The sequence below is a fragment of the Rhipicephalus microplus genome, chromosome 3, assembly GCF_043290135.1.
Source record: "Rhipicephalus microplus isolate Deutch F79 chromosome 3, USDA_Rmic, whole genome shotgun sequence".
In the NCBI taxonomy this organism is placed as follows: Eukaryota; Metazoa; Arthropoda; class Arachnida; order Ixodida; family Ixodidae; genus Rhipicephalus; species Rhipicephalus microplus.
Window position 1 is genome coordinate 189,862,841 of NC_134702.1, and position 72,089 is coordinate 189,934,929.

At 47.1% G+C, this 72,089-nt stretch overlaps 1 protein-coding gene across 1 annotated transcript; it reads left to right on the forward strand.

Annotated features, from left to right (window-relative positions):
• Nucleotides 1-2,028: 2,028 nt before the first annotated feature.
• On the forward strand, nt 2,029-52,292 carry LOC142802663 (uncharacterized). Its single transcript, XM_075887641.1, has 6 exons — nt 2,029-2,217; nt 31,519-33,296; nt 37,716-37,884; nt 47,388-48,210; nt 50,517-50,673; nt 52,160-52,292. The coding sequence occupies exons 1-6, from the start codon at nt 2,029-2,031 to the stop codon at nt 52,290-52,292; spliced, it is 3,249 nt and encodes a 1,082-aa protein (XP_075743756.1).
• Nucleotides 52,293-72,089: the final 19,797 nt, after the last annotated feature.

The following is a 72,089-nucleotide window of genomic DNA, read 5'->3' on the forward strand; positions in this document are numbered from 1 at the left end:
GGAGAGAGAGATAGGAAAAGGCGACTGCCGATTTCCCCTGGGTGGGTCAGCCCAGGGGTGCCGTCCACGTGAAGCCGGGGCCAAAGGGGTGTTTTGCCTCTGCCGGGGGGCCTTAAAGGTCCCATCACCCAGCGTCGGCTCAACCCCCAGGATCCCCTTTTCCCCGGACACGGCAAAGCCACGCACGGCTAGGCATGGGAGAGAGTCAAAACTCCCACATTACCTCGGGTCCGTGGTGTCACTACACACCAAACGCCTACTTGCGAAGGCGCCCCTGCGGGGTGCACCGTGCTGCTTAATAGATTTTTTTCTTTGTTTTTTTTCTTTTTCTTTTCAGACCGAGATTACCAACAGGGACATATGCTACCACCAAAAGATGACGTCACTACTAACCCCCTTGAAACTAACATGCCAAGGATGACAAAGTGCCTTTCACAAAGATAGGTTCTCCTATCAAAACGTCAGCCAGCCTGTTTGAGGCAGTTGTGTATGTGTGTATGTATGTGCGTCACGTGTGTACTTAAGCCGGGTGTTGATTACTAGCAGCTATGTAACCGTCTAGGTATTGCTAGTTGTTCACCACTTTTCTCAATTAAAAATGGCACGTTTTTGAAAAACCTCATATTTAAGCCGACCGTGGAGTTTATAGATAAAAAATTCGAAAAAAAGACTGTCTAAATTTGCATGAATACAGTGATTTTGTTGCAAAGCTATAAACCTAGGAGAGGTTGAGGGAACAGTCTTTTTCAACAGAAAGAGGCAGAGCTGTTCCAGTGCACCGCTGTACGTATCTCTCCTCTGCCCTTTTCATGTTTCTAGCTCTTTGCCAGAATTAATATTTTTAGCTTACCCCATACTTTGCTTTCAGTTATTTTTGATCGATGTGTGGGTTTTATTTGGTTAGGTGTTTGTTAACCGAGTTCAGTTTCTGACCAATTTTCTGGACCTTGCCGGGTCTGTGAAATATGAATAAGTCCTGAAAAATAGTTAATACATGAAAATTAGGTTATTTAGATTAGAATGGCCTAAAAAGATCCCCAAGGACACCCGGCTTCATGCTGTGTTTCGGGACAAGCAGAATTGAATTTATTTGGGCTACGGTAATGTCAGCGCATTGGCAATTGCTGCCACTGACGGTTGTGAGCAACCCAGTTGGCAGTTCCATCCCACAAGCAAACGAAACTTGATGCAGGTCGCAAAGAGATGCTTGCAATGTCTTGTCTGTTTTGTGAGATTCAGCGACGCAGTCAGGGTTCTTGACCAGCACTGTCATTACATACTGTGTAAGCATTCACTATTTCACCTCCCTCGAACCGCTATTGCCTTGGCCGCGATTCAACTAGCATGTTTCAGGATATTCACGTTATACATATTCCTACTGAGCTGCTGCAACAGCTGAGAACACGTGACCCAGACAACGGCTCAAAAACTTGGAAAATCACCAAAATGACCACATGTCAAATGACAACCAGAAAAACTATTACTCTCCTTTCTTGATGAGAAAAACAATCCTTCAAAAAAACCTATGTGTGTAGTTTCTTTCCCTATGCAGATTTGCTTGCCAAGGAAGATAGGACACTGCCTCGAAAATCGGAAGATGTGCACATTTTCAGTTTGGAGGCAATGCAACTTCTCATTGGAAGTCAACAAACTTGACCAAGCCAATAAAAATCTAACATGGTGGCTTTCAAAATCGAGCGGCACCCTAAACCGAGCTATTTTGTCCAAAAAATTAAACTTTAGGGTAAAACTTGTTTGAAAAATTAGACGCAAAAATGTTTTGTGCTATGGTAATATTGACAACACATTTAATGTAGTCCGAAATATTGAACAAGTCTGAAAAATCTATTGGCGTTACTGGATCTGTATGTGTGAAGTATTTTACACTTTCAAAACTCTGAGTATTGAAAAGGACTTTGTTTTTATAAGTTCGTGTATTTGTATTCCACTATGTTAAAGCGCTATCATCTCCAATATTCACTGATAAAGACGCCTCCTGCTGTGAAACAAGTGCTGCCACCAGCAGCAATGGCGGCAGCAGCTCCAGCAGCAGCGGCGGCGGCACTACCAACATCACTTCCAGCAGTGCCGCCAGCAGCCTTAATGCCAACACCGCAAGCTCCAACTCTGGTGGCACAACCTGAAGCCATGCCGCTGGTAGCAGAGCCACCAGTGAGTGCTGCGCATCAGTGCGGACTTGAAACAGAGGCTACTGAGGTAAGGTTCTCTGTCATATCTTTATAGATGGCTAGTATTGAGTTCACACAACATAACCACTTATCAAGCATGACTGCTTGTAATCTTTGTTTCCTATTAGTCCTTGCATGGAACTCTGCAAACATAAATGCCACGTATTGTGCAGGTGCATGAGACATAACTGCTGCCAACTAGGGTGGGAGGGGAAACCGTTGTAAAGCTTGAATAACCAAGTGTCAAAAAAAGTCATTCACCACAAAAAGCACCTTTATTTAAGGTTTGGGCGTAACGCCCACGTATGAAACTGTCAAGAGTGAAGATGACTAGGAAAGACATTTTTGTACATCGCAATGAAATACCAACTATATCCTATATTGACACCCTTGTTCAACATTTATTGGCCCACTGACCGGAAAAAAATGTGTCACTGCACTCGCGTGCTTCTGGCACACATGCTTATGCACTACGAAGTCTGCCAGTATTTCAGCCTGTGTTTAGCCATCTGGTGGACGACAGCTGACCTGAATCTAAAATTGTTTGGGAGTTTGTCAATTTGAAAACACGATCATTTGTCAAGTACTCAAACTTGCATAGGTGGACATTATGACCATGATGTGCTGTCCACTCCACAACCATCATGTGCACCTACAGTGGAAGTTGTAACAGTCTCTACAGGGATGGCCAAACACTGGCTGAAATAATGATGATGTTTCATGTTTTGTGGCGCAAGGGCCATTTCACGGCCAATGAGCGCCAGTTAACCTTACTAAAAATATGGACAATGATTGTGATATGCGGCTGTATGGGGGCCATAAAATTCCTCGCGGTAAGGCGGGTAAAAACATACAAGTAATAAAATCATGACCATACCGTGAAAGGTGTGTGTGGTGTGAATAGATGACAAAAGTTGGTGATAATAAAAGACGATGGTGGATATGTATGGCATTAGCACGAGTGCCTCACTCGTTCATACCCTTGCGTCCAAGGGCCGTGAGGCAAGTGCTTTCTTGTGTAACCACCGCAGCAAAAACCTCTCTGGAGAGGTCGTGCTACGGGATGCCTGGGTATATGATATGAAAACTATGAATTTCTTTAAAAAACGCTAACAGTGATTTGTGACTAAAAAGCGGTTCCCTACCGACGAACATTGCAGGGTGTAAAGGTATATGTTGTTGGTAGGGTAATGGAAAGTGTTGTTTTCTTACTGTGTCCAATTGTTTGCACTCAATTAAAATGTGAAGGACTGTCAATGCTTCAGCACATCTGTCACACAATGGTGGATCGCCACCGGACAAAATGTGTGTGTGTGTCATGTATGTGTGTCCTATCCTGAGTCTCGTTAGTATTACCTCTGTATGACGCGATTTCGATACGCGCAGCCAATGACCAAGGTGTGGCCTAATAACGTGTAGTTTGTTTTGTATGTGTGTATCCCACTTGCTCTGCCAGTATACTCTGATGTTTCGTTTGAGAGATGGCTTAAGATCAAGGGCCGGGATTGATATGGTTGTAGGGGCAGTGCTTTTGTGGACGGATGCAGCGAGCTGATCCGCCCTCACGTTGCCTTGGATCTCACGGTGCCCTGGCACCCAGCACACTACAACATGTTGTTGGAGTGTGTAGAGTGTGCACAAAATGGAGGAAAGTGAGACAAGGACCGGGTTTTTTTGTTTTTTAAGACTGTGCAGAGCCGTTACCACACTGAGGGAGTCTGTATAAATTACTGCTTTTTGTATTTGTAATTGTTTGATGTGTTTAGCTGCCACAAGTATCGCGTAAGCTTCCACTGTGAAGATACTTGTGCGTGAATGTAGAGGGACAGAATCCGAAAAGGATGGGCCGACAGCAGCGTAGGACACAGAGGAGTTAGTCTTGGAGGCATCTGTGAAAAACTCAGGACGTGTGTATTTGTGTTGAAGTTCCAGGAAGTATGTTCGAATATGGGCAATAGGCGCATGTTTTGTAACTTCAAGAAAGGCACATCACAGTCTATAGTCTGCCATTGCCACGGTGGCAGATATGCTACAGGAGCCATTAAACTGTGTTCAAGTGAGACTCCAGTTTCCTCAGCTAGACTTTTCAGGCGAACTGAGAAGGGCTGCCTCATCGAAGGCCTGTTTTGAAACAGAATGGAGCTCGTCAAATTATTAATAGTAGAGTATGAGGGGTGCTTCTTATCTGCTTTCACCTTAAGGAAATAAACAAAGTACACGTAAGTTCTCTGAAGATGAAGCGACCACTCATTTGACTCAACGTAAAGGCTTTCTACGGGGCTGGTTCGAAAAGCACCCGAAGAAAGGCGGATGCCCAAATGGTGCACGGGGTCCAGCATCTTCAAAGCACTTTGTGTTGCAGACTGATAAACAATGGCCCCATAATCTAAGCGGGGGCGAATGAGGCTTCGATACAGATTCTAGAGACATTGCCTGTCACTACTCCACGTAGTACGTGACAACACTTTTAAAACATTCATGGCTTTTAAACATTTTGTTTTTAGATACTTGATGTGCGGTACAAAGGTCAACTTGTTGTCCAAGATTAATCTTAAGAATTTATGCTCCGCATTGACAGACACACGTTGACCGTTCAATTCAATGTCGGGTTCCGAATGCATGCCTCTCTTTCGGGAGAACAAGACACACGTGCTCTTTTGTGGGTTCAGTCAGAATCCGTTTTCCTCTGCCCATTTGGAGACCTTGTTTAAACCTAACTGAACCTGTCGCTCACACATTACCAGATTGCAAGATCTAAAGCCAAGCTGGACGTCGTCGACATATGTACAATAAAACATATTGCGAGGGATGGACAAGTGTAAGGAATTCATCTTGATGAGGAAAAGTGTGCAGCTAAGTACACCACCTTGTGGCACGCCTGTTTCCTGGACGAATGTTTGGGAAAGAACCGTGCCCACTCGGACACGGAATCTCCGGTTTGACAGGTAACTTTCGATTATGTGAAACATTCTTCCGCGCACGCCAACGTTGGACAGGTCTCTTAGAATTCCGAAACGCCATGTTGTATCATAAGCCTTTGCGATATCGAGGAATACAGAGAGAAAATATTGTTTATGGACGAAGGCGTCTCTGATCTGTGCCTCGATACGAACAAGGTGGTCTGTGGTGGATCTACTTTCTCGAAACCCGCACTGAAATGGGTCGAGCAAATTAATTATTTGTTTCAAGGAAATGTACAAGTCTGCAGTTTATCATTTTTTCGAAGATTTTGCACAAGCAGCTTGTGAGTGCAATAGGCCTATAACTCGAAGGTAAAGAAGGGTCCTTGCCCTCTTTCAAAATGGGAATTATAATAGCCTCTTTCCAGGAGTTAGGGATAGTGCCAGAAAACCAGATAGCATTGTACAAACAAAGTAAGGTTTTTCGTGTTTCGATCGGTAGGTTTTTAACATTTCATGAACGACACGGTCAAAACCTGGGGCAGAAGTACTGCAGGAGTTCAGAGACATTCGCAGCTCAGCTAGACTGAAAGCTTGATTATATGCCTCGTATCTAGTGCATTTGTGTTGGAGTTTCTGCTTTTCTATTCTTGTTCTGTATTTTTGGAAAGTGTCAGTATAGTGAGATGAGCTGGACATCTGTTCGAAGTGTGCACCGAGGAAGTTTGCCTGATCTTCCAAGGTGTCACCCTGAGTGTTTACGAGTGGAAGTGTGTGTACTTGTTTTCCGGCTATCCTACCGACCATGTTCCAGACTTTAGCTTCCTATGTGTATGAATTGATCCCTGACAAAAACTTCTGCCAGCTTTCTCTTCTGGCCTGCCGACGCGTTCTCCTGCCTTGAGACTTTATTTTCTTGAAGGTGTCAAGATTTTCGGCTGTCGGTGAGTTCCGAAGCAGCCTCCAAGCTCTGTTTTGCTGTTTGCGCACGTTTCGGCATTCCGAGTTCCACCATGGCACACGCCGTTTTCCAGGGTGTCCATTTGTTTGTGGGATGAATTTGTTGCAGCATCAATCAAAAATGCTGTGAAGTAGTTGACAGCAACATCAATGCTCAAAGTATATATGTCATTCCAACCTAGACGAGCGATGGTATAAAAGTGTTCCCAGTCGGCTCTGTTTATGAGCCACTTGGGAACACGTGATGGACACTCAGTTATTGTATTTGTGCTCAAAACTATGAAGAAGTGGTCACTTCCGTACAGATTACTGACCACTTTCCACTGGAGTAGAGGCACAAGAGATGGAGATACTATGCTTAGGTCTATGGAGGAGTAGGTGTTATTGGCGAGATCATAATAGGTTGGTTCTTTTCGATTTAGGAGACACGCGCTCGAGGAGAGAAGGAACTGTTCAATCAGTCGACCTCGCGCGTCATACCGAGAGTCACCCATAGCCTTCTATGCGCATTAAAGTCTCCAAGGAGAACATAGGGCTCCGGAAGTTCTTCAATTAAAGAGTGTATATCACGTTTTTGCAGCTAATAGCTAGGAGGAATGTAGATAGTGCAGATTGTGATCAGTTTATCAAAAAGAACTGCTCGAACAGCCACTGCCTCAAGGGATGTTTGGTGTTGTAAGTGTGTGCATGCAATTCCTTGATTCACTATAATGGCAACACCTCCGGATGATGTCATAGCATCAACACGGTCCTTTCGGAAAATAACGTATTTACGAAGAAAATTTGTGTGTTTTGAATTAAGGTGTGTTTCTTGTACACACAGCACTTTTGGTGAGTGTTCGTGTAAGAGTTCTTGGATGTCGTTAAGGTTTCTGAGAAGGCCCCTGACGTTCCATTGTATAATTTGAGTGTTCATGGTGAATGTAAAATAGTGCTGTGTGTACGAAAAGCGAGTGGCTGTTTAGACAGGGCCGTCACCAGGCCCTGTTATCGGCTTTTTTGTTTTCTTGGCGCGCTCCAAGGAGCCACGCCGCTCTTTCGGCACCAAGGGTACCGACGTATCCATTGCCTCCTCGGAGGCACTGGATGCCCGCACGTGCGGGCTGCTAGTTCGAATTTCGGGCCTCGCCTGGTGAGGTGAGGCCTTGAGACCCGAGGACTCTGGAGTCTCCGGTCTCTGTTTGGGAATAGGCGGTGTAGCCTGGGCTACAACCGCCTTGGGGGCAGGTGCCACAGCCTCCGGCTCGGTATGTGCGGGCCGAAGGAGTGGCGAGGGCTGGTGCGGCGGTGCCCCCTGACGCGCCGCATCAGCGTATGTAGCTCCATAGAATGGAGCGACTCTTCGCCGTGCTTCCTTACATGTTATGTTCTCCTTCACCTTCAACATAATTATTTCTTTTTCTTTTTTCCAGTATGTGCAGGAGCGTGAATATGCGGCGTGGTTTCCTTTGCAGTTTACACAGTGTGGCGGTTTGCAGTTCTCAGACACGTGGCCCAGGACTCCACATTGTGCACAAGTCTGGCGACCACGACAGGTTTTAGAGCCATGGCCATACCTCTGGCATTGGAAGCAACTACGAGGGTTTGGTATGCACGGCCTGATAGATGATTTCGTGTACCCTGTTTGAATGGAATCTGGTAGTTTACTGGATGCAAACGTGAGTATTAAGTGTTTCGTTGGTATTTACTTATTATCTCTTCTGATAATAATTCTCTGTACATTATTGACATTTTGGCTCTTCCATCCTTCCAAAAGTTCAGTTTCGGTCAAGTCAAATAAGTCTGCGTCAGATACCACTCCGCGAGTGGTGTTCATAGATCTGTGCGGTGTTACGGTGATCGGTACGTCACCAAACGTTGAGAGGCTGTCTAGCTTTACAAACTGTGTTTTGTCCCGAATTTCTAGAAGAAGGTCTCCGCTTGCCATTTTTGTTACTTTGTATCCAGCCCCGAGAGTTTCAGTAAGACACCTTGCAACTACGAAAGGAGATACGGTCCTGGCTTGCTTTCCGGTTTTTTCGCAGTGAATGACGTGGAAGTGGGGAAAAGTGTCTGTTGGCTGGTTGAAGAAATTTATGTCGTCGGTGCGTACCCGCTTTAGGCCGGTACGATCAGACAGAAAAGGGAATGCTCAATGCATGCCGGTCTTATTTTTGTTCAGCAGCGTTGGCGGCCACCCACCACGGAGCCCAACAAGGGGACGCTGCAAGTTTGCAGGTGCTGAAAGCTTGCAGACGTCAGCCGTACAACACTGCCATAACCCAATGCGCCTAGACCAAGGTAGGCTATTTGCACAGGGTTAACCCTTGCCGCCAGGAAAAATGGAAGTAAACAGAAGAGAGTAGAAGACAGGACAGATAGATAGTGAGTGATAAAGACGAAGATGTAGAGAGAGGGAGATAGGAAAAGGCGACTGCCGATTTCCCCTGGGTGGGTCAGCCAGGGGGTGCCATCTACGTGAAGCCGAGGCCAAAGGGGTGTGTTGCCTCTGCCGGGGGGCCTTAACGGTCCAATCACCCAGCGTGGGCTCAACCCCCAGGATCCCCTTTTCCCCGGACACGGCAAAGCCACGCACGGCTAGGCTTGGGAGGGAGTAGAAACTCCCCCGTTAGCTCGGGTCCGTGGTGTCGCTATACACCAAACGCCTACTTGCGCAGGCGCCCCTGCGGGGAAACTATTGGTCATGGTTATGTGTTATTTCAATAGAATGAATAGTGATGCCACTCAAAGGCACTGAACTAAACAAGTGTGTCCAAATTCTTTGTTGTGAATAAATTGCTGGCTACTGCATATGCTTTCAAACCAGCGTGAAGGTGGCATCCTAAGAAATCATATTTTTAGCATCTTTTTTCGAAGTTTGGTAAGATTGTGATTTTGAAAATTGCAATAGTGTTCCTGCTGGTTTGCACTGCTATGTCACCAGTGCTGATTGAGTATAGTGGTGTTGAAAGACCTTGAATAAGTAATTTATTATTACTATAGTCAACCATTTTATTGGATATATCATATGAGTGTTCATGAATGCACAGACTTTTCGATTCTTCGAGTTTCAAAGGCTGTCATGAATTTGATTCCAGTGGCCAAAGATCACATCGAAAATTGTTTTTGTTGTAGAAAGTTTTTAATTTTGCGATATGCTGTTCACACTTTCCAATATGTCTTGAACAGGGGCATAAGCTGCAATTTTTTGTGAGAAGGAGGGGGGGCGTGAGCCCACTATGCCACTGGTCTTGAATATATGCGCAATAATTGTCTCTTTGTGATGCCTTAATCATGCTTTTATTGAAACTGCACATGTAGCTGTGTGCAGTGTAATGACGTTTTCTCATATTTTGAATACGCTAGAAAGAAGATGGGTGGTGATAGTAACTGCATTTCATTATTCGAAGAGGTAAATATTTTGGGGTATGATGTGATTATTTCTAAAACTTGCTAATTGTTCGCTTCCTTGGTGGTGCCATGCACCTTCATTAGCATCTGCATGCTGCATAAGTCACAGTGTTTACAAGAGAGAGAAACAACTTTATCCCATCTTAAAGGAAAGGGGCTGTGACAGGATGAAGCAACTCTAACAGCTCGGGATAGCCTGCTGAAGTGTGGGCTTTTAGCTGAGCATGGCAGCCTTCCACTGCTGTTTGCCGAGCCTTCGTGCAAGATTCTATACCTGTAGAGAAACTGTAAATTTTAATGGCAGTAATTGTACGTGTGCACAGCACTAATTGTTACATTTATTGCTTTCACTTGCAATTCTTAAATTTTTAGTTAGTATCCGGTAAACATTTCTTTGTTTTGTAATAATATTTGATAACGTGTACACACCGTTCAAAGTAGTTGGGACTACCTAGTTATTTTCTATGCGACAGGCATGCTTTTACCTTTTACCTTACATTACAAGCCTTTATTATTTATTGTATGCAAATGCCTAAGAAGAGCACCTCCGGGCGCACGCAAGCCTGGTGCCGGATGCACAGCGTCGCAGAAATTTGAATCAGCATCTTGCTGATCTCCTCAAAGTGCTGAAGCTCTAATCGACAAAAGCACGCATTTTGTAATTTTCATTGATTCATAAAATTTTTCATTTTTTAGATTCCTGTTGCACTTTGATCCAACTCGTGAAGTGATGGTGCTGGGTCACCTCATTTCAGTGCTGTGAACATTGAGAAATGGCGATAGACTTAGCTCGAATGTGAATACTAAATATAATAAGAACGGACATATCAAACATATAGTAGCCGGAATGTTCTTGATTTGCTGTGAATGGTTTCCTTATTAGATAACTACTTTTATTAAGTATATATATATATATATATATATATATATATATATATATATATATATATATATATATATATATATCTTTGTATATTATAGGACACTGCATTAATATATTGCAATATTTCAATATGCAGCTAGGATATGACATCCAGCGTGTTAATTAAGTATATTTAATACTTTTGTTTCTTTGAAAACTATAGTTTTGTTCACCGATCATAATTGTCATTTTTCCTATTTACTCTTAATTCGTGCAATATTCAGAAGTTTACACGCGTGAATGTCCATTCAATTGCCCTGTCGGGTTGCCTTCCACCTGATGCTCGCAGCGATTTCATTTAAACACGATGTTGCTTTCCGTAACACGCACACATTTCAGTAATTTCTGCATGATTAGTCTTTCCAGGAAATGCAGAGTGCCGTATCACTCCGCATGATACGTCTTTCCATAAAATGCGGAGTCCGCATCATACGTCTCTCCCAAGGTGTAGGAAAGAGAGGTTACTGATCGCCTCGGAGGCGCAGCAGAGCAGCTCCGTGGAGAACTTGTTCGGGTTCGCCTCCTTTCTACCAGAGGGCGTTAGGAGCATCGGGGCCATTAGAGGCAAAATTAGAGGGAAGTGGACTGGGCTTCCACCTCTCTTTAGTCAAACAAGGAAAACTTATTGATCAGGCACTACCAGCATTAATGTACGCAGATGATATAGTGCTAATGGCCAACAACAAGAAAGATTTGCAGAGATTGATGGACATCTGCGATAATGAGGGAGATAGGTTAGATTTTAGATTCAATAAGGAAAAATCAGCAGTCATGATTTTCAATGACAACGAAGATAGTGAGCTTAGAATACAGGTGGTCACGCTAGAGATAACAGATAAATGCAAATATCTGGGCGTACAGATAAACAATGGGACCGAGTATCTGAGGCAACACGAAATAAACGTGACAACTAAAGGTAACAGGAATGCAGCAGTCATGAAAAATAGGGCACTGTGGAATTACAATAGGTATGATGTTGTGGGAGGAATATGGAAACGGGTCATGGTTCCTGGGCTGACGTTCGGCAATGCGGTCTTGTGCATGAGATCAGAAGTTCAAGCAAGATTAGAAATTAAGCAACGTGGAATAGGTAGGCTTGCTTTAGGAGCTCACGGGAATACACCAAATCAGGGAGTACAATGTGATATGGGGTGGACATCATTTGAGGGCAGGGAAGCTAGCAGCAAGATAAAGTTTGAGAAGTGATTGAGAGAAATGGGGAAGAGCGTTGGGCTAGGAAGGTTTTCAGCTACGTGTACATGAAGAATGTCGATACAAAATGGAGGAAGCGAACCAGGAAGTTGACTGGTAAAGACTTAGAAAACAGCAGGTGGCCAAACCAAAAAGAACTATCGGTTAAGAAGAAAGTGAAGGAAACGGAGACTGACATGTGGAGAATGGGCATGATTAAGAAGTCCGCACTAGAGATCTATAGAACTTTTAAGCAGGAAATTGCCAAGGAAAGGATCTATGATAATACTCGGGTAGTTCTCTACTGTTTGAGGCCAGGACGGGAGTACTGCGAACCAAGACATATCGGGCCAAATACGAAGGGGTAGACACAGTATGCAGTGCGTGTGGAGAGGAAGAAGAAACTGCCGAACACTTGATAATGTTCTGTAAAGGGCTTCACCCTATAGTTCAGGATGATGGCGCAGAGTTTTTCAAAGCACTGGGGTTTAGGGACCGGGAGGGCAAAATAAACTTTAAGCGGGTAGACTTAACTAGAAGGAGGTTATCTGATTGGTGGCTAAAGTCAAGACACGAGTGAAAATTAAACTCTTCAGTGCAAAGTACGAATCCTCAAACTCACTTTTTAAGGAAAAAAATATAGTTTTTGATTCATTAGGTATTACGGCTTGGTGGCGCTAGCCACCGGCCGATCTAAAGGGTACAGCCATATCCATCCATCCATCCATGCGAGCCGCGGACGGTGCGTAGGGCCATTTGAGTTCGCTCCGCCACGAGGCCGTCTTTTGTATCGTGAGTTTGGAACGTCTCTGTTTTGTGTGAACTATCCGCGATCTTTGACAGTTTTGGTTGATTGTGTGAGTTTATACGACGTGCGTGGGGCATGTAAAAGCGATGGGGAAAAAGTGTTTCGCCCCACGCTGAAAGACAGGGTACAAGTCCTGTACCGAGAAACTTTCGCTGTTTTCTGCGCCGAGAGAAGAAGAACGCCTTCGGGTGTGAAGGAATGCTATTCTAAAGTCTACCGAATACCTCTGCGAACGGCACTTCGAGCCTCATTTGGTAAGCAAAACCTGGGAAGCAGTCTACAACGGCAATGTTTTGTGTCGAGCACCACGGAAAGCGTCCCTCTCCAAAAATGCAGTGCCCACTATTTTTCCGGAATGCCCAAGCTACTCTCGAAAGAGAAAAAAAACAACGGAAGAGGCCAGCTGAGAGACGTGACATCAACGGGCCTATCAAGAAGCACCGTAAGAAAAGCGAGGTTCTCGGCGACTCGCTTTTGCTGGATCCTCCCGAAAGTGGTGCAACTGCTTCGAACGTGCTCTTGCATGATTGTACCTCGGCACCCCTGGCAGCGGTGTCAACTTTTGATGAACTGTTTGGAAGCCCAGCATCCGTTGAGCTTCCGTCCACCACCTGGGGCTTCCACAGATTGCTGGTTGACGAGCTTCGCAATGTTGTGTTCTCGGAATTGCAGCGCATTCGAGGACCGTAGTGCGCTGCTGACACAAGCCACATGGTGCCATGGAAGCTGCTTGACATTAATCAAGACATGCAACTCAGTGTTGTTTTGATGGGAAGGTCGGTATCTCCCAAAGTACTGGGATTCGATCTTGAGGTGTCAACCATCAAGGACATTACAACCCTACTGAAAAACCTGGAGAACCTTCACCTTTGCGGTGGCGAACCAACGGCTAACAAATATCGCCATGCACAACTGGAATGCGCATTGGTCGATGTTTGTGTACGATGGAGGCACAGGAAGTGTGCGCAGGTTCTTTCTGCCAACGGTGCCTGCCAGCGGTGTGCTGGCCTGTCAGACACGCTGCGGGTTCACCAAAGAAGGGCACTGCTCAGGAAGAACGAAAAAGAAGCTCGCACTAATTTTCCGATGTCTAACTTCCGTAATAATGAGAAGGTGAGAGTTTTCCGACGAGCACAATATGCGTTAAAACGAGCCAAGGATCGCTTGACCAAGAGGATAAAGGGGCTGCAGCAAGCACTGAGGACAATGCAGGACCAGTTCGCTTCTATTTCTAACAAATCCCTGCAAGAGAAATTGGAGAAACTTGATGTCCCAAATGCACAGCTGATGGTCATTCACGAGTGCATCGCTGCTGCCAAGGGAACCGGCAAAAAAAAACCACCGTTACACGGAGAATTGGCTTCTGTTGTGCCTGTTTTTGCATATTCGAAACCATCTACATACGCCTTTTTAAGGAACAATGACATCTGCCCGTTGCCATGCGTTTCCACCGGGCGAAAGTACTTGTCATTCATCCGTGATGATAATGATATATGGTGTTTTTGGCGCAAGGGCCATTTGATGGCCAAAGAGCGCCAGTTCAGGGGATAAGGAATGTGGACAATGATTGTGATTAGCGGCTGTGTAAGGGCCATAAAATTCCTCGCAGTAAGGCGGGCAAAAACATACAAGTAATAAAATCATGACCATGCCGTGAAAGGTGTGTGTGGTGCGAATAGATGACAAAAGTTGGTGATAATAAAAAACGATGGCGAAATGTATGGCATTAGCACAAGTGCCTCACTCGTTCGTACCCTTGCGTCCAAGGGCCATGAGGCAAGTGCTTTGTTGTGTAGCCACCGCAGCGAAATCCTCAGTGGAGAGGTCATGCTACGGAATGCCCGGGTATATGATATGAATATTGTGAATTTCTTTTAAAAACGCTAACAATGATTTATGACTAAAAAGCGGTTCCCTACCAACGAACATTGCAGGGTGTAATGGTATATGTTGTCGGTACGGTAACAGAAATGCTGTTTTCTTAGATTCTAAGTGTTTGCACTGAATTAACAAGTGAAGGACTGTCAATGCTTCACCACATCTGTCACACAATGGTGGATCGCAACCGGACAAAAGATATGTGTGTGTCGTGTATGTGTGTCCTATCCTGAGTCTCGTTAGTATTACCTCTTTATGACGCGATTTTGATACTGGCAGCCAATGACCAAGGTGTGGCTTAATAATGTGTAGTTTGTTTTGTGTGTGTGTATCCCACTTGCTTTGCCAGTATACCCTGAGGTTTCGTTTGAGAGACAGCTTAAGATCAAGGGCCGGGATTGATATGGGTGTAGGGGAAGTGCTTTTGTGGACGGATGCAGCAAGCTAATCCGCCCTCACGTTGCCTTGAATCTCTCGGTGCCCTGGCACCCAGCACACTACAACATGCTGGTTGAGTGTGTAGAGTGTGCATAAAATGGAGTAAAGTGAAACGAGGACCGGCTTTTTTTGTTTTTTAAGACTGTGTAGAGCCGTTACCACACTGAGAGAGTCCTATAAATTACTGCTCTTTGTATTTGTAATTGTTTGATGTGTTTAGCTGCCACAAGAATCGCGTAAGTTTTCGCTGTGAAGATACTTGTGCCTGGATGTAGAGGGCCAGCATCCGAAAAGGATGGGCCGACAGCGGCGTAGGACACAGAGGAGTTGGACTTGGAGGCATCTGTAAAGAACTCAGGACGTGTGTATTTGTGTTGAAGTTCCAGGAAGTATGTTCGGATATGAGCAATAGGCGCATGTTTTGTAACTTCTAGAAAGAACACATCGCAGTCTATAGTCTGCCATTGCCACGGTGGCGGATATGCTACAGGAGCCATTAAACTGTGTTCAAGTGAGACTCCAGTTTCCTCAGCTAGACTTTTTCAGGCGAACTGAGAAGGGCTGCCTCATTGAAGGCCTAATTTGAAAGAGAAATGAGCTCGACAAATCATTATTAGTAGAGTAGGAGGGGTGTTTCTTATCTGCTTTCACCTTAAGGAAATAAACAAAGGACATGTAAGTTCTCTGCAGATAAAGGCTTTCTACAGCCTCAACATAAAGGCTTTCTACAGGGCTGGTGCGAAAAGCACCCGTAGAATGGTGTCACACCGGTCCCGTTAATTACGGAGGCGATCGCCGGGCTAATTCCAAGAGCCGAAGTATCGGCCCCCCGAACCGCACCACGAAAGCGTGGACAATTTTAGAAGTGATCCTTATTGGCGCGCCAGCAGACGCCGGTTGTGGCCCAAAGAACAAGTCAGAGCCGAGAGTTGATAAACAAACAAATTATATTCTCAATAATGGCAGATCGAAAACAATACACAAAAATGCACACTCCACAATAGTTGCATACAATATGTCACCAATCAAACCAATCAATCAACGTACTACACAATACAATCAGCCACACTTGAAACAACGGACACGGACAACAATACGCACTACAATGCAGTCGCATGCATTGAACAACCAAGACACTTAAAGACTAAAGAGATAGAAAACCTATTCAGTCCAAAGTTCTTGGAACCAAAGTCTAGATGATACTCTTCCGAGAATCACTCACTCAAAGTCCAGCGTTGTTGTCGTTCCGCAGCCCTCGAAGTTTCTCTTCCAGGAAACCTCCCGTCTTCAATTGGCCACTCTTCAAACTTCAACTTCTTCGCCGGAGCACGTCGGCTTCACACCCGCAGCTGTTGCCACGCGTCTTCGCTCGATAGCGGTAAACACACGCTCTTGCCTGTAGCTCGAGCCTTCACCCATTGGTGGAAATCCTCTTCATCTCCGGCTTCGTCCCTACGGACCAAAACCTTCGCCGACTACACGGCGGAATTCCTACGCGCTCTGGCGTTAACTTCCGTCTCCTCCTGATCTCTCATCTCGGCTGCTCGGTTAAATACCTTGCGCGCGACATTCCAGACGGTTCTCGTCATTTCGTCGGCGCGATCCGCAGCGAAAGCTGGGGAGAGGTGCGAGACGGTTCGACTGCCCTCCCCGGAGGATGATTCAACTCTGTCTGACCCCGCCCCATTCCTTCTAGAAAAATCGCGGGCTTGCTGGGCCGCCGATGTGTGGTGAGGAGGTTCGTCTGCGAAGCCATGCTTCTGCGGGGAGAGCGCGCGCCCGGGGAGCCTTGGATGTTTGTTTTCTTTTTTTCTTTTGACCTCGCGGCGTTTCTCCCGCCTGTTGTCGCAAGAATTTGGCGGCGCGCTCATTTTTAGCGCTCGTTCTGTGACAAATGGCGGATGCTCAAATGGTGCACGGGGTCCAGCATCTTCAAAGCACTTTGAGTTGCAGACTGATAAACAACAGCTCCATAATCTAAGCGTGTGCGAATGAGGCTCCTATACAAATTCAAGAGACATTGCCTATCGCTACCCCACGTAGTACGTGACAACACTTTTATAACATTCATGGCTTTTAAACATTTTGTTTTTAAATACTTGATGTGAGGTACGAACGTCAACTTGTTGTCCAAGATGAAGCCTAAGAATTTATGCTCGACTTTGACGGAAAGACGTTGCCCGTTCAGTCGAATGTCAGGTTCCGAGTGCATGCCTCTCTTTCGGGAGAACAAGACACACGTGCTTTTTTGTGGGTTCAGTCGGAATCCTTTTTCTTCTGCCCATTTGGAGACCTTGTTTAAAGCTAACTGAACCAGCCGCTCACACATTGCCAAGTTGCATGACTTGAAGCCACGCTGAACGTAGTCGACATATGTACAATAGAACATATTGCGGGGGATGAACAGGTGCAAGGAATTCATTTAGATAATAAAAAGTGTACAACTAAGTACACCACCTTGCGGTACTCCCGTTTCTTGCACAAATGTTTGGGAGAGAATACTGCCCACACGGACACGGAATTTTCGACTGGACAAGTAACTCTCGATTATGGAAAGCATTCTACCGCGCACACCCAGGTGAGACAAGTCTCTTAATATGCCAAAACGCCATGTTGTGTCGTAGGCCTTCTCGGTATCGAGAAACACATAGAGGAAGTATTGTTTGTGGGCGAAAGCGCCTCGGATCTGTGCCTCGATACGCACCAGATGGTCAGTGGTGGATCTACCCTCACGAAACCCACATTGGTATGGGTCGAGCAATTTGTTTTGTTTCTAAGTAGTGGAGTAAGCGGCCACAAATCAACTTTTCAAATAGCTTGACGAGGCAGCTTGTTAACGCTATAGGTTTGTAACTTGATACAGTAGAGGGATCCTTTCCCTGCTTCAAAACTGGAATTATAAGAGCCTCCTTCCAGGAAGAGGGGATCACACCTGAAAACAATATGCGATTATAAACAGAGAGGAGGGTGTCTTTAGTTTCGGAGGGTAGTTCCTTCAGCATCGCGTACATTACGTTGTCAGAACCTGGGATAGATGAATTACAGCAGCTGAGTGCTGTTCGCAGTTCTGCTAAGCAGAATGGTGCATTATGTGCCTCATTTCTTGCGGATTTTTTTCTAACTTTTGTTTTCTATTCGTGCCTTGTAACTCTGGAAGGCTTCGGAGTAGTGTGAGGAGCTCGATATGTGTTCGAAATGTGTGCCAAGAAAGTTGGCTTGATCCTCCAAGCTTTCCCTGAGGCTATTTACTAGTGAAAAAGAATACGTTTGTTGGCCCTTAATTTTCTTTATCTTAGTCCACACTTTTCCCCCGTCTGTGTACGAGTTGATACTCGATATAAACTTTGTCCCGCTCTCTCGTCTAGCTTGTCGACGCGTTCTCCTTGCCTGCGATTTGACCCGCTTGAAATTTTCCAGGTTTTCTGCTGTAGGGGAATCGCGAAGCAACGCCCATGCTTTGTTCTGAGTGGTCCGTGCTTTCCTGCATGCATCGTTCCACCATGGGACTCGCCGTTTAGAAGACATGCCACTTGTTTTGGCAATACATTTAGATGCGGCATCAAGTATAAAAGCTGTAAAATACGTGACAGCGTCATCTATGGTCAGGGCAGACAGCTCACTCCATGTCATGTGTGTAAAAGTTCTATACCCTTCCCAATCAGCTGAGTCAATCTTCCTTCCATTGAGGAACCTGCGGGGGTACTTGATCTTTGTTCGGCGCACTCAGGATGATTGGGAAGTGATCACTCCCTTAAGAAGTTTTAAGAACGCTCCACTTAAAAACAGGTAAAAGGGACGGTGATGAAATGCTAAGATATATAGAGGAGTATGTGTTGTTTGCACAGCTGAAATACGTAGGCTCGTTTATATTTAAAAGACATAAACTAGAAGAGAAAAGGAGCTGCTCAATGAGACGTCCTCGCGCATCACAGTGAGCATCGCCCCACAGGACATTGTGTGCATTAATATCACCTAGAACCAGAAACGGCTCTGGGAGTTCATCTATTAATAATTATAGATCACGTCTGTGTAGCTGTTGATGCGGTGGTATGTACACAGAACATATGGTAATGAGTTTGTTAAAAAGTACAGCTCGAATGGCCACTGCCTCAAGGGCCGTTTGGAGCTTCAAATGCTGGCATGCTATACTAAGATCAGCTATAATGGCTACACCGCCAGATGGTACGACAGCATCCTCCCGGTCTTTTCGGAAAATAATATATTGTCGTAGGAAGTCCTTGTGCTTAGGAGTTAAGTGCGTTTCTTGCACACATAGCACTTTCGCATTGAACTCACTCAGAAGTTCTTGGACGTCATCTAAATTTTTAAGTATTTCCCTCACGTTCCACTGTATGATGTTGTCCATAGTGGGAAAAAAGGAGGAAGAAGTGTTGTGTGCAGAAAAGACGGAGATTAGCTCATTTTACAGGGCCTTTGTCAGGCCCTGTAATCGGTGTTCTGTCCTTTTTGGCGCGGTCGAGAGAAGCTCGCCGCTCCTTCGGCACTTCCTGCACCGTTTGGCTTGAACTGGTGTCCATAGCCTCTTGCGAGGCACTGGACGCCCGCTCTACAGAGCGATCTGTGCGTCGCTTCGACTTCGCCTCGATCGACGAAGTCTTTGTCCCCACCAAGCTTGGGGTCGATAAAGCCCCCTTGGCCTCGTGATTGCCCTGGCTGCTGCCAGAGCTTGTAGAGGTCACTGGTGTGGACAGGCTGAGTGTGGGCAGGGCAGCGCTGGCTGCTCCAGCCGTAGAGGCTTGTGGCGTTGGCCTCGGTACGCTAGGCGCGGTCCGGGCAACTGCCAAGGGCCTTTGTAGTGCCGCCCTTCGTTGCACCACTTCGGCGAAAGGTGTTTTTAGTGCCAATGTTACCGACATCCGTTGTCTTGCTTCCCTGAATGTGATATTTTTCTTTACTTTTATAGCTATTATTTCTTTTTCTTTTTTCCAGGCTGGGCACGCTCTGGAGTATGCGGGGTGACTACCTTCGCAGTTAGCACAGAGGACCTCATCATGACTACATTCATCAGCACTGTGGCCGGTAGTGCCACACTTAGCACAGAACAGCTGCCCTCGGCAGCTCTGGGATGCATGACCAAATCGCTGGCATTTGAAACAACACCACGGGTTTGGAGTGAAGGGTCGGACATGGAGTTTTATATAACCAGTTTCGAGAGACTCAGGTAAAGTGGTTGAGTTAAAGGTGAATATTAAGTGCTTTGTTGCTATTTCGTTGTTGTTACGTTTGATTTTGATGCGCTGGACATGTATTACATTTTGGTCCTTCCATCCATCAAGAAGCTCTTCTTCACTCAGTGTCATCAAATCTTCGTTCGATACCACGCCCTTCACTGTATTCATGGTACGATGTGCGCTTACAGAGACGGGGATGTTACCAAAGGCTACAAGATGCGAGAGTTTATTGTGCTGTTCCTTGTCTTTTATTTCGAGAAGCAGAACTCTACTTGCCATCTTCGTGGCCTTATAGCCGGTTCCAATTGTCTCTCTTAAGCAGTTGGCCACAAGGAAGTGCGAGATCGCTCTAGCTTTTGTGGATGATTGTTCGCAGTGGAGGACATGGTATTTTTGGGAAAGTTTCTCTGTTTTTCGGCCAAAGTAGTGAAGCTGCGTCGGTGCGTACCCTTTTCGAGGCACGATCAGTTAGAGAGGGGGTTGAGGATCCCATGGGAAATGTGTATTTTTCGGTAACGGCGCCTACCACCCGCCACGGAGTTCAACAAGGGGACGTGGCAGAGCATGTGGGCATGTCTGCGCAACGCCAGCAGTACGCAGTTACTATAACCCAATATGGTTTACCCTAGTTTGGATAGCCACACAAGGTTAACCCTTGCCGCCAGGAAAAACAGAAGTAAATTGAAGAGAGCAGAGAACAGGAAAGATGTAAAGTGAGAACAAAGGACGAAGATGTAGGGAGAAAGTGAGATAGGAAAAGGCGACTGCCGAATTCCCCTGGGTGGGTCAGCCCAGGGGTGCCGTCTACGTGAAGCCGGGGCCAAAGGGGTGTGTTGCCTCTGCCGGGGGGCCTTAACGGTCCAATCACCCAGCGTCGGCTCAATCCCCAGGATCCCCTTTTCCCCGGACACGGCAAAGCCACGCACGGCTAGGCGTGGGAGGGAGTAGAAACTCCCCCGTTAGCGCGGGTCCGTGGTGTCGCTACACACCAAACGCCTTATGGCGCAGGCGCCCCTGCGGGGACTTTCCACTGGAGTAGAGGCACAAGAGATGGAGATCTTGTGCCTCTATGGTCTATGGAGGAGTGGGTGTTATTAGCGAGGTTATAATAGGTTGGTTCTTTTCGATTTAGAAGACACGCGCTCGACGAGATAAGGAACTGTTCGATCAGTCGACCTCGCGCGTCATACCAAGTCACCACATAGCCTGCTATGCACATTAAAGTCTCGAAAGAGAACATAAGGCTCCGGAAGTTCATCAATTGGGGAGTGTAAATCACGTTTTTGCAGCTGATAGCTAGGAGGAATGTAAATAGTGCAGATTGTGATCAGTTTATCAAAAAGAACCGCTCGAACAGCCACTGCCTCAAGGGATGTTTGGAGTTGTAAGTGTGTGCATGCAATTCCTTGATTCACTATGATGGCAACACCTCCGGATGATGTCATGTCATCAACACGGTTTTTTCGGAAAATAACGTATTTACGAAGAAAATTTGTGTGTTTTAAATTAAGGTGTTTTTCTTGTACACACAGCACTTTTGGTGAGCGTTCGTGTAAGAGTTCTTGGATGTCGTCAAGGTTTCCGAGAAGACCCCTGACGTTCCATTGTATAAATTGAGTGTTCATGGTGAATGTAAAATAGTGCTGTGTGTACGAAAAGCGAGTGGCTGTTTAGACAGGGAGTTTGAGTTCACTTAACAGGGCCATCACCAGGCCCTGTTATCTGCTTTTTTGTTTTCTTGGCGCGCTCCAAGGAGCCATGCCGCTCTTTCGGCACCAAGGGTACCGATGTACCCATTGCCTCCTCGGATGCCTGGATGCCTGGATGTTAATTCGAATTTCGGGCCTCGCCTGGTGACGTGAGGCCTGATGATGATGATATATCGTGCTTTTGGCGCAAGGGCAATTTGATGGCCAAAGAGCGGCAGTTCATGGGATAAGGAATGTGGACAATGATTGTGATTAGCGGCTGTATAAGGGCCATAAAATTCCTCGCAGTAAGACGGGCAAAAACATACAAGTAATAAAATCATGACCATGCCGTGAAAGGTGTGTGTGGTGCGAATAGATGACAAAAGTTGGTGATAATAAAAACGATGGCGAAATGTATGGCATTAGCACAAGTGCCTCACTCGTTCGTACCCTTGCGTCCAAGGGCCATGAGGCAAGTGCTTTGTTGTGTAGCCACCGCAGCGAAATCCTCAGTGGAGAGGTCATGCTACGGAATGCCCGGGTATATGATATGAATATTGTGAATTTCTTTTAAAAACGCTAACAAATATTTATGACAAAAAAGCGGTTCCCTACCAACGAACATTGCAGGGTGTAATGGTATATGTTGTCGGTACGGTAACAGAAATGCTGTTTTCTTAGAGATTCTAAGTGTTTGCACTGAATTAACAAGTGAAGGACTGTCAATGCTTCACCACATCTGTCACACAATGGTGGATCGCCACCGGACAAAAGATATGCGTGTCGTGTATGTGTGTCCTATCCTGAGTCTCGTCAGTATTACCTTTGTATGACGCGATTTTGATACTGGCAGCCATTGACCAAGGTGTGGCTTAATAATGTGTAGTTTGTTTTGTGTGTGTGTATCCCACTTGCTGCGCCAGTATACCCTGAGGTTTCGTTTGAGAGACGGCTTAAGATCAAGGGCCAGGGTTGATATGGGTGTAGGGGCAGTGCTTTTGTGGACAGATGCAGCCAGCTGATCCGCGCTCACGTTGCCTTGAATTTCTCGGTGCCCTGGCACCCAGCACACTACAACATGTTGATTGAGTGTGTAGAGTGTGCATAAAATGGAGTAAAGTGAGACGAGGACCGGGTTTTTTTGTTTTTAAGACTGTGCAGAGTCGTTACCACACTGAGGGAGTCTGTGTAAATTACTGCTTTTTGTATTTGTAGTTGTTTGATGTGTTTAGCTGCCACAAGTATCGCGTAAGCTTCCGCTTGAAGATACTTGTGCCTGGATGATGATGATTAGTGGAGTTAATTGGCGCAAGGGCCAGATGTGGCCAAACAGCGCCAGAGCGATGATAATGAACTGTGCGATGTGCAGTGTAAATAAAACAGATGTGACGGTGGCTGTAAATGGGCCTAAAAACAGTCGCTGTAGGTGCGTATATATATATATATATATATATATTGTAAAATTATGGCAATGACAAATGATGTGTGCTATGGAAACATAAAATGGTTTAAAAGTGATATGTATGTGAAATAAAAACTTGGCATGGAGCCCAAGTGCCTCGACAGAGCCCTTAAAACAAGAGCATGGAGGTCTGGGCTCATTAAAAGCTGCTATCACAGCGGCATCCTCTGAGCCGAGGATGCGCTATGAACTTGTTGTGCTAAAAACATTCAATACTACATCCTGTAAAAAGCTTAAAACTGATTTTGCATCAAAAAGCAGCTCTTCACCGAGAAACATAATCGGATATAGAGGTAGATTATAGCGGTATGCTAAAGCAAAATATTTCTTTCTCTAACTTTCAGCTTCACGATACTCCAGGAGGACGTGGAGGACGGTTAGCCTCTCACCACATCTACCACAATTAGGAGGTTCATCCCCAGTCAGCAGAAAGCTATGGGTACCATAAGTGTGTCCTATTCTGAGGCGACAGAATAGGACATCAGTTCGCCGTGTTCTTGTAGCGGAGGGCCAGTAACCCAACCGCGGCTTAATCAAGTGAAGCTTATTATTTATTTCTGTGTCCCACAAGCGTTGCCAGTGGTTTTACAGTTTCTTACGTAGGAAGGGTTTTAGGTCTGTTGCAGGGACAGTAGCGGTGGGGTTAATAGCGCGCAATATAATTGAGGTGGCCATTTGGTCAGCTAAAACATTTCCCTCGATGCATCTATGGCCAGGATCCCAGCAAATAGTAACATGCTGGTTGGACATATACGCTGTACATATAACGGAATACAGCTCAATTATTACTGGATTTCTGAATATGAAAAGGGGTCCTAATGCATTTCCGACACGCATCGAGTCTGTCAATATAATAGATTTTTGTATGTTTGAATTCCGTATATGCTTCACAGCCGACAATAGTGCATATCCCTCAGCCGTAAATATACTTGTTTCCGGGTGCAGCACACCGGATTCCGAGAAGGATGGTCCGACGGCTGCATAAGCCACCCCTGCATGTGACTTAGAAGCATCAGTATACAACTCTACGCATGAGTAGTTGGACTGAAGTTGTCGGAAATGCATTTTAATATGTGCTTCTGGTGCATGTTTAGTGATCTCGGCAAAGGAAGTGTCACAATGTATGAGCTGCCACTGCCACGGCGGTAAATGTTTTGTTGTCGGCATAGGACAAATTTCTAGCAGCGGAACACCCATTTCTATACTTAAGCTTCTCACACGCAAAGAGAACGGCTTTCTCGCTGCGGGTCGATTATGGTAGAGGGTGGCAGCGGTCATATCGTTTATAGCTGAATAAGAAGGATGCTTTATGTTTGCGCCTACCTTTATAAAATAAGTGAAACTGCTATAGGATCGCTGTAGGTGAAGTGACCACTGATTCGACTCTACGTAGAGACTCTGGATCGGACTTGTCCTGTAAGCACCGGTTGCCAGTCGGATACCCAGATGGTGAACGGGGTCTAGGATTTTCAGAGCACATGGCGTTGCGGAATGATAATTTATAGAGGCATAATCAAGGCGCGACCAAACAAGGCTTTTGTACAAGTTCAAGAGACACTTCCGATCACTACCCCATGTTGTACGTGATAGGAGCTTTAGGAGGTCCATCGCTTTCAGACATTTCATTTTTACATGTTTAATATGGGGAATTAACGTGAGCTTAGAATCTAAAGTGGTTCCTAGGAATTTATGCTCGCTTCTCACAGAGAGTTGGTCTCCCTTGATCGTAATATTTGGAAGTGGCATTACCCCTCGTTTGTTGGAGAAGAGTACGCAAGTACTTTTCTGGGTGTTTATTTTAAAACCATTCTCATCCGCCCATTTAGAGAATTTATTCATTCCCAGCTGCGCTTGTCGTTCACAGATAGACATATTGCATGATTTGAAACTCATCTGCACATCATCAACATACACAGAATAAAACATCGTGCTTAGAATGACTGACTGCAGGGAGTTCAGTTTTACAAGAGTGTGCAACTAAGCACACCCCCTTGCGGAACACCAGTCTCTTGGGTAAACGATCTAGAGAGAGCATTTCCCACTTTTACGCGAAAGGTTCTGTAAGACAGATAACTTTTAATTGTGTTTAGCATGTTCCCATGGATGCCCATGGCGGCAAGGTCGCGAATAATCTCGAATCGCCATGTGGTATCGTACGCTTTCTCCAGGTCTAAGAATACCGAAAGTACAAATTGCCTATGAATAAATGCATCTCTGATGTATGTCGCTATGCGAACAAGGTGGTCTGTTGTTGACCTCCCCTCTCTGAAACCACACTAAAGGGGGTCTAGTATACTGTTACTTTCTAGGAAGTGGGTTAAGCGCCGGTTTAACATTTTCTCATATAGTATGCACAAACAGCTTGTTAACGCTATTGGCCTGCAGCTGGCGGCCAAGGATGGGTCTTTGCCTTGTTTAAGTACCGGGATGACTATCGCTTCTTTCCATGACAATGGAATATATCTAGCTTCCCACGTGGCATTGAAGAGGGTTAGGAGCGTTTTTAGTGCTTCTGGGTGAAGATACTTGATCATTTCGTACGTTATACGATCGCTACCTGGCGCCGAGTTGTTGCAGTACGCAAGAGATGCCTTAAGTTCGGCTAATGAAAATGGGCAGTTGTAAGCCTCCCTGAAGGGACGTTTAGATTGAAGGAGTCGCCGCTCTTCGCGTTCTTTGACTCTTAAGAACGTTTCTGTGTAGTGCGATGCACTCGAGACGTATTCAAAGTGTTCGCCTAGGCAGTCCGCCTGCTCCTCCAGGCTCTCCCCTCGGCATCCTACTTACCAAGGGTAGGGGGTGTGACTCCCGACCCATTAACTTCTTTACCCTATTCCAAACCTTCGTTTCATCGGTGTAAGAATTTATACCGGAGATGTACCTATTCCAACTTTCATTCTTTGCAAGACGACGGGTACTTCTGGCTTGGGACTTAACCTGTTTGAAATTGTTGAGGTTTTCAGCCGTTAAGTAATTGCGGAGTAGTCTCCAAGGTTTATTTTGTCTATTGCGCGCTTTCCGACAATCGTCGTTCCACCATGGGATGCGACGTTTATTGGTCATTCCGTTGGTCTGCTTGATACATTTCACTGCAGCGTCAATATTAAAACCTGTTAGGTATGCTACAGCATCGTCTATATTAAAATCAGCATATCATCTCCGTCTAAAAATGTAATTTCTCGAAATAATTCCCAGTTGGCTGAATTGGTGTTCCAGCGAAGAAAGTCAGGCGAGCGTGTATCTTCTTTTGTTAACTTTAACATAATTAGGAAGTGGTCACTCCCAAAAGTTTTCTTGAGAACGAACCACTCCAGATATGAAATTATAGCACTCGAGACAAAACTCAGGTCTATAGATGAGTATGTGTTATGTGCAGTGCTATAATACGTTGGTTCCTTTTTGTTTAGTAGACATGCACCTGACGAAACAGAAAGCGTTCTATTAGGCGTCTTCGCGCATCTAAACGGGAGTCGCCCCATAGGGGATTATGTGCATTTAGATCACCAACGACTACATATGGCGGAGGAAGTTCATCAATGGAGCTTTGAAATTGTGTCTTTGAAAGTTGATAGCACGGGGGAATGTAAATAGAGGTAATTGTTAGTAGCTTCCCGAACAGCACTGCTCGGACAGCATATGCCTCAAGAGAAGTTCGGAGGTTTAATTGCTTACAGGCAACACCTTTATCAACTATTATAGCGACACCGCCCGACGAAGCGGCAGCGTCGTCACGGTCTTTGCGGAAGATGGCATAATGCTTTAGAAAGTTTGTTTGTGTGGACTTGAGATGTGTCTCCTGAACACACAGCACCTTTGGAGTATATTTATTAGGAAGTTCTCTAACATCATCGAGGTTATGGAGAATTCCTCTCACATTTCACTGTAAGATCTGTGTGTCCATTTTGGATGTGTTTTGTGCTGTGTGCTCAAGGATGGAAAATTAGCTCACGGACCCTTTCCAGGGGCCATGACGCGAGATTTTTCTTTTTTGGATCGGTCGGCGGAGTCGCGCCGATCCTTAGGCGCTGGCTGCGCTCTCACGCTCGGTGTTGTGTCCATTGCCTCTTGCGAGGCGCTGGGCAGGCGCTCTTGCGAGCGCTGCATTTGTTTTGAGGACCTCGCCTCAAAAAACGAGACCTTCGCAGCCCCCAGCCCAGATGTTGGTGGGTCTTTCTTGGATGGCGGAGCAGCACTGGCTGCAACCGCCGAGGGGGCGAATGCCGTCACCGCTGGCTCACTACGCGTGTGCCACAGGCGCCAGGGGCCGTCGTGGCGCTGCCAACCGACGCGCCACTTCGGCAAAGCTAGTTTCTGGTAGGCAGGACACCTGCCTTCGTGCCTCCTTAAATGAAATGTTTTGTTTTACCTTAATTGTGACAATTTCCTTTTCCTTTTTCCAGCACGGGCATGACCGCGAGTATGCGGCATGTTCCCCACTACAGTTCGCACAGTGAAGAGAGTTTTCACAGGCATCTGATGTGTGCTCTTCAGCACTGCATTTCGCGCAAGTTAAGCGGCCTCGGCAGTTCTGTGAACTGTGGCCGAACCGCTGGCATTTGAAACATCGGAGGGGTTTGGTATATATGGCCTCACTCGAGCTTGATATACCCAGCCTCAACGGAGTCGGGCAGTACACTTGAATTGAAGGTAAGTATCAGGTGTTTAGCTTAGTGTGGACTTCTTTGCCATCACGCTTCATGCTGATTAGTTTTACGTTTGTGATATTCTGTTGGCTGAAACCCTCTAGGAGTTCAGCCTCCGTCAGACGTAACAGGTCATCATTTGAGACAACGCCACGGGTGGTGTTCATGGTTCGGTGTGGGGTTACTATTAATTTGGTATCTCCAAATTTCACAAGGTTAGGCAATTTTTCATATTGTTTTTGGTCGCGGAGCTCCAACAAGAGGTCACCACTTGCCATTCTCGAAGCTTTATATCCTGGGCCAAAGATTTCCGTCAAAGACTTTGATACTAGAAAAGGTGAAATTGTTCGCAATGATTTGCCGGGTGTGTCAGCGTAGATAACATGGAATCGGGGAAAAAATACTTTCTGGTTACCGAAAAACTGGAAAACGTCATCGGTGCGCCCTCTTTTCTGAGGGCGATCAGGGAGTGGGGGGAAGGAAAAAGCCATATGTAAATGCTTACTTTCGGCAGCGGCGCCAGCCACCCACCAAGGAGTCCTACAAGGGGACGCTGCAGGGTCTGTGAGTACAGGCCCCACAGACGCCAGCTGTACGCCACCACTATAACCGAATATGGTGTATCCAAGGTAGGATAGCCACAAAGGGTTAACCCTTGCCGCCAGGAAACACGAAAGTCAGTGGAAGTGAGTAGAGGACAGGAAAGACTTAAAGTGAGAGAAAAGACGAAGATGTGAGGTGGAGACAGGAAAAGGCAACTGCCTATTCCCCCCGGGCGGGTCAATCCGGGGGTGCCGTCTACGTGAAGCCAGGGCCAAAGGGGTGTGTTGCCTCTGCCAGGGGGCCTTAAAGGTCCAATCACCCAGCATGGGCTCAACCCCCAGGATCCCCTTTTCCCCGGACACGGCAAAGCCACGCACGGCTAGGCGTGGGAGGGAGTAGAAACTCCCCCGTTAGCTCGGGTCCGTGGTGTCGCTACACACCAAACGCCTACTTGCGCAGGCGCACCTGCGGGGGTGAGGTGAGGCCTTGAGACCAAAGGACTCTGGAGTCTCCAGTCTCTGTTGGGGAGTAGGCGGTGTAGCCTGGGCTACAGCTGCCTTGGGGGCAGGTGCCACAGCCACCTGCTCGGTATGCGCGGGCCGAAGGAGTGGCGAGGCCTGGTGCGGCGGTGCCCCCTGACGCGCCGCATCAGCGTATGTAGGTCCATAGAATGGAGCGACTCTTCGCCGTGCTTCCTTAAATGTAATGTTCTCTTTCACCTTCAACGTAATTATTTTTCTAGTATGTGCAGGAGCGTGAATATGCGGCATGGTTATCTTCGCAGTTTACACAGTGTGGCGGTTGTTTGCAGTTCTCAGACACGTGGCCTAGGACTCAACATTGTGTACAAGTCTGGCGACCACGACAGGTTTTAGAGCCGTGACCATACCTCTGGCATTGGAAGCAACGACGAGGGTTTGGTATGTACGGCCTGATAGATGTCTTCGTGTACCCTGTTTGAATAGATTCCGGTAGTTTACTGGATGCATATGTGAGTATTAAGTGTTTTGTCAGTGTTTCCTTATTATCTCTTCTGATGATGATTGTCTGTACATTAGTGACATTTTGGCTTTTCCACCCCTCCAAAAGTTCAGTCTCAGTCAAGTCGAGTAAGTCCATGTCAGATACCACTCCGCGAGTTGTGTTCATTTATCTATGTGGTGTTATGGTTATTGGTATGCCACCGAAATCTGAAAGACGGTCTAGCTTTTCAAATTGTCCTTTGTCATGGATTTCGAGGAGAAGGTCTCCACTAGCCATTTTGGTTACCTTGTATCCTGTGCCAAGAGTTTCGGTAAGACATCTAGAAACTAGGAAAGGAGAGACGGTCCTGGCTTGCTTTTCAGTCTTTTCACAGTGCATAACATGAAAGTGAGGATATGTTTCTTTTGGCTGAATGAAAAATTTTATATCATCGGTGCGTACCCGCTTTAAGCCGGTACGATCAGACAGTAGGGGGAATGCTCTATGCATGCCTGTCTTATTTTTGTAAAGCAGCGTTGGCGGCCACCCATCACGGAGCCCAACGAGGGGACACTACAAGTTTGCAGGTGCTGAAACCTGCAGACGCCTGCCGTACAACGCCACTATAACCCAATGTGCCTAGACCAAGGTAGGCTATTTGCACAGGGTTAACCCTAGCCGCCGGGAAGTTTGGAAGTAAACGGAAGAAAGTAGAAGACAGGACAGATAAATAGTAAGAGATAAAGACGAAGATGTAGGGAGAGCGAGATAGGAAAAGGCGACTGCCTATTTCCCTTGGGTGGGTCAGCCCAGGGGTGCCGTCTAAGTGAAGCCGGGGCCAAAGTGGTGTGTTGCCTCTGCCGGGGGGCCTTAACGGTCCAATCACCCAGCGTCGGCTCAACCCCCAGGATCCCCTTTTCCCCGGACACGGCAAAGCCACGCAAGGCTAGGCGTGGGAGGGAGTAGAAACTCCCCCGTTAGCTCGGGTCCGTGGTGTCGCTACACACCAAATGCCTACTTGCGCAGGCGCCCCTGCGGGGCACTATGAAGCATTGCGCTCGTATGTAATGCGTTAGCATACATTATTACTTTATCGATGCCATCGATGTGAAGAGAAAAGATGGAACCGAAGCGAGCCAGCGCAGAGACGCCGGTAGCCATGTTTACCTGCGAAATGACCTTACATCGCTGCTCACGATCTCCGATCTTGCTAGCGGTTTTAAAACGTGCGTTGTCGTGCAGAAAAGGCATACTTCAAGCATCACTTTATTCAATCCGGAATGATATAACGTCACCAGGGAAATGTACTCGATGTTTGTCACGCCGCCGCAGTCCGCGATGTCAAGCAAATCCACGCTTGCACCGCTCCATCGACTCGCCTAGAGCCTTGAACCTCGGGTGATGGGAGCGGCAACAGGGAGATGGCGCCACGAGCATCATGACGCCACTCGTATGCTCGCGCTGTGATTGGCTGCTGCCATGCAACGGTGCGATGCTGCGACGAAAATATCTGGACGGTTTGATGCTCGCCGCACCGGCTATGCGGCGGTGCGACTCTATCATACGTCACAAAACGTCACCACTTTGGCAGTCGCATCGTCGCACCGCATGCCGAATCGCAGAGAAAATCACATATCTGTCTCGCGCTTAATCTTAACGAGTGGGCGTGGAAGTTTATTGCTGCCCGGCAAGACGCACGTTAGCGCTCAGCAGCCGACTTCCAGGTCAGGAACGCCAGTCCAAGCCTGTCGGCCGCTACACGGGCTTTCTGAACGGAAACATTCACTTTTGCCCACGTAGCTGGCTGGACACTCTGAACACGGCAACTTGCAGACTACTCGCTGGTGTTCCTTCTTCCTTCGGTCGTGGTAGCAAGCGTGTGAGCACCGAAGCAGGCTTGCGAACCACCTCGACCCCCGATTTTCAGAGAATCACGGAGAGCTCTTCACTGGCGCCCGGCACTCATGGGAAGACAATGCGCTTGGCTGGCTTGAATTCCAATGGCGGATTCGGAGCAAGTTTTTCTGCTCATTTCAGAGCAAGTGTGTTCCAATGACAGAGTGAGAGCGGGAGTCAAAAGTTCCAATAAAAGAGCCAGAGGGGATTCAGAGCGGGAGTCCCTCCGTGGAGCAGGAAAAACTGCTCCGCCGAAATCGGTGGAGTGGACCGGAACTCAGCGTGACGCATTCCCTTTAACACGTTTGCCTGCTTGGGGGCGCGGCACGAGTTGTGTTGATAATGGCGGACGGCATGGACAGCTAGGGGGGCGCTGCAAGCGCGCGATGATGTAGGACGTGCTGCGCTTCGGCTCCGCTGATTTTCGGCTGGAACCACGGGCAACTTCACAGTACCCCGTCAAGACCAGCATCAATCGTTTCGGCTACTCACAGGCAACACGTGGATACCAGTGTCATCCAGGTGGGCCCGTTTTTGACAACTTTACGGCCGATCATCACCCGACCACGTTGGCGATGCCGTTAGGCCAAACGGCGACGCCAACGCCCGGCGGCGTGGGACCGGCTTTCCGAGGCAACATGGACGCTACTCTCATGCAGCGTGGATACGACCCGCATGCCATGACGTGGGAAACGATTCCGATTTCCGAAACGCCAAACTCTGCTTCTTCACCGAGGTTTCGGAGCCAAGCTCTCAACGACGCGGTGGAACGCCGCTCGCAAGCCAACGCCAAGAAGGCGGCGTCCGCCGCTGTTTCGGCATCCGGCACGCCAGCTGACAAGACGCAGCCTCCCGCTTCGCGCGCTGTGGGACGCAAGGGCAAGTTTCTCACCAAATGGAAGCCTCGCCCGATTCCGAAACCGAGTCCGGACGACTATGTAATAGTCGTAAAGCCACGAGAGTGCATCTCATTGCATGATGCTTTTTCAGAGAACTGGTACGGGACTGCGTTTAAGGCATACCTCGGGCCCAAGCGAGCTGAGACGCTGACGGTTATTCCATCGAGAGAGCAAAATTTGATCGTGATTTACACCCCGGACCCTGACACGGCGGACAAAATGATCGGGGACTTCGTGGTAAACATCGAGCACAGGCAGGTTCTGCTCAACGGGTACCTGCGACAAGATGGTAGCAATGTCTGCCACGGAGTTATTGTAGTCCGCAACACAGATACGACGGAGACGCTCCGAGAGAGCGTACGCTGGAGGTCAGGCACCATCGTCGAGGTGCGTAAATTTGGCACATCGAACAAGGCGCGTGTAACCTTCGCCGGCAAGGAGAAGCCACGCTTTGTTCACTACGACGCAATGCTGATCCCGGTCAAACCTTACTACCGGACGATCCCGGCCTGCGGCAAGTGCGGTGTCGTAGGCCATCGGATGGACACTTGTCCCAACCCACGACCGGATACGTGTGGCCTGTGTGGACAGCAGGTTCCGCTTGTGGAGGAGGGGGTGCGGGCCCCTCATGAATGTGTACCCGTATGTTCTGTGTGTGGTGGAGCACACGCCACAAACTCTCGAGCATGTACGGCCAAGTACCGTAATTCCAAGGTGGCCGCACAACAGGGCAGAAAGTCCAAAAGGGCGTCCAAGAAACGACGCAAAGATCAGACTCCCAGTGAGCCACCACGTCGGGAAGTCGCCAAGACTGACAAGCCCGCTTCCCCTACTGGAGGAACCGAAAAGCAGCCGACGGCGCAACCATGCGGCGAAGCCAGGCCATGGGCCAACGCCGTGAAAAACGGAAAGCAGGTGGGTGGTACGGGTAGAGCTGCCTCCTCATCCCTCCCTATCATCCCCTCTTCATCGCGTAACGCCGACCAAAATATTATTGCCAAACTTCAGGCACAAATCGAAGCGTTACAGAAAAGACTAGCGGAAGCCGAGGCCAAACAGACCCAACTAGTCTCCCCTCCTCCTCCCCCCGCAGTAGAGGTAATGGAGAGTGAGACCGGGGCGGGGGCGGCAGACGCGGTTGCCGCACTCGAGGCTCGTGTGAACACCCTTGAGGTCCGTATGGACAGCCGTATAACTGTCCTCGAAACCCAAATCTCAGCGGCTGTAAATGCCGCCATTGCTAAAATGACAGAAACCATCCCTACCCTGATAGCCCAACAAGTTGCGCGTTTCACCAAACGAGCTGGCCCAATTAAGGACGTGTCTGGCCGGTACCCTAAAACGCTTCGACGACAGATCGAATTTGAGGATGATGACAGCTGCTCCGCCTCCGGAATTGAGGACACCCCCCTCCCCGCGAGTGCTGGCTCGGGAGCACCGCCACCGCAATCGCTCGTTAACTCCACTGACCATGGCGGGCTCCCTTAGAATTCGGAAGTCCCCACGATCCAATACGGCCACTCCCATCCAAATCACCCAGTGGAATTGTCGGGGCTTTAAGGCTCACACTAAGCGCGCCAACCTCCGGCTTTTCCTCGCAGCATTTCAAAACCTTCCTGCTGTGGTAGCCCTCCAGGAGCCAGGGAGTGCTGCCACACTCACAAACTATACTACGTTTCAGCAGGACCCTTTATCTTGCATCTGCGTGCACAAAAATTATACGGCCAACCTAGTTGATCTCGACCTTAAGCCAGCTTTCTCGTACGTGATGGTGACACTCCTTCCGCTGCGTAAACAGGACCCGCCACTGCACGTGCTCAACATTTATTGCTCACCGAAACTAAGCAACATTACATTCGCAGACCTTTTTAGCCGCGCTTTAAAGGCTGCGGGCAGGGACCCTCTGGTGATTGTGGGTGATTTCAATGCCCCCAGCACACTCTGGGGGTATGCACGTGAAGAGAAACGTGGACGTAAATTGGCGGAACTTATGTACACGCTGGGCCTAACTCTTCACACCGACCCTGCCTACCCAACTCGCGTGGGTAACTCCGTGACCCGGGACACATGTCCGGACCTTACCCTCACAAAAAACATTCAGTATGCGGATTGGGTCAACACTGAAGAGACCCTCGGCAGCGACCACTGCATACTCAACACCACCATTCGCACCTACCCTTTGGCAAGACCCTACGGAGAGGCAAAATTACCCGATTACACGAAGTTTCGGCAAATATACGCCAATTCGACACCCATTGAGGAGCAAGGATACCTTGCTTGGTCCCAGCAACTGGTTTCCTCATTACGCTCCACAGAAACACAAATTAAACTCTCCGAGGCGACTCCGGCGGTGGATAACCATCTCCTTCACCTCTGGGAGGCCCGGCGCAGCCTCGTCCGCCGATGGCGCCGGCAAAAACACAACCGAAAGCTCAAAATTCGCATCGCTGAGCTCACCCAGCGAGCAGCAGAGTACGCGGCCCAGCTCGCTGACTCTAACTGGGTGGACCGTTGCAACACGGCCGCTCGACAAATGTCCAGCCGGAGTACCTGGCGCCTCTTCCGCGCCTTGATTGATCCGACCCAAACTCGAACAGAGACACAAAAGCATCTGCAACGAGCATTTCACAGCTTCGACGGAGACACAGCCAAATTGGCATGTAAACTCCGAGACCAATATCTATGCACTCAGCAGGACTCCCAAGGGCCGGCGTACTCGTATGCAGGTACCGAGAACGCGGAGCTGGATCAACTGTTCCAGTTACACGACCTGAAGGCAGCCCTAGCAAAAATGAGGCGAGGAACGGCACCGGGAAGGGATAAAATTACCGTGAAATTACTTGCCAGTCTTCCTGACTCGGCCTACACCATGCTCCTTGCCTACATCAATTCCATTTGGATCGGGAAAACAAGCCTACCAATTGAGTGGAAGACCGCCCTGGTCACCTTCATACCCAAAGCGGGCAAAGCCATTAACACGGACAACCTCCGCCCCATCTCCCTTACTTCTTGTGTGGGAAAATTAATGGAGACGATGGTGCGCGACAGGTTGTCCGCGTTCCTGGAGAGCAAAAATGCATTTGCAGACACCATGTTCGGGTTCCGCCCACACCGGTCCGCGCAAGATGTCTTGCTTCAGCTCGACCATGAGATCCTCGATCCAGTCGAGTATCCCCTGAATGACAAAGTTGTGCTCGCTTTGGATCTGAAGGGGGCCTTTGATAACGTGACCCACGAAATTATTCTAACACATCTCTCACAGGTGGATTGCGGCCAAAACACTTTCAACTATATTAAACAATTCCTCACTGACCGACAATCATACATTCGGATTCAGGACATTGAACACGGCCCTTACCGATTAGGCACGAGAGGGACTCCGCAGGGAGCGGTCCTCTCGCCCCTCCTATTCAATGTGGCAATGATGAGACTCCCCGCTCAGCTGGCGAAAGTCGAAGGCATACAGCATGCGCTGTACGCCGACGACATCACCATATGGGCGTCACACGGCTCGGCAGGAGACATGGAGGCAAGCCTGCAGCAAGCGGCGGACATCGTGGATGACTATGCCCGTCGCTGCGGCCTTCAGTGCTCCCCGTCCAAATCGGAATTCGTGCACATACGCCCCTCACCAAAGTGCACCGCAAAGATCAACCTCTCCCTTCACAGCAGACCAATACCCGAACGCGATGAGATTAGAGTACTGGGGCTTTTTATACACAAAAATCGCAGAGCAGACACAACATTGGCCAAATTGCGTAAGGTGGGGGACCAGGTGGGCCGGATGGTCCGCCGGGTTTCCAACAAGCGCGGGGGGTTACGATGCAAAGATGCCTTGCGGCTGGCGCATGCATTCGTAACCAGCCGAGTCCTGTACTCGGCTCCATACCTCCACCTACGCATATCCGACGAGAATGCACTCGAAGTCATTCTCCGCAAAATCTACAAGCGCGCCCTCGACCTTCCTGTCAGCACCTCTAACCAGCGCCTTTTGGGCTTGGGAATGGTGAACACCTTCAAGGAGCTGAGAGAGGCGCACTTGACAAACCAATATACTAGACTCTCTAAAACACCGTCGGGTCGCCGCCTCCTTGCCCGGCTACACATCAATCACTCAATACACACGGAAGAGCGCGTACGGATTCCAGAAGTTTGGCGATACTCCTTGCACGTGCGCCCTCTTCCGGCTAACATGACCCGAGACGACTACACTGGCCGACGCCTCGCGCGGGCGGAAGCCTTGGCTCGACACTACGGCCACAAATTCGGGGTATTCTACGTGGACGCCTCCGGCCCGCACCACGGTGGTTGGTATACGGCTGCGGTCGTCCACGAAAACACCGTTGTAAACGGACTCACATTCCGTGCACATAACATTACGCACGCGGAGGAGATCGCCATCGCACTAGCCGCCGCAGATCAGGACTCGAGGGTCATAATCACCGACTCAAGGGGTGCCTGTCGCAATATTGAACAGGGATACATTCCGTACCGTGCTTATAAAATACTGCAGAACAGCAGCTACCTAGGTGCCCCCGCGCACCCAACGATCATATGGGCTCCGGCTCACACGGGCCTCGATGGTAATGAGACGGCCGATGCCGCTGCCCGCGCGCTCACTCTCCGGGCACCATCCTCGTCCCCTACCGATCCGGAACTCGAACCCAATCCTGCCTACACCTTTAAGGAGATCACACAATTTTATCAATCCGGCCATAACGTCTATCCTAAACCCTGTAAGGGCCTCACGAAGGCGGAGGAGCGAATCCTCCTTCGCCTTTATACTAAAACTCTATTGTGCCCGGCAATCATAAAACACTTTGACCCCGCTTGCACGGGGAAGTGCCCACATTGTGAGGAAAGTTCCTCTGACATTTTCCACATGGTGTGGGCATGCCAAAAAACCCCAAATCTTACCCCACTACCTAACCCTTCGCGGGAGGACTGGGAGGCAGCCCTGCTCGGCTGCTCTGACCTGACGGCCCAACGGGCCCTGGTCGAGCGTGCCCGGGCCGCGGCCAACGCCAATGGGCTCCCGTAAGAGGGAGCCCACCTAGTGTTTGTACGGGGCGGCCCCTTAAGGACCGTTCCCACCCTCCCTGTAAATAACATCTGTAAATAAATGTTTTTCAGCAGCAGATGGACAGCTAGGCTACTTCGGCAATGCGTGCGGCAATGCTTCTGCTACTCGATAGCGACAGCTCTGAGTCGGAAAGCTCAAGTACCGACACGAGTGATTCGTCGGACAGTGAGAGCGACGCTAAAGCTTGCGCTTACGAGCGGGAATTCAACAAGTTGTTCCGCATTCCCGCGAAGAGGCCCAAAGTCGTCGGTTTCATCGAGTACGTCGTTCGGCAGTACTCAGACCACGAGGTAAAGAAATAGAAAAAAAAAGAATGAAAGCATTATGCTCAAGGTTTAACAGGCTGTGGTGTTTTCGTTTGTTTCTTTTCTTTAGCACTTCCGGGGGCACTTTAGGCTGGCTTGACCTGTGGCCGAAAAGTTGGTCGCGGAATTTGCTGTCTCGTCAATGTGCCCTTCGAGCACACACGGAGGAGTTCAAGCGAAATGCGGGGAAACGCAAGTCTTGACATTTATCTGGTTAGTTACACCTCTCCAACTTCACCTCCTTTTTTTTTCTCTGTACAATGCCTGCACAAGGACGCATTTGACTATGAGCCCGTTGCTTACAGTGAAGTGTGGATGAAGCTGTTTTTTTTCTTTCGGGTACCTGTAATCCCCTTGCGCAGGTACGCGGCCAACAAAACCTGCATGCGAGACGTGGCAAGCCGTTTCGACATGTCAGAAAGCACCGTGTACAGAGTTCTTCAGAGAGTAGCGCAGTTCCTGATGACGCTGGAACTATCGGTGATCAAGTTTCCCGCAGACCTGGAGAACCTCACTAGCAGTTTTGAGAAGGTTTGTTTTGATTTTATTTATCGTGAGGACCAATAATATCGGCCGGCCAAGCTATATTAATCATATCATAAACACGAGTGCACATTTTATTGTGGGTTATTTCAAGCTCAATTTTACGCTGAGGTGGGACTTTAAGAAAAATGTAATAGGTCGTGATGATAAGACCGAGCTTCATCCAGTTGTGTACAAAACATTCAACTTATGTCTCTCCTGCAGTCACAGTCAATTCCTTGCATGCAGATGATGCTGCATGCTTTGTCATTTCTGTTCAGATGTAAGATACAATATGAACGAGGTTTGCTTTTAACGTTAAGAATTAAATTCCAATTAAGTAGGAAAAAACATGCGCAGGCTTTGTTTTGTTTTCTCTCCCATTTTACCATTATAAAAAGAGAGGTGGATAGCAAGAAAACGTGTAGTATATGGTGTGGACAGCAATGTATGTTATATTATAACTAGTTCTCAAAGTTGAATTTGGTTTGCATTTTGCATCTTTAACATAAAATATATTGTGCTGAGTCATGAAGCGTATGCTGTGATTATGAGTTAATGGGCTTGAGCACCAGTATTTCCTGTTAAAACTCTTCGCAAATGCTCATTTCTTGCTCAGGCATGGACGATATCACTCATTAGAAGAGTACAACTTGCTTGCAGGTGTCTGGAATGCCTGCTGTTATTGGCTGTAATGATGATGTTTGATGTTTTGTGGCGCAAGGGCCATTTCACGGCCAAAGAGCGCCAGTTCATCTAACTGAAAACATGGACAATGATTGTGATAAGCGGCTGTATAAGGGTCATAAAATTTCTCGCGGTAAGGTGGGTAAAAACATACAAGTAATAAAATCATGACCATGCCGTGAAAGGTGTGTGTGGTATGAATAGATGACAAAAGTTGGTGATAATAAAAAACGATGGTGGACATGTATGGCATTAGCACAAGTGGCTCACTTGTTCATACCCTTGCGTCCAAGGGCCGTGAGGCAAGTGCTTTCTGGTGTAGCCACTGCAGCAAAAACCTCTCTGCAGAGGTCATGCTACGGAATGCCCGGGTATAAAATATGAAAACTATGAGTTTTTTTTAAATGCTAGCAATGATTTATGACTAAAAAGCTGTTCCCTACCGACGAACATTGCAGGGTGTAAAGGTCTATGTTGTCGTTAGGGTAATGAAAAATGTTGTTTTCTTAGAGTTTCTAACTCTTTGCACTGGATTAACATGTGAAGGACTGTTAATGCTTCACCACATCTGTCACACAATGGTGGATCGCCACCGGACAAAAGATATGTGTGTGTCCTGTTAGTATTACCTCTGTACGACGCGATTTTGATACTGCCAGCCAATGACCAAGGTGTGGCTTAATAATGTGTAATTTGTTTTGTGTGTGTCTATTCCACTTGCTCTGCCAGTAGTCCCTGAGGTTTCGTTTGAGAGACGGCTTAAGATCAAGGGCTGGGATTGATGTGAGTGTAAGGGCAGTGCTTTTGTAGACGGATTCAGCGAGCTGATCCGCCATCACGTTGCCTTGAATCTCACGGTGCTGTTATTGGCTGTATAGATGGATCGTATGTCAAGATACAGTGCCCAGCCAACAAGGTTGCCTCCACATACTGCAAAAGGCACCCATTACCTTTCACTAACGCTGCAAGCCATCTGTGACCACAAGAGGCGCTTCCTCGATGCGTTCACTGGAACCTCCAGCAAAATGCACGATTCTCATGAGTTTACCTTATCGCCTCTTTCGAAGAACATAGCTTCAGTATGTCAGGGCCGTTATTATATATTAGGGGACGCAGCATATCCGCTGCGGGAGTACCTGTTGACACAATACCGGGATTACGGTGCAATGAATAAGCAACAAAAAGGCATCAATTTTAAGTTTTCAGGCACACGAGTGCTCATTGAAAATGCATTCATCACACTCAAGAAGCGCTTCAGGCAGCTCATGTTCCTGGAGTTGCACACTGTCCACTGGCTCAATAAGTTTATCATAAGCTGCTGTATCCTTCATAACTTGTGCATCGATTACGGTGATGAAGAGCCAGATGATGATAATGATGGAGCACCCAATGCTATTCAGTGGGAGAACTTCACTGATAACCACAGTGATAAAAGTGATGAGGAGCGAGCTTTGTACAAGCTTGGCGAAATTAGGCGTGCAAAGGTCTTCACTAAGCTCCTGCGAAGTGATTGTGGGAAATAACACCATAATTCTCTGTTTTGTCTGAACTAGCCCTTTAGTTCCCCACAGTAGTTGGGAGGCTGTGTGTGTGCACCAATGCGCAGCCCCCTTTATATACACAAGCACATGTTTTGCACTGTACATTTTATTTCAACATGCTAATTGTATTTTAGGCCACTGGAATCATTCATTGTCTAGGCCAAGAAAGCGGCTCAAAAGCTTCATTTTTTCTTCATGCTGTTTTGCTTTTTCTTGCCAAATGCACTCCTCCTGTTCCTGCCTCTCTTCATGACGCTTCCTTCTTTCATTATCGCGTTCAGTTTGTTTTTTTTTTCTTCCAGAATTTTGCTCATTTCGTCAAAGAAGTGATTTATTTCCAGCATTCTAGAAGCCGAGAGTTTCGGCTTTTCGGGCTCAGGTTCCTTCGTTGTGCTGGTCAACTCCTGGCTAGTTGAACCTTGTCTTGTCAGCTCCTGGCTCCTCAATGCTTGGCTTGTAGACGATTGGCTCGTTGACGCTTGGCTGGGCGGTCTTTTAATAGAAACTACTCCAGAGCTGTCCCTGAGCTCTTCTGGCTCAGGGCTATCATCTAGCCAACGTATTTTGGCTATGTCGTCTTAAAAGGGAACGTCGCAAGAAGAATTCCCCGATTTGTCGTTATGTGCTGCAGCGTTTCTTTTTCGTCGCATTACTGTTTTGTAGCGGCTGCAGCACTGGTCCCCTGTTTTAGGACCCCGACGGCCTCTGGGATGTTGACCGCTATTTTGGGAAACATTGCTTTTTTATTTTTAAATTTCTTCATTGGCCCTATTTGGGAAAAATACTGCTAGTAGTAGTCGAGCAACAGCTTTGTTTCTCCTGCCGTCCACTCACAGCCTGTACTTGAAAAGAAAAAGTGCTTGAGACATTTGTACAGACGTTACCAGTTGCACGTCACCCGACACAGGTGTTAGAGAGTTGTGGTATTCTGCTGTGTTGGTATTAATTGTAGAGCTTACAGGCATATATAAGCACCAACCTGTTTTAGTTTGTCTTGCCCTGTTTTAGGGACCCCGACAGCCTCTGTTATGTTGACCGCTATTTTGCAAACATTGCCTTTTTATTTTTAAATTTCTTCATTGGCCCTGTTTGGGAAAAATACTGCTGGTAGTAGTCGAGCAACAGCTTTCTTTCTCCTGCCGTCCACTCACAGCCTGTACTTGAAAAGAAAAAGTGCTTGAGACATTTGTACAGAGGTTACCAGTTGCACGTCACCCGACACAGGTGTTAGAGAGTTGTGGTATTCTGCTGTGTTGGTATTAATTGTAGAGCTTACAGGCATACAAGCACCAACCTGTTTTAGTTTTTCTTGATATCGATTTTTCTACTTTGATTTTTGTCCTTACAGTGCTTTGTGTTCTTTGCACTGATCTAACTGTATATATCATGTATAATTCATTACTTGAATGCATTTGTATCCTCTCCTGCTAGGGCCTCTAAATGGGCCTGCAGTTTTCTCTAAATAAATAAATAAATAAACGGACTCACTGCATTGCTCGCTCTTTTGGCTGTGTTCCGGCACTGTGAATGGAAAAACGAAATGCATTGTTATTCATACAGCTGGCATACATGAAGCGACATAACGACCAACGATTTGTGTTCTGTGACACATATTGCTGTACATTGAAGCACCATGTGAATTTCATGCAACTATGTATGCAATTAAGCTAAGCCATGTGAGGCTTCCTAACACAGCTTCACAAAACAGTAACTCTATGTTTGCTACGCTATCTCATCAAGACACAAAATTTTGAACAACAATTTCACGTAAGCATACATGGTGGCATGCAAGTTCTTCAACAGTAGCTCAACACATTGTGCACATTCTTGATTGAATTACACACTCTCATCATGATGCACAGAGTTTCTGATCAGCTCACCTTTAATCAAAATGAAGCACGATCTTTCAGGCCTGAAACAGGCAGTGACACTCCAGGAAAAGCAACTTAATTTTTGTCGACTGAGACCGATTCCTAATTTAAATGTGCTCAATGTCCTGACCTTGGTAACATTGCCAACCCATTAGGTAGCAGAACATGCACTCACGCTGCTACCTCTGCAGCTAAAATTTCCTGGGAATCAAATTCTTGTGTGCGTAACACTGGCTTATAGTTTCTTCGAGACATATAAAGGCAGACAACTGCTTCTGCACCGCTTCCACTGAAAGGCGAGTGCACTGGAACTTGTACATAGTAGAACATAGTACATAGTAGTGGAACACATAGTAGTGCAGTTTTGAAACGCTCACGCTGCGTTGTGCTCTTTTGGTAAAAGCGTTACTTTGGGGGTATCTCGCCGCAAATGCGTACCTGCCAACCTAGGGACTTCTGAAATCAGGAGACTCGCCGTGGGAGCGGAGTAGGGGGCAGAAAAAAATTGTTTTGGACGATCGGTCAAATTGCCCTTATACCAAACATGCTTGTCACCAACGCGGTTCGTTTATATTCGTGTGACTACATTCTAAAGCGATAGGAAGTCGCTTCTTACTAATGACGCCGTTCCGTGCAACAACAGTGGCGTCGCGCGCACGTTTACTTTTGGCTGTATATTTACAGCAGTGTTTGTGCAATCAATGCGGCGAAGGTTTTTGTTCTCCTCGGACACAGGCAAACGAACAACGGTATGACGCATGCGATGGGTTTCAGTGACACGATCGCATCAGCAGTAAGGCAGCGTTGCAACATGAACATAGCGCGTGTAGACAATCGCTCCACGCAACACGTGTGTTGCATTGAACTTACAATTACAGCACAGTGTTGAAATTGAGGAGACACTTACCATGTTGCTCCGCATACTGTGTGGACACCATCGCAGACATCGTGGACAATAGCTGTTGCACGCTTGGCGTGATATTCATTCCACACAGGTGAATAGCGCTGAACAAGCAAACGAACGATGCGGCGATGCTGGTAAACCACCTGGGAAACAGACAGCGGAAGAGACCACGCGCAAGGTATCCTGGGTAACGCGGCAGCTTCCGCCTTGCTCCAGCAGGGCGAGTTGTGTTCCGATGGCAGATTTGGAGAATTTGCTCTACGCCAGAGTCGAGTGCTCGCTGGCAAAGTCGGTCGGCTGCACTGACTCCGCCATTGGAATTCAACATATTTTTTGCCAGTGGGGTGACCAGCGAGGGACGGTTGTCGCGTAGTGTGTTACATCGTATACAGGTGTAACACTGTATACGATGGCACCAAATGTGTACATCAGTTTTCTTTTTTTCTTGGAAGTAAAAATAAAAGCATATTGCTGCCAGTTGTGACCTCACGTTAGCAACTAATGGAATATTATCAATAGATACCTGTTTTATAGACTAATAAAAAATGTTCTGCATCACTTTTTTCTTCTTGGCTACAGCATGATTAGTGTTCCTGCCGTTGCCATGTTTATACATACATAAGCGAGACCATTGAGTAAAAAGGTGGATTATCATCAATATTTTCCAATTTAATATAGGCAATAATTATGGTGCATTCACTCATCTATCGCAAAATCAAGCTCTGTATTTTGACAACATCCGGGCGCGAGAGGAACCACTACGTACTTGAGAGGTACACGTAAATAAACAGTGTGGGTTTAAAATTGTTTTTAAGTTAAGCATGTTACTTGAGCAGTTCATTGTCGGATATCACACCTCGCGTGTAATTGAGAGATCGGTGAGCTGTTACACGAACTTCATGTTGTTCGATTTTTCCAAGGTGTCTGATTTGGTCACTTTGTTCTTTGTTTTTCACTTCTATGAGGAGATCTCCTGAATTCAATTTTTTTGCACTGTAATTGGTTCCAATGCATTCTTTGATTGCTTTTGCTATCGGGAATGGTGATAAGTCCTGAATCTTCGTTTCAGTCAATGACGTTACAATAAAACTTTTCGTGTAATCGCTCTCGATTGATTGATTTGTGGGGTTTAACGTCCCAAAACCACCATATGATTATGAGAGACGCCGTAGTGGAGGGCTCCGGAAATTTCGACCACCTGGGGTTCTTTAACATGCACCGAAATCTGAATACACGGGCCCTCTCCTCAGTCAGAAAGTTTCTATTGACTTCGGTGCGACCCCTTTTACGGGACCAATTATTGTAGAAAGGGGGTACTTTTTTCCATAGAAAAGCATAATCATTCGGTAGCTATGCTGGCCACCTCCCATGGAATCCAACAAGGGGAACGTATACACACGTTAGCCTTACACTGCTACTATAACCCTGTGGTCCTGACCAAGCAAGGTCAGTCCCACAGGCTTAACCCTAGCTGCCAGAAAATTTGGAAGTAAATGGAAAAGAAAAGACGACAGGACAGGTAAGAAGTGAGCGATAAAGACGAAGATGTAGGGAGAGAGAGAGAGAGGAAAAGGTGCTGCCGATTTCCCCTGGGTGGGTTAGCCCAGGGATGCCGTCTACGTGAAGCTGGGGCCAAAGGGGTGTGTTGCCTCTGCCGGGGGGCTTTAAAGGTCCAATCACCCAGCGTCGACTCAACCCCTACGATCCCCTTTTCCCCGGACACGGCAGAGCCACGCGCGGCTAGGCGTGAGAGGGAGTCGGAACTCCCCCGTTAGCTTGGGTCTGTGGTGTCGCTAAACACCAAACACCTGCTTGCACAGATGCCCCTGCGGGGCAGCCTGTGATGAATAAGCACTTGAAAGGCAGTGTCCACGGCCGGAAATGGGTCAAATAGTAGTAGGTCAAAGGAAATGGGTCAAACTAGTAGTAGATTTTAAAAAAGTCCAGTTTTCAGTTTCGTCTGCTTGTGTGACTCGGCTAATTTGCGTCTAGGATGGGAGATCATGTTTTCGAGGCACCTACCCCTCACAGACCTCTCCCCTTTTGGTGGGTGGTACTGCTAAAGTAACACCTGAGAGAGGGGCGTGGTCATGAATTTCTTGTTTTTACTAGGTGAAAAACACCTTCTTGGCCTAAATACTGTTGATATCTGCTCACAGTGGCTTCACTTATTTGTAATAATTGGTAATAGGAGCTGGACTACGAGCACACGGAAGGGAGAGGGGTGCTGACACAGACTTTAGGGGGGAGCGATGGCCCTTACCCCTCCTTCTTTTAGGATGTGCTACTGACGGTCACCGCGCATCACCGTGCAGTACACTGATGTGAACGTGGCTTTGAACTCTGGCATTGGTGACAACCAGTTGGAGCCAGCCACTGGTAGCCCGTACGACTGACGCGTGCATAGCGGCAGCCATGGGCAACTCAAACAGTCCGTAGACGCGCTCCCGAGGCTTGTCTGGCTATCTACTGTACCTCATGCAGTAGCTGCATTGCTTCGTTTTCCTGCGCTGGTTTAAAATTTGCGTCGCTCACCTCGCTGGCTGGTTTGTCCGATTTTTTTGCTTTTTGAAGCTGTGAATGCTCAGATGCAATGCATTTTTTGGCAAATTCTGCTGTCCACTATATATTCCAGAAGATCACAACCTGGAAACACTGAAGAGCGCGTTTCTTATGAAGTTCCCAGAAGCAAAAACAACAGAGAATCTTCTTTTCCAGGAGAGGTATTCTCCATTGCATGTCAAAAACAGGTTGCTGGCAAACTCTTCTTTATTTTTTAACCATGTGTGGTACTGGCATATAGCTGAAATGATATCATGGAATCGTAGTTGTCCTCTCGCAGCGCAGGCACAGCTGGTGAGCTTTTAACAATATATATATTTGAAAGTTCAGTTTATTGCACTCTGTTCAAGACAGAACACACAGTAGTGTGTTAGATTTTTTTTGCTTTTTATACACTCGTAAAAGAGCCGTTTACTGCGGTGTATTTCAATTTAACATGTCTTCATAAGTGCTGTACAAGAACCGACTTTCTCCCTTCTTTTATTACTTCGATCAGCATGCGATAATGTTGCTTAAGTCTTTGTGCTTATAGCTAGTTAATGCTATTTACAATGCGGAAAAGGTTTCTTTATTTACCCGTCCTTCCCCCCGAAAAAAGTCAGCAAGAGCTGCTTTCCCCATTATTGTCACCTCGTTTACATTTAACTGCATATTACAGAATCCTAAATAGTATAAATTAATCTCATACCTGCCAACCCTCCCGTATTTTCCGGATGACTCTCGAATTTGGACCTAATCTCCCGATTGTACGAATGTCATCTCGAATCTCCCGAAAAGCGGCCACCACAGCAGAGGCTGTTTTTTTTTTGCTCTCTTTTTAAGATCATGCACGTACGTCAGCCTTTTCTGCTGCGGCAGGGGCGGTGCTGCGGAAGAGCACTCGCCGCCACACTTCTATTTCATTGTAACCATATTGTAGAGTACCGCTGAGTGCATTCTCGGCACTGCGCATCTTGACAAAGGCTGGCCGCGAGAAGCGCTCGCCGCCGTACCGAAAGAAGGCGAGGGAAAAGGTAGCCTCAAAGGAAAAAGATTGCGGCGCTGTATGTTCACGAGCGCTCCGATAAGGAGACGGCGAGACTGTCGAGCACATTCCATTTTCCAAAGGAGGGGTGGCCTGTAGACCGGCGGTAGGCGGACCCCATTGTGCTTTGCACTCTCCATATCGGCGTGCTTCGGAGAAACAGCGCCGACAGCGCCGCGTGTCGCATTCTTGTCGCTCTTGCCACCGTTCAGTTCACTTGCTTCCGTTGTGCCTAGCCAGAACTTCTCCGTCTTGGCCTCCAATTTTGTACGACACGCCTACGCCGTCTGCCGTGGTTGTGGGGGTTGCGTGTTTCCAGAGTTCAGTTAGAACGCCGATGGCGGCGTCAAAATCAAAGAAGAAGTACTTGCAAGTCTTTCTGGACTCATACACAGCTGAGTTTCCGTGCTTTGTGACTTCGCGGAAAGGTGACAAGTACGGATTCTGTACCACGTGCGCCTGTGATATGAGCGTGTCGCTCGGCGGTAAGGCCGATATAAAGGTGCATATCACTTCACAGAAGCATCAAAACTACGTGCTGCGGAAGGGCTAGGCAACATCGGTAGATTTTCCAAAAGAGCTGCGAAGGCAGTGTGATCCGCGCAGAATGCCTATTCACGGGATTCCTTGTGGAACACAACTTGCCGCTAAGCGTTAGTGATCACGCAGGGCCGTTCTTTCGGGAAATGTTCCCAAAGTGCGAGGACGCGAAGCGGTACGTGTGCGGACGTACGAAAACCACTGCTATCGTCGGAGAAATGGCTGCACGTACCGGAAACACAATGGTGGAGGCTCTGAAACGCCGTGCTTTCGCAATCGCAGTGTACAGAAGCAACGACAGCGGGTCGCAAATGTACCGAATCGTGGCAACGTACTACGTCGAGGAATCGCGAAACATGGAAAGCTGACTGCTTTATTTGCAGGAACTCCATGAAGAGGCCACCGGACGAAAGATTGGAAATCTCGTTCTGGACGCGCTCAAATCGCGTGGTATACCGATTGAGAACTGCATCGCATTTTCTGCCGACAATGCCAATGTGATGATCGGCAAAAAAAACAGCGTGGCAGCTGTGCTAAAAGAAGCCCAAGATAATTTGATAGTCGTTGGCTGCCCTTGCCACCTTATAAATCTTGCAGCTAAGAAAGGAGCCGCAAGCTCACCTGCAAAATTCGACGAGGTGCTCATGGACATCTTCTACTACCTAGAGAAGAGCGCCAAGCGGAAAGACAGGCTTGTTGAATTTCAAGGGATGCACAACACGAAGGTGCGGAACATTTTGAAACACGTGCCAACGCGGTGGCTATCGCTTGGAAGGTGCCTCACCAGATTGGTGGAGCAGTGGCAGCCCTTGGTCAGCCTCTTTTTGAATGAGACAAAGCCGAAAAGCCAGCAGCGCCCAAGCTTTCTGGGGTCGTACCAGATCCCCAAGACAGCTGCAGCTTCGGCAGATGTGTGCAAAGAAGTCCAGCGAGATCACCAAAAATGGAAGGAGCCAAGAGGCAAGATTGATGCAACCCCAGCAGAGAAAGTGAAGCTTTCATCTGAAAGCACCGGACATGCCAGTTTGACCCGTGAAGAATGCCTTTTGTACTTCCTGACCTCTGATGTAAACTTCCCTTATGGACTTTTCTTGAATAGTGTCATCCCTGTGTTTGACAAAGTCAACGCCCAACTTCAGTCACAGGCACCTCAAATTCATCTGCTCCAGTCCCTCTTGATGCAGTTCCTAAAGAACCTTTTGCTAGGTTTGTCAATCCCTCTGCCATTAGAAGTGAAATTTGGTAGAGTGTCAAAGGTGATGCTGCAGCTGCTTCCCATTCCACACAGCAATGCTGAATTTGAGAGGATATTTAGCATGGTTAAGAAGACGAGAACTGAATTTCGGTCTTCGCTTTCGAACAAGACTCTAGGTGACCTCCTCATGGTGAAGAGTCACCAAACTGCACCATGTTTTGAGCAGGTGTATTCTGACAACTTTTTTTGGCTTGCGAAGTCCGCAACTGCCGGGTGCCTTCACAAGTAAAGAAGTTTGGTTCAAGCAGCAGCTCAAAATAAACATCCCTACCCCTCCCTGATGTCAGTCTCCAGTCTCAGTAACTTCCGCTATGCAACCCCCCCCCCCGCTGCGGTCTCCCGAATTTCGATGCTGCGAGGTTGGCAGTTATGTAATCTCGAAATCAATCGACCTCAACACCACAATATATCAAGATTTCAACACATAAAGCCTCCGATTTTAATTTAAGTGAATATTTCTGCCTTCCAAATTTCAACATGTCACTTTGATACATGGGCTATGATCTTCACATCTTTCATGCAATGATTGTTTGGCAGTGTACGCATACTTTCTTGGGCATTTATGTGCAGATGTATGACACTGAATTTGGGAATTCCTGGACGGGTAAGAAGGTACAATGTTAACACCAAGCTCAAAGATAAAAGCAGTGTAGCTGGAGCCCCTAAAACCGCTAACGCAACATCTACTTGTGAAGGCTGAAGTAGTGTAAGAAATACATTCCATGAGGAATCGGATGCACCCAAAATGTGTGAACGTATAATATATATGAATGTTGTGATGAAAGAGAGAGGCTGATTTAATGGGTATTCACAAGAATGTAGCGACAGCCAACCAAGATGCCTGAATAGACTATAGAGTGAGCAATTTAAGCACTTCCATTCTTTTCATCACTTGAGAGAGTACCACACCAGCGCACTTTTCAATAGCTTCGTAGTATTACATAAAGTAGCACAACACACAACATACAACACACACTCATTTATACAAATACACTACAAGTTCAATTTCGCCATCCAAATCTTGAAGTCTGGCTGCAATACCATGCTTTTGCATTGCGCAGAGTAACGTTATGTTCACACTACGGTCGTAAGGCGTCGATTTTTCATAACACACGTAGGCGGAAGCACAACAAGCGTATGCGTCTACTTCAGACTGTGAACGTAAAGGTACTAACGTTTGCAACGAACGCATAAATCGTGGGTGAGAGTGTTAAAGGCTAAGCAACTTTTACGACTGCGATACTACGACCGTTACGACACAGCCAATGACCGATCAGCTTCCGGTTTTCAACAACCGGTGACGAGACCTGACGGGACTTCCGTCCTCCCGGCTGCAGCAGCATCCCGGAGGCGATGGCGGTAGCTGCCGGCGCGGGAAGTGCTACTTCGTCATTCCGCGGTGACGATTGGGTTGGCTTTGTTTGCTCGCAACGTGCGTAAAAAGTTGTTCCGCGCTGCCTGCCGTACTGTCTTCATTTGGTGTGGTTTAGTCATTGCACATTTCTTGGAAGTGAAAAGCGTGCGCAATGGATTCGCTTGCTAGCGACGATTTATTAATAGAAGAAGTGCGCCGGCGACCGTTGCTGTACGACCAGCGTTTGAAGACGTACCAGGATAAACAACTTTAGCAAGATGCATGGGAGCAGGTGTCCAGAGTACTCGGACAGAGCAGTAAGTGCGAATCAATTTACCATTTGCGTGCTCAACAGAGGCGTTAGCAGTACTGTCGTCAAAACGAGCCGTTTTTTTCGGTGACAGCGTCGTCCGGCAGTGTCTGTGCTGCCGCGGTCTATGGCTATCTCCGTGCTGTGTGCGTCAATTCGCTCATTCGCGTGCTCACTCCCTAGGTGCTTTTACGATATCCAGTTTTACCCCATACAAAGTTTTGTAAACATTCTGATACTGTCTAAGTGAAATAGCTAGGAAGGGTATTTATGACCAACGTGGGTGTCTGATCGGTGCATGTGAATTTAGAGCATTCCGTGAAAGCAGAACACTGCACCAAACACAGTGATGGGCTAGCTAAGAAGCTGTAAATAACATATCAGCTTCAAAGTTGTCACAGAAATAGTGTATTGAAATTTTACCAGTTGGTTAAATCATGCTTTCGTCGTTAAATGTATTTGGGAAAAGTATTCGAGCTAACGATCTGTATTGTTTTTCTACGTCATGCCTGTAGGTTTGATAGCTACAGAGTTCCATGTATAGCAATTATTTCAGGGTACCGTGTATTTCTTTTCTCTTTTCACTCGTGCAGTGCCTAATATTGGACATCGATGGCACAGCCTCCGACAGAAGTTTCTCCGGCTTCGGAAGGCGTACGTGAAATCCGGAAACGGCTCCGACGCCGTAAAGAAGAAATGGGCCCTCTTCGACAACCTCATGTTCCTCAACGAGGCCATCCAGAGCAGAAGGCAAGCTATCTGACGTTGGCTTTTCAAGTTGCTCATTGCAAGTTGGTGCGCTGAGCGCCGGCTAAGCAGGGCTGTAGATATACCTGCCCCTATTCCTCTCTCGTTTTTCCTCTCACCACTTCTCTCTGCAATAGTCTTCAAATTAAATTCATGCTATTCCTGTGCACTAGTTGCATGCGATGAAGTGAGAAAGATATTTTCAGCATCCTGATATACAGTTCGACACCGGCAGTGTAAATAGGAAACGTCACTGCTTGCATTTCAATATTATTTTTAATTGGATTCGTTTACGTTTAAATAATTTTGAAATCATTCGCTTCAAATAAAGTAGTACAGAGTGCATGGTATTTTTCCCTTTTGATTGAATACTTGACACGCGGTCACATATGTTGTTCTCTCTTTTTTTTTGATGCAATACTGTGTCCAGTATGGAAGGAGACCCCGTCATTTTCCACCGGAAGTACGACCTCCAAATACGTTTACCTTAAGCAGTAACTTAAGCACGTCGGCAGAGGCACTTCTTCAGTCAATGTATATGGACAGCACCGAAGATACCGATCGAACTCGCGACAATCCACTTGGCCAAGCTGCATACGTCTTAGAAGTCGGCGACCAAGTAGCTGAGCCAAGCTCACTGTCTGACAATGACGTTGTTGAAGACGACCATCAAGGACCTCCAGGAAGCGAGGCAGATTCAAGCACGTGTGCCGCTGCAAGGCCCACCGCACCTACAGGCACCAGGAAAACTTCCTCAAAGAAGAGAAACCAAGTCGACATTGATGAGCTAGTGGTTGCTACCCTAACAGAAAATAGGAAGCGGCTAAATGAACTAAAATATTCGAACACTGATCAAGATGAACTTTTTTTGCTCAGCATGAAGCCACTCCTAGCTAGGCTAGAAGACCGCAAGAAAGAAATGACAAAGATCACAATCCACAAGTTGTTAGTGGAAGCTGCTTTCCCAACGTGTGAGCCGGGAAAGGACAGTGAAGGTGTTTGAAAAAGACACATGAAGTGCTGTAAACAGTATTTTATTGCCAGTGCATTTTGGGGGGAGATTGTTCTATTTGTTTATGGTGGAGCTCAGCTGTGCTCTTTTCTACATAGCAACTATATCCACGCTTCTTTCTGCTGGTGATTTTTTTCTGAGTGTAATCATAAGCGGCTTCTTGAACGCATCAAAATAAATTGTCATGTGTAATAAACAGTTGAAAAGTAAACAGTACATGCAGCCAAGACTTCTTCCTTTGGGTAAACTGCCATGGCACAGCGCCAGGCCCATGGAAGTAGCTGGCAAAGCTGTCGCGAACGTCTGCTGCCCTCCTTGAGCAGGCATTCGAACCTTGTCGGTCTCTTGGGGAAGTGGTGGGGTGGAGTTCCTTCAGTCACCTGAAATGAGCTCTCCTGAGCTTCCAGTGGTGTCTGCGAACTGCGGAGGACAGTAGCCACCAACCTGTCTTCCCTCCTGCATTAGGAAATTGTGTAGGCAACAGCAGGCAGCTACCACGAGGACAGCATTGTCTGGTAGAAGGCTCATCCGGTTCCTCAACACCCTCCAGCATGCACACATAACGCCAAAAGCATTCTCGACGCACCTGCGAGCTCTTGAGAGCCTGTAGTTGTAGATCTGTTTTGCACTGTTGGCCGCTTGCGTGTCAGGGTACAGCTTCATCAAATTTGTCTTGAGAAGGAAGGCGTCGTCGGCCACAAACACGTAAGGGAGCACTGGGCCTCCGTTTGGGAGTGCGCAAGGAGCGGGCAAATTCTTGTGGCCATTATCCACAAATATTCCCAGCTATGACGCCGTGAACACACCACCATCGCTTTCACGTCCGTAGCATCCTATATAGACTGATGTAAACATGTAGCTTGCATCACAGGATGCCATCAAGTTAATGCTGAAGCCTTGCTTATAATTGAAATATAATGACGCTAGTGACGTCGATTCTACAGCGACAAATATGATTGGCGTATCGTAAAAATCGCAATGTATGTAGCTGTAAATGTGAACAAAGGTATCGGCATAACTGCGGTAACACTTTTTATAGCCGTTGCGTTCGATACATCGAAAGAGCTGTTACGCACGTTACGACTGTAGTGTGAACATAGCATAATTCTATGGGATGTAGAAAGCATCCAAGTTTCTGTTTGTTTCCGCCAATGGCCAAATGGAGAATGTATAGGCACAGGTGAGCAGGCCGTAGAGGGTAATGACAAAAAATAAGTATGTATTCACAAACCACCGGTGATGGGTAGTTTACAAACGTAAGTGTGGGTTTCTGGTGGTCATTCCAGTTGTGCAACGGTGTGCCGTAACTTCTGAGAATGGTAACTTCTGAGAAAAAAAGAATAGCAGTTTCCAAAGGTGCGTTTTGCGATATTTCAGTTCAGAGGAATGTCTGTTTATATATAGTGCCAACATTGAGTGTGATATTTTACATAGTTGGTTTGTCACTTACAGTTGCTACACACTTCAATGTAGCAGATTCTTGGGCAAGAAGGTTCAACGTTATCACTGAGCCTTTTTGATAATCTGTTAATGACACTGCGAAACTGCCCATCTAGGGTGCCACTCAGTATGCTGTTTAACGACATCATGAATATAAAGCTGCATAGGTTTATCCCCAGGCATTCTTCTATTGGAACTATGCGTCTATTTGTGCTCTTTACTATTGTAGATACCACCTGTATCATAATACTTAACTTCTGCAGACATGTTCATGGTAAATATTTTTGATAGACTAAAATTCTAATTATGTTTATAACAGTAGCCTTAAATATGAACCCAAAACAAAACTGCATTTCTGTGCAACCTCATTTGTTTTGTCCGTGCATGATTCAGTGATATTGCTGCCCAATATAAACAAATCATCTGGTGTTAGATCTGTTGGCATAGCACAAGTTATAATTGTAGCATAGGTATAACATTATCAATACAAAGAGTTATTTGTAACAGAGTTACATTGATGTTGAGATGATTTTTTCTTCACTTACTCTTGAGCAGACAGGTTGCTTTCATAAGTTACCTTGATACTTCTAGGCCTGCAGTTTTAACAGTGGAAAAAGAATCTACACTGGATCCCAAAAACTAGGTTTTTCCCACAGTTCCCAAGAATATCCTCCATAACCTTTCAAAGGTGACAAAAAGGTCAGAAGTCACATCAACCCTCCGTCGTCACATCATTGAGTGGCTTAGCTTTGACCTTTTTTGTTGTACTATGTAAGCAAGTTGTTGCTTATCATCATGCTCTGTTACAGTATCCCTTGCCAAACTTATTGATGTTGCGTAGTACTGCTTTTAGGCTATGGGAAACTGTTACATCGGCTGCAAGAGTGACTGCTGTCTCCTCCTCTTTAGTTTCTGACTTCTTGTGTAAGTTTCCAGCCCATTAACTTAGGCTGAGCCTACAGGGCTCAATCCTAGTTAACCTTCCTGTCTTTTTGATAACCTTCTTTCCCCTCCTAACCATTTCATGCGAGTTCAACAATGTGTCAATATATAGCGAGTATTTATTTATGTCATAAGACAACAAAATGTTGTATAATTGTGATTATTCCTGTGGAGTTGTAGTAAAAATGACTTTTCAGTAAAATAAGATAGGTAGTCAGGAAACAAAACAGTACAATAAGTCAGTGGATAGAACGTAAGAATTTAAACTGAACGGCCCTGCTTCAAGTTTTTTACAGAACAGTGGACAGGGAGCTTTTACATCTATTAAAAATGCATTCTTTTGACGAGACCATTATTATACAAGAACTACATCTACAATGTGACAGAAAGAATTATTAAGAGGAGTATAAGAGATAAACCTCGAGCCATCGGGAACAAAAACGACGAGCATATGCAATGTTCCAGGACCTATTCAAACACAATAGGTCTCACTACATCAGGAGCATCCTGGACGAAACGGGAAAGTCCCAAGTTGATGACCCTGCTGCCTTCTTAGAAGAATGGCGTGAGGTATAAGAGACACCCCCCGGAGATGGCCTGTTGACAGTGAACCGAAGTGGAAGTGGGACTATCCATCCCAGATTCCTTATAACCGCACAAGACATAAAGTCGGCCATGCCATTACGCGACACCCCCCAGAGATGGCCTGTTGACAGTGAACTGAAGTGGAAGTGGGACTATCGATCCCAGATTCCTTATAACCGCACAAGACATAAAGTCGGCCATGGCATTACGCAACACAGCCTCGGGACCAGATGGCTTTTCCGCTAAGCGGTTACACTCCTGTCCTATGGTACTCTTGAGAGTCCTGTGTAATCTTCTCCTTATGCAAAAGCGTTTGCCAACTTCTTTGCAAAGCACGTACGGTTTTCATACCGAAAGTGCCAGGAGCCTCAACTGGTGCATTACACAGACCAATTACAGTGTCCCACGTTCTTACGTGGCTTTTACATAAGGTCTTTGTACGCCGGTTGATGGCCTGCGTGAAGCTCGACTTCCGTCAAAGAGCATTCCTACTGGTTGATGGCTGCGCCGAGAACTTGCCCTTACTGCAGATTGTGATCGACGAAGCCAGGCACAGAATGAGACCCTTGGCAATGGCATTGGTAGATGTGGCGAAGGCGTTTGATCGAGTAGCCCACCCAGCGATCATTCAAGGCTTGAAAAGGAAGGGCATCGCTGAGGACTTTTGTCAATATATTGCCGATTTTTACTCGAGAGCGACTACTGTGCTCAAGTATGAAGGCCACACTAAAGTTGCTCACCCTGCCAGAGGTGTGCAACAGGGGGACTCCCTGCCGCCCCTTTTGTTCAATTTGGTCCTGGACGAGTTTTTTGAAGATCAGCCGGCCCACATTGCCTTTGAGAGTGAAGGCCTGTCTGTTAATGCAATGGCCTTCGCAGATGACATTATACTGACCGCCAGCACCAAAGCTGGGCTTCAATGTCAACTGAACTCGCTGACCAGGTACCTTAAAGAACGTGGTCTCCAGGCCAATGCTGACAAGTCAAGAACTCTGACCATACTGCCGAGTGGTCGTGACAAGAAGGCCAAAGTGGACACTGAGCACATTTACATGATCGGAGACAACCCCATCATTGTCACCTCCCATACCTCGGTGTGGAACTACTTGGGGATTCGCTTTGACGGAACGCAGGCAACCAACAACACTGTACGAGGAGATCTAAAAAGTACTGCTGTTTCGATTATCAAAAGCTCCTCTGAAACCGCAACAAAGAATGGTTGCCTTGCAAACATACTTGATACCCCGGCTAATTCATCGGTTGGTCCTGGGACTTGTCTCGTCAAAGTTATTAAATAGCCTCGATGCGATGGGGAGAGGGACAGTGCGTAAGTGGTTGAATCTGCCGCAAGACGTAACACTCGGGTTCTACTATGCACCTGTTCCAGAAGGCGGACTTGGCGTCATGTGCCTGAAGTCAGTGATTCCGGCCCTGAAGTTACGCAGTTTGAGGTCATTGATACTTAGCAGCCACTTCCAATGCACGGTGGCTGCAGGTAAAGACTTCATCAGATGCGCTATGAGCCAGGTGGAAGGCTTGGCGGTGTTTCGAGGTGACATTATTGACAGTTCTGCGGCGTCGCACAGGTTTTGGACACGGATCCTTCACCAGTTACGATGGCCGGCCACTGTCCCGATGTGCGGAGGCAAAGGGGTCAACGACGTAGATAGGGGAAGACACTACATTTCTTAAAGGGAAGGAGTATGTAGACCTCGTAAAATTCCACATCGCCGCAATCCCCAACCTCACCCGCCTAAAGCGAGGACAAAACGTCTCAAAGAAGTGCCGGGCCAGACGTGATGCCGATGAGTCGTTAGGACACATAGTGCAAAGGTGCCACCGTACCCACCACCAAAGGATTGCACATGACTGCATCTTTCGATACTTAGCCAAAAGGCTTAGAGAAAAGGAATGGCATGTCCGAGAAGAGCCGCATTACCGGACCTCTCCAGAAAACAGGATTCGTGACCTTGTGTTGTGTAGGGACGGGTAGTGCCTGGTGTTGGACGTCCAGGTGGTGGGTACTAGGGCGGACCTGTCAGAGGCTCATGAAGCAAAAAGAAGGAAGTACCTAATCCCCGACATGCTTATGCACATTACATCTGAGACAGGAGCGAGGTCCTATCTAACGGTCTCATCCATTACCATGACGTACCGAGGCACGTGGGCATCAGAGTCTACAAGGATCCTGCTCTATCTGGGCCTTGGACGAGAATATATAAAAGAGGCAACCATAAGGTGTCTCCAGGGGGGCCTGCGTGCATTTAGAGTGCACCAAATGTAAACGTCTGTACTTAACAGACGCGACCGACATGGGCTCGAGTAGCCAATTTCCAATGCTGCAAGCGCAGCACTGGCAGCTAAGCAAAGCTGCCAAACAGGTCCCTCTGCCCTTTCAGAGTGGCAAGATAACAGAAATCTGAGGGCTTGCCTCACTCCAGGAGTAGGTGCCCAATGATGATGTTAAAAAAAATAACATCAGCACAATATCTGATGATGATGAGTAGTTTTTAGTGGCGCAAGGGCCAATTGATGGCCAAAGAGTGCCATTTCAATTGACTACAGATATGAACGATATGGTGCGTGGCTTTAAAGAGCCTTAAACTTCCTCGCTCTAACGCGGGTTAAATCATGAGAGTAATAAAATCATGACAGTGGCGTGACATACGTGTAGTGATAGCGGATGGCAAAATGTCATGATGATAAAACCATGATGAAGATGTAGTCGCCCCAGCCACGACCACTCTATAGAGGTCGTGCTACGGGTGACCTCGAAATATCGGGTGAAAGCTTTGCACATCTTTTAAAAACGTAAAAAGTGTTTGCAGTTTAAAAAGCGGATCCCTACCGATGAGCATCCCTGGGTTTAGAGGGAGCTGCTGTTGGTAGGGCAGTAAAAAGTGCTTTTTCTTAGAGCATCTAGCTCATTGCACTGGACGAGAATGTGGAGAACCGTAAGGGGCTTTCCAGATCTCTCACAATATGGTGGATTACCGGTAGACAGAAGAAATGATTGTGTAGAATGTGTATGTCCTGTTCTAAGCCTTGTTAGTATTACTTCTGTGTGTCGTGATTTTGATAGTAGCGGCCAATAACCTAGTTGCGGCTTAATACCATGGAGTTTATTATCTGTGTGTTTATCCCACATGCTCTGCCAATACCCCCTGAGCTTTCGTTTTGTAAAAGGTTTTAAGTCAAGTGCAGGGACTGGTGTTGATTTATTGGCAGTAGTGACATTGGCGCAAGCAGCCAGAATGTCGGCCAAAACGTTTCCTTGTATTTCACGGTGCCCTGGAACCCAGCAAAAAACGACCTGCTGTTTTGATGTGTAGAGTGTGCACAGAAGTGAGTAAAGTGACACCAGCACGGGGTTCTTGTGTTTTTTAGCAGTTTTCAGGGCTTTGACCACGCTTAGGGAATCTGTGTATATTACTGCTTTTTGTACTTTTATCTGTTTAATGTGTTTTACGACCGCCAGTATTGCGTAAGCTTCTCCTGTGAAAATGATTGATATGTGGGGTTTAACGTCCCAAAACCACTATATGATTATGAGACGCCGTAGTGGAGGGATCCGGAAATTTAGACCACCTGGGGTTCTTTAACGTGCACCCAAATCTGAGCACACGGGCCTACAACATTTCCGCCTCCATCGGAAATGCAGCCGCCGCAGTCCTGTGAAAATGCTCGCATTAGGATGAAGAACGCCTGCCTCGGAAAAGGATTGGCCTACCGCTGCATATGACACAGAAGTGTTTGACTTTGATGCATCGGTAAAGAACTCGGGGCATGTGTATTTATGTTGTAGTTCTAGGAAGTACGTATGTATGTGTGCAAGTGGTGCGTACTTTGTGACATCAACAAAAGAGACATCACAGTCTATAAGCTGCCACTGCCATGGTAGAATATATGTTGCAGGAGCCATCAAACTGGGTTCAAGAAGAGGCACACCCGTTTCTTCAGCCAGGCTCCTTACACGCAGCGCGTAGGGCTGCCTAAACGAAGAACGGTTCTCGAACAAGCCAGAACAAGACAAATCACTGATTGTGAAATGGGAAGAATGTTTCTTGTCTGCCTTCACCTTCAAAAAGTACAAAAAGGACAGGGAACATCTTTGTAGGTGGAGCGACCATTCATTCGAATCCACGTACAGGCTCTCCACAGGGCTGGTGCGGAAAGCACCCGTAAAGAGGCGAATGCCTAGATGGTGGACAGGGTCGAGAATTTTCAAGGCTGATGGTGTTGCCGACTGATAGATTATAGCACCGTAATCTAGGCGTGTGCGTACGAGGCTTTTATATAAGTTAATTAAACATTTCCTGTCACTACCCCACGTAGTGCGTGACAACACTTTCAAAACGTTCATTGTTTTAAGCACCTGTCCCTTAAATACTTGATGTGTGGGATGAATGTTAGCTTAGTGTCTAATATGAGACCAAGAAGCTTGTGCTCGGTCCTCACTGACAGAGGTTGACCATGCAGGTCAATGTCGGGGTCAGGATGGAGGCCCCTCTTTCGGCTGAACAAGACACAAGTGCTCTTTTGCGCGTTGAGTATAAAACCATTCTCGTTTGCCCATTGGGATACCTTGTTCAAACCTAGTTGAACTTGACGTTGGCACATTGAGATGTTGCACGATTTGTAACCAATCTGCACATAATCGACATATATGCAGTAAAAAATATTTCGTGAGAGAGACAGGTGCAAGGAATTCATTTTAACTATGAAAAGTGTGCAGCTCAATACACTTCCTTGTGGCACTCCTGTTTCTTGGACAAATACTCGAGATAACACAGGGCCAACTTGGACACGGAATGTACGGTTAGAGAGGTAGCTTTCGATAACTGTCAGCATTCTACCCCGCACACCGAAATGTGACACGTCTCGCAATATGCCGAAGTGCCATGCAGTGTCATATGCCTTTTCCATATAGAGGAACACACAAAGAAAAATTTGCTTATGAACAAAAGCGCCGCGAATTTGTGCTTCGATACGGACAAGGTGGTCAGTGGTGGACCGAGCCTCTCGGAACCCACACTGGCACGGCCGCTCGATCTCCCCCTCTGGTGCGGCCCGCCGATTCGGCTCGCGAACAAAAGAGCGCGCGTGAAGGGGAAAGTTGACTGACAGGCCACGACGGCAGGTGGGGGCGCTGCATATCGGCGAAGAAATGACCCGTGCACCTGCTTGCACCGCCTCGCGCGAAGGTGGAATCTCGCTAATCCTCCCTGCTTTGCGACAGTTGTATCCTGCCGTCGTGCGGTCAGCATGCGATGCCTTTTTTTTTCTCTGGACCTCATTTAGGTTTAGAAGTCCGTGGATGAATTCCAGTGCATACGATGCCTAAAAATTGTTGTGTGCCGCTTTGTAAGTCGAATGCTTCACGAAACCCGGAACTGTGCTACCACGAGCTGCCGTCCAAGGAAAACCTCCGGAATGCCTGGCTGCGGAACATTTCCCGCGAAGGGAGTGACAAGGGCAGCTATTGGGAGCCCAGCTCCAGGACTGTCGTGTGTTCGCTTCATTTCACAGCAGACGACTACAAGGTAGGAATGAAACGTAAGTTGCTGCTGCCAACAGCCGTGCCAACTCAGTTTCCGTCCTACCCAACCTACATGTTGCCTTCTAATTGCAAGGAGCGCAAAAGCTTTCTTCGTCTGCCACGTGGCGCGCACACGGAAGCGAGAATTTTAGGGAAACCGGCGTTAGTGACAGAAGAAAAAAAAAGAAAACGTCCTCGTCTAGAAGAACCTGATGCTGAAGGCACAGCCACTGAATACCAGTCACACGGCCACTCGATTTCCCCGTGCAAGGCACAAGAAAACGTAGCTTCGGGCGAGTCTACGGGTGGTAAGGAACATCTTGAAAGCGGATTAAAACATGAAGAATGCCAGACGACGTTCGACCTGGCTGGATATATAGCAGAGACTAAACGAAACGCACATCGCCTGGAAGTGAAAGTGCAGAGACTGAACGAGCGCTTGCAAGAACTTCAGAAAAACTGCGACGAATTCCGAGGAAAAGTTGAGGAATATGAAAAGAACCGTGCTGTGAAAGCTCTAAAGGCCCTTGCGACAGCCGCGCATGAAGGAGATAGGACTGCGAAATTTGTCATGGAACAAATTATCAACTTCGATAAGACGCGTCCAACGTGGCAGGAGCCCACGCTGCGGGAATGTGTACTGTGGAAGGCGACATCGTGCAAGAGCTACGATCATGTACGGGGGAGGAAGCTGCTGAAGCTGCCGTGTCGAAGCACCCTACAAAAGTTTGTCGGATCTTCCACAGGAGAGACGGGTGTAACAAGCCTGATAAGGGAACGGCTCCAAGTAGAGAGACAAGGCTTGCGGTCAGAAAAAGAGCCCTACTGCAGCCTTATCATTGACGAAATGTCAATACAGCAGAAACTGATCTATGATCGTCAAGTTGATAGAATTTTCGGGCTCGTTGATATCGACTGCGAACCTCAAGCTGGTGGTGCCACTGAAATAGCCAACAGGCTCCTTTGTTTTGTTTTGCGTGGGCTTTCCACGGCTTACGTGGTTCCCGTCGGATATTTTTTTACCAGGAACCTTAAACATGACCGGCTCCGCAGTCTGACGTTCAACGTGCTGAAAGCTGTTGAGGACGCAGGGTTTTTCGTTGTTCGTATTGTGACGGACAACCATCAGACAAACACCGCCATGTTTCGAGGAATGTCTGATGACAACACTCTGCAGCATGTTGTGCCGCATCCAGTACGAAAAAATGACCCCTTATTCCTTTCATTTGACCCTAACCACCTCATCAAAAACCTAAGAACAAATCTGCTAGAAAGAGAGATGTTTGACGGAACCGAAAAAATTAGAGGAGGCGTTTTTCTAAAGGCTCTCTATGAGATTCAGCAAAATTTGCTCGTCAAACCAGCGCGACTGCTAAGCCGATCTCACGTTGAGCCTAATAATCTAGAAAAAATGAAAGTGTCTCGCGCCACCTTAATATTTTCACCTGTCGTAATTAGCAGCCTGGAGTTCCTTCAGAAGAATCCGAAAGCTCACGAGAGGGCTTCGGAATTCAGGGACTGCGGATCGACAATCACATTCATGAAAATTGTTGGGATGTGGTATGACCTACATGACATATCTGGCTGGAAATCTAGGCAAAGGCCGTTTGTCACACGTGAAGACGATCGACTCACATGGCTTGAGGTAGACTTCATTAGCTACCTTGAGGACATCAAGCTGGAAAGCGCGAAGTGTCGAGCAAAGTCCCTCACTAAGGAGACGTATGAAGCAACCATCATGACGACAAGATCAACGGTTGCTGTTGTGGAGTACCTCCTGAATGACGTCGGGCAAGTATACTAACTTTTAAAGAAAGATGAATTGTTCAACTTTGATAACTAATGGCTCATTATGTTTTGGAAATGAGTTTTTCTATATAATGGTTTATTACTATTTTCAGCTTCAAGTACACCTTGACGCGGGCTCTCAACAGTGATCCTGTTGAGTCGCTATTCAGCTGCTTCCGCCAATTCAATGGCGGCAACGACCGAGTTGACGCCAGAACAGCTGTCTTCACAGCAGAGAAATTGCTAAAGGTTCGTTTAGCGTCATGCGTTTTGTTAGTGCAGAACGTAAAAGTCTCTTAATATGTGCAGGTTGGCATTTTAGAGGCAGCCAGAAGCGGCAATGCGCCCTCTAATTCGGAGTGCCAAACGGCATTGAGAGCTACGAAGAGTTTCCATGGAGCAAAAACTCCAGCCATTCCTGATGAAGCTCTTGCTGTGCTGTGGAAAATTCAGCACGTGATGAAGTACGATGAAGTCCCCGTCCTGTTTGACTTCACCGCGCTGGTTTACCTGGCAGGATATTTGGCTTTCGTTTGTGAAGAAAAGGTAAGATTTTGTTTGGCGACTACATCATCAGATTTAGCACGCACGCACAAAATGAAAACGCAATACATGGACTTCTTGACTTTGCAGGTAGCATGCCCAGCGTGCAAACTGCAGTTGAAAGGAAAAGCTTCACGCGAGGGTGCATACCAGTTTGTCTTCAGCCTTGACCAAGGAGGGCTCAGCTACCCCCGACCTCAAGTTGTCTGGTTGTGTAAGCTGGTCTGTACCTTCGCTGAAAAAGCGCTACACTCAGCAGAGATCCGTCGTTGTGGACAAATATGCAAGCTGCTCTCAAGTGCTGTACTTCCACACCTCACAAGCTGCCCTCTGATGTGGTGTTCCGCTTGCAGAGACCCGTACCACTGTGAAGAACTGTGTGAGCTCTTTATCAAGAAGCTGCTGAGGCCACTCTTGGCCAACTGGGCTGGAGATCTCAACAGCTCTCTAGAAAATATACTGAAACTTTCTCGAAAACCACTTTTCCGCAAAGTCCTCCGCTTGTGAAATCTGCCACTATGTACATTTGAGTATTAAATCATGCTTATTTCAGACTATTTACGAAGAATAATTACTGATAATTGTCCGATTCATATAATCCGGACATGTACGTCGCGGAAATGAATGCGCTCGGTAGCCGCATAAATAAAATATACATTAAGCCTCGGCTATTTAGTTGACATTAAAGTCGGAGCCACCACGCTTTAATAATCCACAATAACATTTTTAACATAATACTGCGTTGCCGTACGAGCGAGAGCAAGACGAGGATCGTGTGGTTCCTCGTTGCCTCAATGGGACAGCTTAAACCCGCCGCGTGCATCTAATTGAGCGCATGTATCAGGAACCATCTACCTCTGTTCCAGCTAAAGTGACTGCAACCTGTGCATGAGAGCGTCTGGAGTGAAGCATGCCAAAACACTGAGCAGAACCTCATGAAAGTACCCGCGCAGATAGCTCACTGTGGCTGAAGAGCGCTTTGAGAGAAACCCCCGCGTCGCCGATAGCTAGCGCCATAGCCAACGCGGCGGGTTGAAAGGGAACTAGCGCTCTCACAGGCGGAGAGGAGCATTCGGCGGGCCGCACCAGAGGGGGAGATCGAGCGGCCGTGACACTGGTATGGGTCAAGTAGGCCACTAATTTCAAGGAAGTGCATCAGGCGCCTGTTAATCATTTTTTCAGACTTTGCAAATACAGCTGGTTAATGCTACTGGCCCGTAGCTGGAAGCTGAAGCCGGGTCCTTGCCTTGTTATAGAATTGGGATAATGATAGCTTCCTTCTAGGCTGAGGGTAGCTCGCCAGAAGACCATATCACATTATACAGAGAGAGGAGAGCTTTTTGGGTTTATGTGGGCAGGTGTTTTAACATTTCATATGCGACACGCTCCAGGCCTGGGGCAGATTTATTGCCGCGGGCAAGTGAGGACTGCAGTTCAGCCAAACAGAAAGGTTCATTGTATGCCTCATGTGTTGTGGCCTTGCGCTCTAATCTCTGTTTTTTTATTGCGTTTTTTAAGTTTTGTATCGTCGGAACTCTTCACTATAGTGTGTTGAGCTGGAGGCCTGTGGCGCAATTATATACAAGTTCCAAATCCGGACAAAGGCGGTCTGTTCCATTGAGTCACACGCGATTGGCCCATACAAGCTGTGACGAATGCTATAACGTTATGAGTGACGTGGGCTGGGGTGTCATGTGACTGTTTTTTTGCGGTTTTCAGAGAAAGGCGAAGGAACGGTCGGAGAGACTGTCCGAAAGCAACCGGATGGATTGAAATGGCTGCAAGGTGGCCTGGATTGTATTGAAATGGAAAGGATGCGCGACTTTTCGGCACCGGGGCACTTAGACAACATGGCGTTTCCCACTGACATGGTACTTCGTCTTGCCTGTGCGGTAGCTTCAACCGAGCAGAGGCGACGACGCGAGGTAAAAGATGCATTTGAAGAGTTCAGCGAAGAAGAGTTCCGGCAATGTTTTTGTCTGTCCAAACGAACAGTGCGTAGCTTGTGCGACGAACTTGACCCTATCATCGAATGCCAGCGAGCCAATGGCCTTTCCACAGAGAGAAAGGTGTTGTGCACGCTGCGATTTTTCGCCACCGGTAGCTTTCAGCTGAGCATTGGTCGCGAGGAACACATCGGCATGTCTCAGCCGGCGGTGAGCAACACCATCCTCGAGGTGACAGAGGCCATCATTAATGTGGCTGCTAGAAAAAGGGTGGTGGACTTCCCACTGACCACAGTTGCCAAGGATGAGGCGAAGGCGGAGTTTGCACGACGTGGTTGCATCCCAGGCGTGCTGGCATGTGTCGACGGCACGTTGGTCGCCATTCGCAAGCCAGAGGGATACAGCCTGGCCGACACGGCGAGTTTCATGTCCAGAAAGGGCTATTATGCCCTGAACGCCATGATCGTAAGTACCGTTCGGATTCTTTCTTACTCGCCCATCGGAGTAGCTGTTCAGTTTTGACGTCGGAGCTGGGAAAAGTACCAATTCAAAGAATAAGGGAGAACATGCGGAGAAATGGGTGCGTGCTAGTTGGTGGCTCGCATGGCCTCGGTTATCATAAGTGGCAAGTGTTTGTGTAAGTGAGCCAGTTGTCGTATTTTGTGTCTTCGTTCTGGCATGCATGCGCAATGAAGTTGAGCATTTTGAAGGTAATCAGAATATGGGCTGTAGTCGTAGCAGAACTATACACACGATAGGAAAGTATTTCAAACACGAAAGTACTTATAACCACAATTGCATGGGCTAGCTGTAGTATTTACGAGTGTTCTTTCCCAATAGCATGGCGTAGGTTTTCATTTATCGATCATTCAGTGAAAGTCGTAGCCATGTGTACAGGGGAATGGTCATTGCCCCCTTCCCTCCTCAGTTGCTACACCCTGTCCCTGTTTTCCCCTCTAGATGAAACTGCCTGTACCAATGACTGTACTAGTATGCATTGTTTCCGGCTTATGTGTAGAAAGTTTGGAGCATAGATGCAGTACTATTTTGTATCACTCATTGCAGGTGTGCAACGCGCGGCTGGGCATCCTTGTCGTGGACTCACGATTCCCAGGTTCGTGCCACGACTCCTGGGTTTGGGAACACAACCCTTTGCGTTCACGCTTAGCTGCACAGCTGCAGCCTGGCGAATATTTATCTGCTTGGTAAGTATTAATGTGAACTAACTGGGGTAGAGCACTCAGCCGCCATTTTTCTATTGCAGGAGACGCAGGGTATCCCCTCGAGCCATGGCTCCTCGTTCCAGTCCCTGGCAGTCACCCCGGCAACACTTCCGAAGGCCGATTCAACAAGGAGCACGCATTCATGCGCAATATTGTGGAAAGATGTATTAGAGTGTTGAAGAGCAAGTTCCGCTGCTTGCAGCACTTTCGAACGATGCTCTACAACTCCGATCGAGCAGGGCGAATTATTTATGCTTGCGCTGCTCTCCACAAAATTGCATTGGACGCGGGGGACTGGACCTTGGATGAGTATGTTGGGGACATGCCACCAGCTGAGAATGACAATGGGGAGCCAGGAGAGAGCCATGTGCTCACACCCCGCAACGTGCTGCTCAGAGGACAGCAGCAGCACAGCGCTGTCGTGGGCCTTTTTTGAAGTGCACAGGAACGCGGTAAGCTGTCATATCACACCCATAATTTATTCATACAAATTCCAGTGCACTCAGGCAAGACAGGGCCGTGTTTGCCACAACACAAAGTACTTACTCGTGCTTCAACATGATTTGTGGAGGCAATGGGAAAATGTTGCATTTTCTTTAAATGTCACATGAAATAGGCAACGGAAACACCCTTTTCTATATCAGTGATCACAGTCACAACAGACTAGATTGGAGCAAGCGCATATGAGGGGCACCCTGTGCTAACTGTTGCCATTAAAAGATTGTGGGAACAATGCAGCAACGTCACACAACTTCTTTCACGAAAACGCATAAAAATTGCAGTTACATTAGAAACATGTTTCAAGAACGATAACAGAACGAATGATCCGTATGTTCATTTCTTCTCATAGTCATTGACTGCAAGCGTTCAATTGTACACGCTAGGCTTGCCGAGCACAATGCCGTGCCGGCTTTTTGTTCATTGTCCTCAACATTGTATAAATACTTAAATAATATTTCATTTGATTTGAATTCCCGACTACAGTTATACTGCAATGCTACAAAATACGTAAATAAAAGCAGCAAATAACATGTGGGTTGTTTTGATGACGTACGGCGTGAATATTTGGCTCAGCAATCTCGCTGCTCCCAAAGCATACCATGTTCAAAATTAATTCCTGCAATGAGTAATTTACAATGAAAACACTCGCTGGCATGTTGCTGTGATGATGACCCTTTTTATTAGTGAAACTGTGCGACATACCCACTTGCTAGCTTAGTGATCTCAAAAAAGACTTGGTTGTAGTTGTACCTTAGCCTCACTGCGCTGAAATGACAATATTACAGTGTAAGCAATTTTCGGCAGGTAAACATGCTTCATAATGAATGCAGCGAGCTGCAAAACAGTGTGAGGCTAAAAGATATCAGAGTCCAACACTATGTGGTAATGCTGCATAAAAAGCGCAGTGAGCTAGAAAACAGTAAGGCAACACAAATATCACAGTGCTGAAAACATTCACAAAAAATGTCAACTATACGCTCTTGGTCTTTGTGTGGATGACTAGACCCCTTTAAGATGGTGGGGGGAGGGGGAGACGCAGCCTCACGAGTAGGTCGAACATAAATTGAGAAACGCATATATCGAACATCAAAATAGATGAAAGACATGTGAAGAAAAAAATGCTGTACTCCTTGTGCAAAGTAAATGCTAACTTAAAGCTAGTTATATGTATTAAATGTAAAAAAACAACGTATGAAATAGTACGTTGACTGGAACACGTAAACATATAGAAACTAACAAACCAATAATGCATGGTAAACATTTAAAACATTAAAAACATAATGTAAAACTTAAAATAAACGCATATATATCAAACATCAAAATAGATGAAAGACATGTGAAGAAAAAAATGCTGTACTCCTTGTACAAAGTAAATGCTAACTTAAAGCTAGTTATATGTATTAAATGTAAAAAAACAACGTATGAAATAGTACATTGAGTGCAACACGTAAACATATAAAAACTAATAAACCAATAATGCATGATACATTTAAAACATTAAAAACGTGATGTAAAACTTAAAATAACTATGTCGCTTTTTCCTGCAGAGGGCCCTCAGCCATGGCCCGCTCCAAGGAGTGGACCACCTGCAGGATGCTCTCCTGTGCTGCTGCCGCCCGTTCCTGTGCTGCGGCCGCCCGCTCCTGTGCTGCTGCCATACGCCGCGCTAGAGAAGTGATGTGGATGGCTGACCTTTTGGTCCCCCGCACCGCCTGCAATGAATCATCATGGTGGAAATGTTTGCATGAGCTGCTGAAGAACTCTCGACCATCTCGTGGCTCGAAGCTGCTGCTGCGGAGAATTGCAACGTGAACAACAATTTCCCCTCAGTTGAAAATTCATTGGCCTGGTGGCATCCTTTGAAAGTGTGAAGCTCCATGTACAAGCTATGCCCTCTTCGTTTGGATCAATAAACAATTGCTGAAACTACTCTTCATTAATCTCCTCAAATGCATCTCTTACCATCAAACAGCCCTTTTCAGGGCTAACCAACCTTTTGCCCGGCAGTTTATCATTGCAGATGTCAGATACCGTGCCCTCAATACAATGCATGTTTCTTATTTACAGCCCAAGTTGGTTTCAGTCATCATAACAGAGCATCAAAAATGTTCACACCCTTTACGTAAAATTTAAACAAACGGTCTACTCACATCAAGCAACTTCTCAATCAGCTTGAGGCTCTGGTCGCACTGGGAAGACACCCGCAACAAGGTGTCTGTGCGCCGTGGCCTCTGTCGACAGCGAGGCCGCACAGGAGGCTGAGACACTGAAAACATGCAGCATTTTCGTCACCGCATGCTGTGGTAGGCTTTAAGTCTATGGCCATGTTGTGGATAATTGGGCAATTCGAATAACATACGAGAGGTTATTTTCTCAAAGCACTCTGATGATCAATAACTTACCCGGTGCAGCGGGGCCGCTTTCAAGGTAACTTGGGGGGCCTTCTGTGGAGTAAAGAATAAACGTTCACGAACTGGGGGCACATACGTCCTATAATCAATAAAACACTAAATTCTCAGATGCTTACGTGCCACTGTGTCACTGTCACATGCAGCATTTTCGTCCCCCGCATGCTGTGGTAGGCTTTAAGTCTATGGCCATAATGTGGATAATTGGGCAATTCGAATAACATACGAGAGGTTATTTTCTCAAAGCACTTTGATGATCTCTAACTTACCCGGTGCAGCGGGGCCGCTTTCAAGGTAACTTGGGGGGCCTTCTGTGGAGTAAAGAATAAAAGTTCACGAACTGGGGGCACATACGTCCTATAATCAATAAAACACTAAGTTCTCAGATGCTTACGTGTCACTGTGTCACTGTCACATGCAGCATTTTCGTAACCGCATGCTGTGGTAGGCTTTAAGTCTATGGCCATGTTGTGGATAATTGGGCAATTCGAATAACATGCGAGAAGTTATTTTCTCAAAACACTTTGATGATCAATAACTTACCCGGTGCAGCGGGACCGCTTTCAAGGTAATTTGGGGGGCCTTCTGTGGAGTAAAGAATAAAAGTTCACGAACTGGGGGCACATACGTCCTACAATCAATAAAACACTAAGTTCTCAGATGCTTACGTGTCACTGTGTCACTGTCACCTGCAGCCACTTCAGTGGCTTCCACCTCGACCTCCACTGCAGGAGCGGGAACATCCGCCTGCTGAAAAGTGTCGTGGGCAAAATCTTTCAGAAAAAGGTATTCGTTAATCTGGCTATTTTACAACCTTACGTACTAAACATCTGCGGAAATGTTCTGCAGCTATTCAGTGGTCATTGATATCACGTATTACCATTTTAGTGCATGCACTTGTCCGCAGGCATTTCGTGTCTGTTTGATAAATAAATACGCCTTTTACTGCAAGGGCTGCAAAGTGAGATTTCAGTTGACAAACCTACCTGCTTTTGAATTCTTTTTCCTGCACTATCTTACTGTTCAACAAGGTTCCCCTAAAGGCGCCCCTTACAAAATGGACAAACTCTGTCATGGCACCGCTCAGGAACCCAAGATACTGCGGCGGCAGAGTGCTTACCTGTTGATATTCGAGAGAAGCGAAGACGCCACCGAAGCATGCCAACCTGGTGAGCTGCAACACGCGACCACGGAAGCCTGGCAGACGACCCCCTATAGTGCCCCTGGAAATATACACCAATGTCAAAGAACAAATCGCCCACACATTCGACGATCACTCACGTTTGTGCCTCCTTGATGGCGGCGGCGTCACGGCGGGTATCGTGCACCTGCCTGTGCCACCAAGCCTGCCACTCATCCACGTTTTTCTGCGCAGGGCTTTCAAGGTTCAGCCCATCGCTGAGCTCTTGCCACAGCCGCCGCCGGTCGGCGACCGCGACGCCAAGCTGCAGCTCAATGGCTTTCGCCGCGAGCTGCAGATGTTCAGTCACGAAGGCGAGCCCCAGCGCGCGCTGACCCTCGGAAACGCGGATGAGCCGCTGCTGCTGGTGGCTAGCGGTGCCGTTGCCCTCCGCCATGACTACGCTCGACCGAGCCAACGAGTTCGAAAGTTGCGCCGTTTAGTAGCGGAGTTTTGAAAACAGTAACTGCTTGAAACAAAGTTGTACCTAGCGCCACCACTAACCGTCCCGCTAAATTTAGCGTTGTTTAGAACAATAACAGAAAAAATACGTTTGGATTGTATCGTATTCCTTATTAAACAATTGAAAACTAGTGCCAACACATTTTAATAAAGCGCAATAATAGTCAAACACTTCTGAACATGTTACAAACACTTTTTACTTTGCTATAAGGCCCCCAAGTCAACGTCAAAATGATGACGCAAGCCTCCATTTCCCTCATTGGCTGTTCACTTCCTCTCGTCCTCGCGACCTTTGCGGACCGCCCACTTTTTGACGTCACCGACAGACCGCCTCCGTCCGGATTTGGAATTTTTATATAATTGCAGCGCTGTTCAAAGTGCGCTCCGAGTGTTTGCCTGGTCTTCCAAAGTCTCCCCTTGTGTGTTCACTAGAGGAAGAGAATGTGCTCCTCGTCCTGCCACCTTACCAACCAAGCTCCAGACTCTCGACTCATCTGTGTATGAGTTAATGCCCGATACAAATTTGTGCCAACTTTCTTTTCTCGCCTGCCGGCGCGCCCTCTTTGCTTGTGACTTAACCTTCTTAAAGCTTACAAGATTCTAGGCTGTGGGCAAGTCTCTAAGCAACCTCCATGCCTTATTTTGTTTTTTTCGAGCATCACGGCACTCATTATTCCACAATGGGACTCGTCGTTTGCTTGACGGTCCACATGTTTGGGGAATACATTTTGTTGCTGCATCAACCAAGAAAGCTGTAAAGTAGCATACAGCATCCTCTATGCTCAATGCCGCCATGTCAGTCCAAGATAATAAAGTCATTTTTTGAAACTTTTCTCAATCGGCTTTGTCGGTGAGCCATTTGGAAACTTGTGCAGGACATGTATTTGTTATTGATGTGCCGATAACGATAAGAAAATGGTCACTACAATATGGATCATTAATGACATCCCATTCAAGTGAGGCAGGAGTGATGGGGACATTATGCTGAGGTCTATGGCTGAGTACGTATTGTTAGCGATGTTGTAATATGTTGGCTCTTTCCGATTCAGCAGGCACGCACCGGAAGAAAAAAAGGAGCTGTTCAATCAGGCGACCTCGAGCATCGCAGCGAGAGTCACCCCATAGATTGCTAAGTGCATTGAAATCTCCCAGGAGAATATAAGGTTCGGGAAGTTCCTCTATGAGGGACTCGAATTCATGCTTTTCAAGACGGTGTTGTGGAGGTATGTAGAGAGAGCAGATGGTGACGAGCTTATTCAAAAGAACTGATGATGATGATGCGTGGCGCTTTGTGGCGCAAGGGCCAATTGATGGCCAAAGAGCGCCACTTTGATGAGCAGAAATGCGGACAATGATATGTTTCGTGGCTGTATAGGGGCCTTATAATTCCTCGCGATAATGCGGGTAAAAACATAAGTATTAAGATCATGACAGTGGCGTGATATGCATAGTAAAAAGGGTGACAAAGGTTTTGATAATAAAAGCATGTAAAGATATTTGGCACTAGCACAAGTACCTCATCAGCGCCCTTGTGTCCAAGGGCTGCGAGGCAAGTGCTTTTAAATATAGTCACCGCAGCAGCAACCTCTCTTGAGAGAGGTCACGCTACGCAATGCCTGGGTATATTACATGATAAAAACCGACATCTCTTAAAAAAGCTAGCAATGATTTATGGGTGAAAAGTGGTTCCCTACCGACAAACATTGCGGGGTGTAATGGTATATGTTGTCGATAGGGTAATGAAAAGTGTTGTCTTCTTAGAGTGTCCAATTGTTTACGTTGGATTAAAACGTGAAGAACTGTTAATGCCTCACCACATTTATCACACAATGGTGGATCGCCACCGGACA

Coding starts and splice junctions, on each gene's coding strand:
- LOC142802663 (XM_075887641.1), top strand. CDS start 2,029: ATGGCGGCAGCAGCTCCAGCAGCAGCGGCGGCGGCACTACCAACATCA. Junction 37,885..47,387: donor TCACTAGCAGTTTTGAGAAG/GTTTGTTTTGAT, acceptor CTTTATTTGCAG/GAACTCCATGAAGAGGCCAC. Junction 50,674..52,159: donor GAGGCCATCCAGAGCAGAAG/GCAAGCTATCTG, acceptor GAAATTGTGTAG/GCAACAGCAGGCAGCTACCA.